Here is a 72089-nt window from a genome sequence, read left to right as displayed (position 1 = left end):
TTAGACAAGTTATAAATGCAACAAGTACTGACATTGTATCATATAATAGCACTCACAGCTTTCAAAGCCCCATTCTGTAACTTTGTAGGTTCATGACATCCTCCCTTAATTAATTAGTAATTCATTTAATAGGATCTCTATAGCAATGGCATACACAATGTCACAATTATGATGTTGTTATCCTAAGATGATGGTAGAAAAATGGTCTAGCCATGTACAATGTTACAATTTCAAAATGTTTATAGTGTAGCTCTGAGATTGTTACAAAGCCTCTTTTTATAACGTTAGATTGTTAGTGTTTCTCTTTTATAAAGTAGGTAAAGCAATGCTATTTTGATGCAGCAATGTCAGATTGAACACTGTTCTTCTATATTAGGGAGCAACACACAATCGTCTCAACAGTGTTTGAAAAAGGCATCTGTCTAAAATTGACTCTATAAAACAATAATCCCAGATTTTCTGGGTTGTTTCTCTTTAAGTGTTTGCTTTGGGTCTGATTGACTCTCTCTGCGCTAGGATTTCATTATCATAAATTGTGTGCTTGGCTCTCCACATTTTCCACATTTAATTTTGGGTTGTGTTTTTTGGCCTGGGGAGGGGGAGCAGAGAGTACAGCTAATGCATTACATCTGCTGGGAGGGAGAGCTCCAAATCGACCTGATCACTGGCTAGAGCAACGCGGGGCTCTTATTTGCTGAGATGGACCCGCCTGGTGGTCTGACATGTCTTCATTGGTGTTGTCTTCAGCTAAACAGTGATGTATAGATGGATGGACGGATGGGTGGGAGGATTGATTGGTTAACAGCTTTTTTGTGAATGTACTATAAAGGCAGGTAACACATCCAGTGTCCATGTCAGAACCCTCTCTGTCATCAGTCAGTCAGTCATGCAGTCAGCCAGTCAGTCAAGTCAGCCAGTCAGTCAACGAGTCAGTGGACGTGTTGGAGTGCTAAGCCGAAAGTAGCCGAATGTTGACAGAAGTCGACGTGTAGAGTCGGGGGAGGTACATGCATTCGGAAAGTATTCAGCGCCCTTGACTTTTTCCACATTTTGTTACGTTACAGCCTTATTCTAAAATGTATTAAATTGTGTTTTTCCCTCATCAATCTACACACAATTTCCCATAATGACTAAGCATAAACAGGTTTTTAGACAAAAAATATATTAAATATTACATAAGTATTCAGACCCTTTGCTTTGTTGAAGCACCTTTGGCAGCGATTACAGCCTTCTTGAGTCTTCTTGGGTATGATTCTACAAGCTTGGCACACCTGTATTTGGGGAGTTTCTCCCATTCTTCTCTGCAGATCCTCTCATGCTCTGTCAGGTTGGATGGGGAGCATTGATGCACAGCTATTTTCAGGTCTCTCCAGAGATTTTCGATCGGGTTCAAGTCCGGGCTCTGGATGGGCCACTCAAGTAAATTCAGAGACTTATCCCAAAGCCACTCCTCCATTGCCTTAGCTGTGCGCTTTCTGGTCAATGTCCTGTTGGAAGGTGAACCTTTGCCCCAGTCTGAGTGCTCCGAAGCAGGTTTTCATCAAGGATCTCTCTGCACTTTGCTCTGTTCATCTTTCCCTCGATCCTGACTAATCTCCCAGTCCCTGCTGCTGAAAAATATCCCCACAGCATGATGCTGCTACCACCATGCTTCAGCGTAGGGATGGTGCCAGGTTTCTTCCAAACGTGACGCTTGGGATTCAGGCCAAAGAGTTCGATCTTGGTTTCATCAGACCAGAGAATCTTGTTTCTCACGGTCTGCGAGTCATTTAGGTGCCTTTTGGCAAACTCCAAGCAGGCAGTTATGTGCCTTTTTACTGAGGAGTGGCTTCCATCTGTCCACTCTACCATAAAGGCCTGATTGGTGGAGTGCTGCAAAGATGGTTGTCCTTCTGGAAGGTTCTCCCATCTCCACAGAGGAACTCTGGAGCTCTGTCAGAGTGACCATCGGGTTATTGGTCACCTTCCTTTCCAAGACCCTTCTCCCCCGATTGCTTAGTTTGTCCGGGTGGTTAGTCTTGGTGGTTCCAAACTTCTTCCATTTAAGAATAATGGAGGCCACTATGTTCTTGTGGACCTTCAATGCTGCAGAATTTCTTTTGGTACCCTTCCCCAGATCTGTGCCTCCAGCCATTTTGACACGCGGTACCGGAGCGGTCCAAAGGGCTTCTTAACAGCTTCTACCTCCAAGTCATAAGACTCCTGAACATCGAGCGGTCGCATCCGCACTTCGGTCCGCAGGTAGTATAACTTTTCATTACATTTCATTATAGTACAACGGTTTGATTTGTCTAATCTTAGCAATTTCTTCTTAGCTAGCTACATAGCCGTCATTGTATCAAAGATAATTGCGTAATTATCGTATTTCGTCGTCCTAACGTAGTCTACACTGCTATCTGCCCAGCAGCTAGCCAGCTAGCAAACGTCCACCGTCTACCGAATAGCAGCACTGTAGAAACTATTACACTCAACTGAACGACTTGATTAGTGTAGTGTTAGCTAGCTACATAGTTGTCTTTGCTGTCTTCGTATCCAAGATAATTGTGTAGTTTAGAGTGTGTAGTTTTAGAGTGATTATCTTAATTTACCGAGGTTAGCTAGCCAGCTATTTGTCGTCCTTAACGTAGGAGACACTGCTAGCTAGCCAACAGCTAGCCAACGTCTACCGAATAGAACTTCCGCACTCAACAACCCGGTCGCATTCCGCTTCGCTCCACAGGTAGTATCACATTTTCATTTCATTTCTTTACAGTACAACGGTTTGATTTGTTTGATCGTAGCTAGCTACATAGCTAGCTACATAGCCGTCTTTGTATCAAAGATAATTGTGTAGTCTAGAGCGATTTTCTAGGTTAGCTAGCCAGCTATTGTCGTTCTTTTAACGCAAAGTAACGTAATCAACACTGCTAGCTAGCCAGCTAGCCCCCGAATAGCAGCACTGTAGAAACTATTACACTCAACGGAACGACTTGATTAGTGTAGTGTCAACAACGCAGCCACTGCCAGCTAGCCTACAAAGTCAACAACGCAGCCACTGCCAGCTAGCCTACTTCAGCAGTACTGTATCATTTTAATCATTTTAGTCAATAAGATTCTTGCTACGTAAGCTTAACTTTCTGAACATTCGAGACGTGTAGTCCACTTGTCATTCCAATCTCCTTTGCATTAGCGTAGCCTCTTCTGTAGCCTGTCAACTATGTGTCTGTCTATCCCTGTTCTCTCCTCTCTGCACAGACCATACAAACGCTCCGCACCGCGTGGCCGCGGCCACCCTAATCTGGTGGTCCCAGCGCGCACGACCCACGTGGAGTTCCAGGTCTCCGGTAGCCTCTGGAACTGCCGATCTGCGGCCAACAAGGCAGAGTTCATCTCAGCCTATGTCTCCCTCCAGTCCCTCGACTTCTTGGCACTGACGGAAACATGGATCACCACAGATAACACTGCTACTCCTACTGCTCTCTCTTCGTCCGCCCACGTGTTCTCGCACACCCCGAGAGCTTCTGGTCAGCGGGGTGGTGGCACCGGGATCCTCATCTCTCCCAAGTGGTCATTCTCTCTTTCTCCCCTTACCCATCTGTCTATCGCCTCCTTTGAATTCCATGCTGTCACAGTTACCAGCCCTTTCAAGCTTAACATCCTTATCATTTATCGCCCTCCAGGTTCCTCGGAGAGTTCATCAATGAGCTTGATGCCTTGATAAGCTCCTTTCCTGAGGACGGCTCACCTCTCACAGTTCTGGGCGACTTTAACCTCCCCACGTCTACCTTTGACTCATTCCTCTCTGCCTCCTTCTTTCCACTCCTCTCCTCTTTTGACCTCACCCTCTCACCTTCCCCCCTACTCACAAGGCAGGCAATACGCTCGACCTCATCTTTACTAGATGCTGTTCTTCCACTAACCTCATTGCAACTCCCCTCCAAGTCTCCGACCACTACCTTGTATCCTTTTCCCTCTCGCTCTCATCCAACACTTCCCACACTGCCCCTACTCGGATGGTATCGCGCCGTCCCAACCTTCGCTCTCTCTCCCCCGCTACTCTCTCCTCTTCCATCCTATCATCTCTTCCCTCTGCTCAAACCTTCTCCAACCTATCTCCTGATTCTGCCTCCTCAACCCTCCTCTCCTCCCTTTCTGCATCCTTTGACTCTCTATGTCCCCTATCCTCCAGGCCGGCTCGGTCCTCCCCTCCCGCTCCGTGGCTCGACGACTCATTGCGAGCTCACAGAACAAGGCTCCGGGCAGCCGAGCGGAAATGGAGGAAAACTCGCCTCCCTGCGGACCTGGCATCCTTTCACTCCCTCCTCTCTACATTTTCCTCTTCTGTCTCTGCTGCTAAAGCCACTTTCTTCCACTCTAAATTCCAAGCATCTGCCTCTAACCCTAGGAAGCTCTTTGCCACCTTCTCCTCCCTCCTGAATCCTCCTCCCCCTCCTCCCTCTCTGCAGATGACTTCGTCAACCATTTTGAAAAGAAGGTCGACGACATCCGATCCTCGTTTGCTAAGTCAAACGACACCGCTGGTTCTGCTCACACTGCCCTACCCTGTGCTCTGACCTCTTTCTCCCCTCTCTCTCCAGATGAAATCTCGCGTCTTGTGACGGCCGGCCGCCCAACAACCTGCCCGCTTGACCCTATCCCCTCCTCTCTTCTCCAGACCATTTCCGGAGACCTTCTCCCTTACCTCACCTCGCTCATCAACTCATCCCTGACCGCTGGCTACGTCCCTTCCGTCTTCAAGAGAGCGAGAGTTGCACCCCTTCTGAAAAAACCTACACTCGATCCCTCCGATGTCAACAACTACAGACCAGTATCCCTTCTTTCTTTTCTCTCCAAAACTCTTGAACGTGCCGTCCTTGGCCAGCTCTCCCGCTATCTCTCTCAGAATGACCTTCTTGATCCAAATCAGTCAGGTTTCAAGACTAGTCATTCAACTGAGACTGCTCTTCTCTGTATCACGGAGGTGCTCCGCACTGCTAAAGCTAACTCTCTCTCCTCTGCTCTCATCCTTCTAGACCTATCGGCTGCCTTCGATACTGTGAACCATCAGATCCTCCTCTCCACCCTCTCCGAGTTGGGCATCTCCGGCGCGGCCCACGCTTGGATTGCGTCCTACCTGACAGGTCGCTCCTACCAGGTGGCGTGGCGAGAATCTGTATCCTCACCACGCGCTCTCACCACTGGCGTCCCCAGGGCTCTGTTCTAGGCCCTCTCCTATTCTCGCTATACACCAAGTCACTTGGCTCTGTCATAACCTCACATGGTCTCTCCTATCATTGCTATGCAGACGACACACAATTAATCTTCTCCTTTCCCCCTTCTGATGACCAGGTGGCGAATCGCATCTCTGCATGTCTGGCAGACATATCAGTGTGGATGACGGATCACCACCTCAAGCTGAACCTCGGCAAGACGGAGCTGCTCTTCCTCCCGGGGAAGGACTGCCCGTTCCATGATCTCGCCATCACGGTTGACAACTCCATTGTGTCCTCCTCCCAGAGCGCTAAGAACCTTGGCGTGATCCTGGACAACACCCTGTCGTTCTCAACATCAACATCAAGGCGGTTCCTGTAGGTTCATGCTCTACAACATCCGCAGAGTACGACCCTGCCTCACACAGGAAGCGGCGCAGGTCCTAATCCAGGCACTTGTCATCTCCCGTCTGGATTACTGCAACTCGCTGTTGGCTGGGCTCCCTGCCTGTGCCATTAAACCCCTACAACTCATCCAGAACGCCGCAGCCCGTCTGGTGTTCAACCTTCCCAAGTTCTCTCACGTCACCCCGCTCCTCCGCTCCCTCCACTGGCTTCCAGTTGAAGCTCGCATCCGCTACAAGACCATGGTGCTTGCCTACGGAGCTGTGAGGGGAACGGCACCTCAGTACCTCCAGGCTCTGATCAGGCCCTACACCCAAACAAGGGCACTGCGTTCATCCACCTCTGGCCTGCTCGCCTCCCTACCACTGAGGAAGTACAGTTCCCGCTCAGCCCAGTCAAAACTGTTCGCTGCTCTGGCCCCCCCAATGGTGGAACAAACTCCCTCACGACGCCAGGACAGCGGAGTCAATCACCACCTTCCGGGGAGACACCTGAAACCCCACCTCTTTAAGGAATACCTAGGATAGGATAAAGTAATCCTTCTCACCCCCCCCCCCCCTTAAAAGATTTAGATGCACTATTGTAAAGTGGCTGTTCCACTGGATGTCATAAGGTGAACGCACCAATTTGTAAGTCGCTCTGGATAAGAGCGTCTGCTAAATGACTTAAATGTAAATGTAAATGTATCTGGACTCTACTGACAATTCCTTCGACCTCATGGCTTGGTTTTTGCTCTGACATGCACTGTGTCGTGTATTTACTATCATTAAATGAAGACTTTTCGTTTTTATCAAAGATTCTCTGTAATTAGTATTACGTGATTAAACGGAATAATCATGTAACTGTAATTAACTAGGAAGTCGGGGCACCAAGGAAAATATTCAGATTACAAAATTATAATTTTCTAATATAACTTTTCAGATATTTGTATATCTGATCAATAGTCTTCTGAATTAATGAATTATTTATTTACCTCATGTTAGTCTCATTCCAAACGTCGTAAATTGTTCGTTATCTGCACGAACCCAGTCTTCACTATGAGTCATCCATACATCAATTGTCTTAAATAATTGATTTATTAACTAACTAAACAATCACAGAAGTGCACACACAAACAAACAAAGTAAATATGGTTACAAGAAATGATAGGGGAATGTGCCCCAGTGGGCTAAACCGGCATGGCGGTTTGTTGTACAAAAGGGAAGTGGGGGTCGACTGAGATGAGACACTACAAAGTTGATAATTGAAACAATTGAAATGCTAATCCTTTGCACATGAACGCTCACTCATTCGGGAACAATTGCAATCAATATATATATTTACGCTCAGTGTGTCATCGTGGTCTCTGTTGAAAAGTTTGTTTCTGTTGGAGAGTTTGTCCACCCTCTCTGTCGTGGTTAGAATGGATAGTTCAGAGTGACATTCATTCATGTCGTTATGGATAGATGTTTCGGCGGTTGTTGTTCTTCGCGTTCAATGATACCGAATTCCTAGCTGCAGACTAGTAATTAATATCAAAGACTTGTTCTTATTCTGTCGGTATTGATAGTCTAAGAATTTAACCATGTGGTATGGTTAAAAGATTCAGACATCTACTCAAACCTTGGCTCTCTTGTTATCGAGGTAAGCTGGTCTGCAACCTTTGTCCTCTCGTAATTGAGGGAAACATGGTCTGTTGAGAAATTCTTAAAGTGGGGCTTTTATTCGGGAGTTGCAGAAAAGGGCCTGTCCCAGGATGCCCGACCCTAACTGGGCGCATGGGCGGTCCTCTGATTTAGTTCAACTCAAAAGGGAATTGGAGTTTCCTTCATTAAACAGTCCAAAATCACATTACACAATTTTACAAACAGTATCATCCTCACTCATTCATCTTATTCAACAATTAGATGTAAACCTCATAACTGAGGCTATTATATAAACAGCGTTATGGTAATGTGGTCGTATTATCTCCCATGAGTTTCACCAAATTGTACCAAACGGACCAGTTCATAGCTGGATTCTTCACCGATCTTTTATACCTTCTCCAGAATATAAATGTTTTTCGGACCTCAAGTTCTGTGAGGTTGAAGAAATTCCTTTGTTCTCTATGAAAATTCACTCTGTCTCTATACTGTGGCCATGAGGAGATAATCTCCTCCAGGAATTTACGACCTCTCCTTGACCACAGCAGCCTGTGTGTAGGAGACAGGGAGAGGGGGATGGGGCTTGCTGTACCCAAAGAGGGCAACGTCATGACAACTGTCATCTGTGGGGCCTTGTATAGATAGTTGTGTACCTTTCCAAATCATGTCCAATCAAGTGAATTTACCACAGGTGGACTCTAAGTTGTAGAAACATCTCAAGGATGATCAACGTAAACAGGATGCACCTGAGCTCAATTTTGAGCCTCATAGCAAATGGTCTGAATACTTATATAGAAAATGTATTTTTGTATTTTGTTTTGAGTACATTTGCTTAAAATTCTAAAAACCTGCTTTTGCTTTGTCATTATGGGGTATTGTGTATAGATTGATGAGTTTTTTCTTAATTGAATCAATTTTAGAATAAGACTGTAACATAACAGAATGTGGATAAAGGGAAGGGGTCTGAATACTTTCCACATGCACTCTAAGTTACCGGGTAAACAATATGAAAATAATTAGACTATATATATATATACAGTGGGGCAAAAAAGTATTTAGTCAGCCACCAATTGTGCAAGTTCTCCCACTTAAAAAGATGAGAGAGGCCTGTAATTTTCATCATAGGTACACTTAAACTATGACAGACAAAATGAGAAAAAAAAGTGTTATTCACAGACTTCTCCTTAATGCAACCGCTGTGTCAGATTTCAAAAAAACTTTACGGAAAAAGCATAATCTGAGAACGGCGCTCAGAGCCTTAAACAGCCAGAGGAATTTTGGAATCAACAAAGTTAGAAACAACACCATAAATATTCACTTACCTTTGATGATCTTCATCAGAAGGCACTCCCAGGAATCCCAGTTCAACAATAAATGACTGATTTGTTTCATAAAGTTCCATCATTTATGTCCAAATAGCCACTTGTTGTTAGCGTGTTCAGCCCAGTAATCCATCTTCATGAGGCGCGAGCATTTCGTCCAGACAAAAACTCGAAAAGTTCCGTTACAGTCCTTTAGGAACTTGTCAAACGATGTATGGAATCAATCGTTAGGATGTTTTTAACATAAAACATCAATAATGTTCCAACCGGAGAATTCCTTTGTCTTCAGAAAATCATTGTAACGAGAGGTAACTCTGTGGGGAGCGCGCGTCATGAGACAGAGGTCTCATGAGCCCTTCCTTTATAGTAGAATCCTCAAACCAGTTTCTAAAGATGGTTGACATCTAGTGGAAGTCCTAGGAAGTGCAACCTCATCCATATCTCAATGTGTATTCGGTAGGCCAAGCTTTGAAAAACTACACAACTCAGATGTCCCACATCCTGGTTGGATTTTTCTCAGGTTTTTCGCCTGCCATATGAGTTCTGTTATACTCACAGACATCATTCAAACAATACTAATAATAATATGCATATATTAGAATCTGGGACAGAGTAGGAGGTAGTTCACTCTAGGCAAGCTATTCATCCAAAAGTGAAAATGCTGCCCCTATCCCATAAAGGTTAAGCCTCTAGTGTATAAATCCCTTACAATAACCCATGTGTAGCCTACAATATGTATTACATTTTATTCACACTTAATAGACAATCAACAAATTTGATATGTATATTGTCGCAAGTGGGATATTTAATTTGTGTTTGTTAGAAATGTTGATGTAATTACATTGTAAGGATAAAGATGTATTTAAGCTCTAAATATACATTTACCCAAAACAATAAACATGCATTGATAATAACCAATGATAGGTGGAGACATCAACAATTTGCTTACAGTTGCAGAAATTTCTCCTTGACTGCAGTCGAAATTTCATGACCTTTAAACACATGATCGTTGTAAAGGTAATGCAGTTGACAAGTAGTCGCAAGTCCTACAATTAGTATACCCATAATGCAACACACTTTGAAAAACAGTGACCAACATTGGCCTCCGTTCTTATCCTGGTTGGGGTAGGGGGCAGCATTTTCACTTTTGGGTAAATAGCGTGCCCAAACTGAACTGCCTCCTACTCTGTCCCAGATCCTAATATATGCATATTGGATAGAAAACACTCTGAAATTTCTAAAACTGTTTGAATCATGTCTGTGAGTATAACAGAACTTATTTAGGAGGCGAAACCCCGAGGACAAACCATTCAGAATTTTTTTTTTAAGTCACTGTCTTTTCAATGTTTTCTTGGGGAATCCAGAATTCTAATCGACTTTCCTGCAGTTCCTACCGCTTCCACTGGATGTCACCAGTTTGTAGAAATTGGTTGAGGTTTGTCCTTTGTGTAATGAAGAAGTACCATAGCTCAGAACGAACGTCACGTCATGCGTACCTTTTGATAGAGGCGCGTAACCAGAAAAGTAGCGTCAGTTTGCTTTGCTCCTGTATTGAACACAGATCATCCCGTCTTCCATTTGATCGATTATATACGTTTAGAAATACCTAAAGTTGTATTACAAAAGTAGTTTGAAATGTTTTGGCAAAGTTTACAGGTAACTTTTGAGATATTTTGTAGCGACGTTGCATAAGTTGGAAGCGGTGTTTTTCTGGATCAAACGCGACAAATAAATTGACATTTTGGATATACACTGCTCAAAAAAATAAAGGGAACACTTAAACAACACAATGTAACTCCAAGTCAATCACACTTTTGTGAAATCAAACTGTCCACTTAGGAAGCAACACTGATTGACAATAAATTTCACATGCCGTTGTACAAATGGAATAGACAACAGGTGGAAATTATAGGCAATTAGCAAGACACCCCCAATAAAGGAGTGGTTCTGCAGGTGATAACCATAGACCACTTCTCAGTTCCTATGCTTCCTGGCTGATGTTTTGGTCACTTTCGAATGCTGGCGGTGCTTTCACTCTAGTGGTAGCATGAGGAGTCTACAACCCACACAAGTGTCTCAGGTAGTGCAGCTCATCCAGGATGTGAGCTGTGGCAAGAAGGTTTGCTGTGTCTGTCAGCGTAGTGTCCAGAACATGGAGGCGCTACCAGGAGACAGGCCAGTACATCAGGAGACGTGGAGGAGGCCGTAGGAGGGCAACAACCCAGCAGCAGGTCAGTCATGGTGTGGGGTGGCATTTCTTTGGGGGGCTGCACAGCCCTCCATGTGCTCGCCAGAGGTAGCCTGACTGCCATTTGGTACCGAGATGAGATCCTCAGACCCCTTGTGAGACCATATGCTGGTGCGGTTGGCCCTGGGTTCCTCCTAATGCAAGACAATGCTAGACCTCATGTGGCTGGAGTGTGTCAGCAGTTCCTGCAAGAGGAAGGCATTGATGCTATGGATTGGCCCGCCCGTTCCCCAGACCTGAATCCAATTGAGCACATCTGGGACATCATGTCTCGCTCCATCCACCAACGCCACGTTGCACCACATACTGTCTAGGAGTTGGCGGATGCTTTAGTCCAGGTCTGGGAGGAGATCCCTCAGGAGACCATCCGCCACCTCATCAGGAGCATGCCCAGGCATTGTAGGGAGGTCATACAGGCACGTGGAGGCCACACACACTACTGAGCCTCATTTTGACTTGTTTTAAGGACATTACATCAAAGTTGGATCAGCCTGTAGTGTGGTTTTCCACTTTAATTTTGAGTGTGACTCCAAATCCAGACCTCCATGGGTTGATACATTTGATTTCCATTGATCATTTTTGTGTGATTCTGTTGTCAGCACATTCAACTATGTAAAGAAAAAAGTATTTATTAAGATTATTTCATTCATTCAGATCTAGGATGTGTTATTTTAGTGTCCCCTTTATTTTTTTGAGCAGTGTATATCGACGGAATTAATAGAACAAAAGGACCATTTGTGATGTTTATGGGACATATAGGAGTGTCAACAAAAGAAGCTGGTCAAAGGTAAGGCATGATTTATATTTTATTTCTGCATTTTGTGTCGCGCCTGCAGAGTGGAAATATGCTACTCTCATTGTTTACTGTTGTGCTATCATCAGATAATAGCATCTTATGCTTTCGCCAAAAAGCCTTTTTGAAATCTGACATGTTGGCTGGATTCACAAAGAGTGTAGCTTTAATTTGCTCTCTTGCATGTGTAATTTAATGAAAGTTAGATTTTTATAGAAATGTATTTGAATTTGGCGCTCTGCATTTCCCCTGGCTATTGGCCATGTGGGACGCAAGTGTCCCGCCTACCCCAGAGACGTTTTAAGATACAGATTATTTTATCGCTTTGGTACTATTTTTACAAGTATGTGGTGAATTAGAACAATACTTCAAATGATAAAACTTGTTAATTAAGCAGCCAGTGTTACAGTCAAAACCTTTCACTGTGCCTTCATTGCAACCATTCATCCAAAACATACGTTTACTGAGAGATATGAGTACATTGATTTAATCCCCAAAACATAACATCATGATATTTTCTCAATTTAGTTATTTCAACAAACAGTTTATCCAATAGAACAAAAAATAAGATATTTGTTTCAAAATTGCCCTTTGAATTGTATTATGCTACAGTACATTACACTGTTTTCACATTAGGCAATACACTACCCCCCAAAAATGTACTGAACATCACATTTGCATAATTTCGATCCCATGTGTAATCAAAGGTGTGATCAATGAAGACATCTGTCGATATGGGGGGAATCTGGTCCAACTCAATCATTTTTACATGATCCTCCCCTTGTAAAATAAACTGCATACCCTGCCTGTGTGTAAATATGTAGTGCACCTAAAAGTAACTTTTGCAGTTAAATTCCCCTGTACCAATTAAGAAATACAAATGAAATGGGTTTCCACCTCTTGGCCAACTGACGGTTTTGTTTGTAGGTATAGCGACTGTGCCCGCTCTAGTATTGGTATTTGTGCTCTAGCCAACAGCTTGATGTTACGATGTGGGTGTAGCATACTACATGATGAGATTATTATTATGGACAAAAGAGCGAGATTCTTTTTATTTGTCAAACGACAGCAAAGCATCAATCACCATGTCACCAGAATAAGACCCTTGATATGTATTGAAAGGAGTATCAAGCTCATCACCTTGCACTTTCACCACCCTGTGAAGTTCATCATAACTTATTTCATCTGCAGCCTAATAAACTGTATGCTTTCCCATGATGTCGTGACATTATTTATCTGGCGTATCTTACTTGCAGAAAAAGTTTGGAAGGAAACCTGGTTAATGTCAAGCCATTTTGAGGATGCTGTAATTATATTTTTGAGGATGACTACAGGATATTTTTGAAGTAGCCTAATCAGATTCATTGTGACTGGTTGTGTTTATGCAACAAATAAATAGTCATACATTTTTTCAGAAAAAATGAGCGAGGTGAGCAAGGAAGAGCCACTCGGATTGGAGAGGAGGCAGACCATGTGTTAAGCTTTCCTGGATAACTGGGGACGACTTAGGAGTATGATCGTCTGCTACAGAAAGTGCATTCAGTATCAGAAGTCAAAATCCAGCCAGACTGGCCTGCTACTGTGCCTTTCTATGCCTTATAAACGGTGGAGAGCAGACACACAACTAATCCAAATGGAATGAAACAAATGGGTTTTGTGTTGTTATTCAAGTGACATTTTCACTCACTTGGAAATAATAATGAAATGATTCATTGCATTGTGGTGTTGTAGGCTGGTCTAGGTAGGATAATTGTATTGTTCCTAAACAATAGGGGACATTTTTGAGCTGCGTGTCTCATGTCTTTACTGTTCTTTTTTTCTTTTCTTTTCTTTTACTAGGCAAGTCAGTTAAGAACAAATTCTTATTTTCAATGACGGCCTAGAACAGTGGGTTAACTGTCTGTTCAGGGGCAGAATGACAGATTTGTACCTTGTCAGCTCGGGGGTTTGAACTTGCAACCTTCCGGTTACTAGTCCAACGCCCTAACCACTGCCTCCCCTCTCATGCACAATGATACACCTGGCCTCTCCACTGCCTATCAGCTGTTCCTATTTGTTCTTGTGGATTCATATTGAGAATTTATGCAGCTTTGAATGATTTTATGTGTTGTATGCAGAGGAGGCTGGTGGGATGTGCTAAAGGAGGACTGGCGCATTGTAATGGCTGGAATGTAATAAATGGAAGGGTATCAAAAACACATCAAGCATATGGAAACCACATGTTTGACTCCGTTCCATTGATCCCATTCAAGCCATTACAGTGAGCCTGTATCATTGCATGCCTCATCCATGGCTTGAAGGAGGCTGGTACACTCATGATGGCAATCATCTTCCACCTGTATTGCAATCATGTATTGTATTTTACAGTATTTGTTTTCTACTTTTACAGTATTGTATGTATGTATGTATGTATGTATGTATGTATGTATGTATGTATGTATGTATGTATGTATGTATGTATGTATGTATGTATGTATTGATCCTATACATGGTATTGTATTGATATTGTATTACTGCACTGTTGGAGCTACAAACACAAGCATTTTGCTCCACCTGTAGTAACATCTGCTAATCTGTGTACACAATCAATAAACTTTGATTTGATTTGTTACATACAGTACATTTCTGACCTTTCAATATCGGATTAAAAAAAAACTTACTGTGAACATCATAATAGTCATAATCATATTAGTACATTTGAGTGCACAAAACATTAAGAACACCTTCCTAATATTGAGTTGCACCCCCTTTTGCCCTCAGAACAGCTTCAGTTCATCAGGTTATGGACTCTACAAGGTGTTGAAAGCGTTCCACAGGGATGCCGGCCCATGTTGACTCCAATGCTTCAGTTGTGTCAAGTTGGCTGGATGTCCTTTGGGTGGTGGACCATTATTGATACACATGAGAAACTGTTGAGCGTGAAAAACCCAGCAGTTGGCAGTTCTTAACACAAATCGGTGCACCTGGCACCTACTACCATACCCCGTTCAAAGGCGCTTAAATCGTTTGTGTTGCCCATTCACACAATGAATAGCACACATACACAATCCATGTCTCAATTGTCTGAAGGCTTTAAAAAAGTATCATCTTTTCATCTACAATGATTGAAGTGGATTTAACAAGTGACATCAATAAAGGACCATATCTTTCACCTGGATTCACCTGGTCAGTCTATGTCACTGAAAGAGCAGGTGTTCATAATGTTTTGTACACTAAGTGTACAGTATATCATACTTTATTTGTTTCTACTTTACAGACATACATTTTCTTTGTGTTGTCCTCAAAATCTGTCGTAGACAAACCGGTATACATGTAAAAATATATAGGTTTATCAAACGTTTATGTGATTGTCAATTAAGAGACGTCACATTAAGTAATAGTCAAATGTCTTTTAATAAAAAAGAAGAGATTCATATCAAAAGTAATGTGAGCATTGCATTGTGAAAGGTGTGACGCCCCTCCCTGCTCTGTCTACTGGGTTTTGCTGTACTTACTTCCTGCAGGAGATTGGTGGGCGGAGTAGGAGAGGTGGGCGGAGCTGGGAGGGTCGTCAGCTCAGCTGTGGCATAAAACCACTGTTTCCCCATTCAGCAAGAGATTCCTCTCTCCATGCATTCCTTTGGTTGTTTCGTTGTGGCTTTGTTGGTTGACACCTAATTTACTGACCATCACGCCTCATATGATTATTGTTGTGAGTGTTTACTTTATTTATGAAATAAATTCATTTTGTTATTCCTTTACTTAGTGTGAGGTTTCCTATTGTTTGTTACAATCTTGAGCCAGGTTGTAACAAAGGCAATTACTTAATATGAACATGTATTGCAATGTGAAACATGTATTACTAGATGAAACACTGATTTAAGTTTGGTGAAAAGTGACTGATTTTGTGTTGTACTTAGTTAATTGCGGGGAGGCAGGTAGCTTAGTGGTTAGCGCATTGCGCCAGTAACCGAAAGGTTGCTGGATTGAATCCCCGTGCTGACAAGGTAAAAATCTGTCGTTTTGCCCCTGAACAAGGCAGTTAACCCACTGTTCCCTGGTAGGCAGTCATTGTAAATAAGAATTTGTTCTTAACTGACTTGCCTAGTTAAATAAAGGTTCAATTGAAACAACTGCAGTTCTGATGATCTGTTTTGAGTTTTGTACTAAAAGTTGTAAATGTACAACATACTTGTGAAAACGTTCACCAAATCGATAAAAAATTAACTGTAATCATCTCTAGTCATTCTGATAACCAGGAGAGGCATTAAGACTGATGGCAATAAACACAGCTGCATACCCAGACCAAACCAGACATTCTGTGTCCCAAATGGTAGCCTATTACCTATGTAGTGCATTATCTTTTTCCAAGGGCCCATGTGGCACTATAGGGTATCATTTGGGACACAAACGTTGTCTGCCTATGATTATTTATACCCAGAATTGACGCCCCCTTGAGGATAAAGTGTATTGAATTGAATGGAAACATGATGTGTCAGACAAACATGAGACAGTGAATGTGGTCTCCCGCTGTGTCAGTGAATGTGGTCTCCCGCTGTGACAGTGAACGTGGTCTCCCGCTGTGTCAGTGAATGTGGTCTCCCGCTGTGTCAGTGAATGTGGTCTCCCGCTGTGTCAGTGAATGTGGTCTCCCGCTGTGTCAGTGAATGTGGTCTCCCGCTGTGTCAGTGAATGTGGTCTCCCGCTGTGACAGTGAACGTGGTCTCCCGCTGTGTCAGTGAATGTGGTCTCCCGCTGTGTCAGTGAATGTGGTCTCCCGCTGTGTCAGTGAATGTGGTCTCCCGCTGTGTCAGTGAATGTGGTCTCCCGCTGTGTCAGTGAATGTGGTCTCCCGCTGTGTCAGTGAATGTGGTCTCCCGCTGTGTCAGTGAACGTGACAGCCACAACATTTACATGGCCTTTAAGGAAAATAACAGCAATGTCTCCTCTGCAATAAGATGTCTAAGGGAATGGGTAGTGTTTGTGTGAAGAAAGATTGTTGTTGTGAAGGTAATTACAGTATGTGGAATCCCAGTTACCCAATGTGGTGAATCACTTGCCTCTCCCTTGCACCACAATATACAAGTACACTAAGTGACTGATTCCAGGCTCCTCCTGACTCACTTTAGGTGTGTCTATTTAGGTGCCCTGCTGCTGTGTTGATAAATGAGTGTTTCTCTGTGTGTCAAGATATAATTGCTCCGTTTGACTCATGCAGAGGAAAGTAAATGAGATCATGACTTGGTATTTAATTTAATGTATTATTTATGGAAGGTTTATTGAGCAGAAAGGAATGACTATTTACTGCATTGGGAGCAGAGAGAGGACAGAATGACGGAATGGGGAGGAGAGAGAGAGTGATGAGAGAGGGGAAGGGGAGACCGTTTACATTGTCAAATTAAAGTATATGGTCCGTCCACACAGCCTGCTTATGATTCTTGATCCACTATGTCTAGTGATCAAGACACAGCAGTCTGAATATTCAACCAAAAACTTTAAGAATATCAGATAAGTAAATAACTTAATTACATATTGCTTATTGATGGATTTATACTGAGAAACAACAATCAACTCCATCCATCCAGCCCCTGCCAACTTGTGCCAACTCATTAAACATTCAAACTCATCAATATTATACCAATAGGCAATTACCGATGTTGACTGAGTCATTGTGGTGCTCTTGAATTAGCTTCCTGTCAAAACAGTATTATGCTGTAATTGGTCCATTGTACCTTTTTCAAGCCTTGGTGATGTGAACAAAATATAAATATTCTCCATCAGTTATTTTCCCTTCCTCCTCTATACAAACACCACAGACACAGATAAAGACATAGACACAGGCACACGCCCCCACAAACATACATCCACACCAGAGAAGGCTCGTAGGAGGAGCTATAGGAGGATGGGCTCATTGTAATGGCTGGAATGGAATTAATGGAACGGTGTCAAAGACAAACATATGGAAACGACATGTTTGACTCAGTTCCATTTATTCAATTCCAGCCATTACAGTGATCCCGTCCTCCTATAGCTCCTCCCGCCAGCCTCCACTGACACACACACAGAAAAGGAGAGAGGCAGGAAAGGATGGACACAGAAAGACTTGTGAATCAAATGTCTGTTTGCTGATGATCTGTTGCTTCTGTCCCCAACCAAGGAAGTCCTATGGCAGCACTTAGATCTTCTGCACAGATTCTGTCAGACACTCTATCAGTGAATCTCAGTAAGGCAAAAATGGTGTTCCAAAAAAGGACAACAAATACAAATATCTAGACACAGTTGCCCTAGAGCACATAAAGAATTATACCTAGTGTGGCCTAAACATCAACACCACAGGTAACATGGTCCTTTGTAGCTTTGTTGGTAGAGCATGGTGCTTGTAACGCCGGGGTAGTGGGTTTGATTCCTGGGACCATCCATTTGTAAAATGTATGCACACATGACTTTGGATAAAAGCATCTGCTAAATGGCATATTATAACTTCTACAAGGCTGTGAATGATCTAAGAGACAAGGCAAGAAGGGGCTTCCATGCCATAAAAACATCAAACTCAACATCGCAATTAAGATCTGGCTAAAAATACTTGAATCAGTTATATGTTTGTGAGGTCTGGGGTCCACTCACCAACCAAGAATTCACAAAATTGGACAAACACCCAATTGAGACTGCATGCAGATTTCTGCCAAAATATGCTTTGGTACAATGCAAAACCACAAACAATGCATGCAGAATTAGGATTTTACCCGCTAGTTATCAAAATCCAGAAAAGAGTGGTAACATTTTGCAACCACCTAAAAGGAAGTTATGACCACACCTAAAAGGAAGTGATGTCCCCTCAGCCAGCTGGTTCTGAGGCTCTGTTCACAAACACAAACAGACCCCACAGGGCCCCAGGGCAGCAACACAATTAGTCCCAACCCAAAAAATTACTGATACACTGGAAAGAATCAACAAAAAACGGAGCAAATTGGAATGCTATCTGGCCCTAAACAGAGATGACATAGTGGGGCAGAATACTTGACCATTGTGACTGTCTCAAAAAAAGACAGGATATGTGCCCATTGTTCACAAAATGAGGTGGGAACTGACCTGCACTACCTAACCTCCTGCTAAATGTATGACACAGAGACATTTCCCACAGATCATACAGACAAAAAAATCATTTTCAAACAAATGGGGCACAAACAACATTGTAAATACCACCAATACATATCTGTTAATCTTCCCCTACTATTCGTACTACAATTACTTTGTGGTATATGGCTAATATACCATGGCTAAGGGCTGTGTGCAGGCACTCCACTTTGCGTCGTGCATAAGAACAGCCCTTAGCCATGGTATATTGGCCATATACCACATCCCCCTTGCCCTATTGCTTAATTTTACCACGGGTGGGTCTAATTTTGAATGCTGATTGGTTAAAACCGCATTCCAGCCCATGTCTTTTCCAATATTTACTATTAATTTCTAATACTTTTGTTTGTTGATGTAACATTTGTTTCTTCTCACCAGGGACATGTAATCATGGATGCCAAGGGAAGCCAGGCTTCCCCAAAAAATGTACCAAGAAAAGAACATCAAATCATTTATCTTTCATCTCTCTGTTTCATAATTTTTCTTCAATTCAAAACAGGCTGAATGTATCTCACCGGAGAAAGCATCCGAGTAAGAGAAACAGCGCCCCTCTGTCTCTATGTGTAGCCCATGTATCTGATGCAGTCTGGTCAATAAAGAGTATGACATTGTTGCACACAGTATCATTGAATGCAAGGAAAGCCAGTGAGCATTTGGCCTCCCTTGATGATAAATATATAAAATATTAGCCAATCAGCGTTGAGCTAAACTGAGTGAGCTCAACTGTGAATGGTCCTGGCGCACCAAGAAAAAAGTGTCAAGGGAAGCTTGCTTGCTAGCTAAAATCATAGCTAAAATCACCTCTTTCCTAAATTAGTGATGGATGGAGATAGGGATTTGGACATGTGGTTTTACTTCATTCTCTCTACTGGTGTAATGTGCCTCACTAGGACGAGGTGGGTGCAAGAGTCAGGAGCAGGAGAGCACTGAGGTCCAAATAGAAAATATTTATTTGGAAGTCCCAAAACACAACAAAACAGGTCAGGAAACAAACCCAACGAAGGCACCCAACAAAACAGGAATTCGATGTGACAACAGGAGGAAAAATCACAACGGCTCAAACGACGATGAGAATCGCCTGTGGCGCAATCTAACACACACACCAAACAAACACAGAAATAATCCCGCACAAAATACCAGCAGGCAACGAGGTTAATAAACCCACAGAAATGAACTCACTAGAACACAGGTGTAAGAAACAGACAGAACCAAACGAAAAAGAAACATGGATCGGTGGTAGTTAGTAGGCTGGCGACGACGACCGCCGAGCACCTCCCGAACAGGGAGAGGAGCCACCCTCGGTGGAAGTCGTGACAACTGGCCAATGATTATAATGACGATTCTGATACAACCATAAATTCATAATCAAATGTATTTATAAAGCCGTTTTTACATCAGCAGATGTCACAAAGTGCTATACAGAAACCCAGTCTAAAACCCCAAACAGCAAGCAATGCAGATGTAGAAGCACGGTGGCTAGGAAAAACTCCCGAAAAAAGGCAGGAACCTAGGAAGAAACCTAGAGAGGAACCAGGCTCTGAGGGTTGGCCTATCCCCTTCTGGCTGTGCCGGGTGCAGATTATAAGAGTACATGGCCATTAAGGCCAGACTGTTCCCCAAGATGTTCAAATGTTCATAGATGACCTGCAGGGTCAAATAATCACAGTGGTTGTAGAGAGTGCAACAGGTCAGTAAATGTCACTTGGCTTTTCATAGCCTGTTTCTCCTTCTTTTCTTATCATCCTCCATTATTACTTTAATGTTCCTGTCTGCCCTTTTCTCTGCTTCTCTTTCCCACTTCATAACATCATCCCAGTCTATTCTACTTGCCTTGCCTTTCTTGGGTTTCTTCAAAGTCCTGTAACTTCTTTCTACATTCTGCTAATAAAGCTTCACTCAATGTGCCTTTTAAGAGAAAATCCGTTACCTTGTGCCAGAGTGGTACCTGCTTCAGAATGTCCCTGCTCCACTTATCCAGCATTACCTTCAACGGTCCGGTCAGCAGGTCGGGCAAGGTTCTCCCTTGCTGCTCTTGGCTCCCATTGTGAAACTCCATCTATAGACACAGACTCAGGGGCACAAACACACAGAACAAACAGTGTTTGTTAGGAACGTCTTCCTTTTTATAATTCAGAGTTTTTTCATCAAAATATTTGAATTATCTGTCATTTAAAATGTTCTACTCACATGGAAGTTCCTCCTATGCAAATGTACATATAGGTTTTACATTTATAGCTAGTTCCCAATCATAAGCAACTGTTTTACCAGTCCACTGATTAATACATTTTACTTTACAATGTTTTTATAACCTGCAGGAATATTTTTTACTTCTACCTCAGGACCCTGTCCTGGTATCTCTATAGTACCTCAGGATACTTCAGGACCTTGTTTTGGTATCTCTATAGTACCTCAGGATACTTCAGGACCCTGTCCTGGTATCTCTATAGTACCTCAGGATACTTCAGGACCCTGTCCTGGTATCTCTATAGTACCTCAGGATACTTCAGGACCCTGTTCTGGTATCTCTATAGTACCTCAGGATACTTCAGGACCTTGTTTTGGTATCTCTATAGTACCTCAGGATACTTCAGGACCCTGTTCTGGTATCTCTATAGTACCTCAGGATACTTCAGGACCCTGTCCTGGTATCTCTATAGTACCCCAGGATACTTCAGGACCCTGTTCTGTTATCTCTATAGTACCTCAGGATACTTCAGGACCCTGTCCTGGTATCTCTATAGTACCTCAGGATACTTCAGGACCCTGTCCTGGTATCTCTATAGTACCTCAGGATACTTCAGGACCTTGTTTTGGTATCTCTATAGTACCTCGGGATACTTCAGGACCCTGTTCTGGTATCTCTATAGTACCTCAGGATACTTCAGGACCCTGTCCTGGTATCTCTATAGTACCCCAGGATACCTCAGGACCCTGTCCTGGTATCTCTATAGTACCCCAGGATACTTCAGGACCCTGTCCTGGTATCTCTATAGTACCTCAGGATACTTCAGGACCCTGTCCTGGTATCTCTATAGTACCTCAGGATACTTCAGGACCCTGTCCTGGTATCTCTATAGTACCTCAGGATACTTCAGGACCCTGTCCTGGTATCTCTATAGTACCTCAGGATACTTCAGGACCCTGTTCTGGTATCTCTATAGTACCTCAGGATACTTCAGGACCCTGTTCTGGTATCTCTATAGTACCTCGGGATACTTCAGGACCTTGTTCTGGTATCTCTATAGTACCTCAGGATACTTCAGGACCCTGTCCTGGTATCTCTATAGTACCTCGGGATACTTCAGGACCCTGTCCTGGTATTTCTATAGTACCTCAGGATACTTCAGGACCCTGTCCTGGTATCTCTATAGTACCTCGGGATACTTCAGGACCTTGTTCTGGTATCTCTATAGTACCTCAGGACACTTCAGGACCCTGTCCTGGTATCTCTATAGTACCTCAGGATACTTCAGGACCCTGTTCTGGTATCTCTATAGTACCTCAGGATACTTCAGGACCCTGTTCTGGTATCTCTATAGTACCTCGGGATACTTCAGGACCTTGTTCTGGTATCTCTATAGTTTTTTATTTTTTATTTTTTTTATTTCACCTTTATTTAACTAGGTAGGCTAGTTGAGAACAAGTTCTCATTTGCAACTGCGACCTGGCCAAGATAAAGCATAGCAGTGTGAACAGACAACACAGAGTTACACATGGAGTAAACAATTAACAAGTCAATAACACAGTAGAAAAAAAATGGGCAGTCTATATACAATGTGTGCAAAAGGCATGAGGAGGTAGGCAAATAATACAATTTTGCAGATTAACACTGGAGTGATAAATGATCAGATGGTCATGTACAGGTAGAGATATTGGTGTGCAAAAGAGCATAAAAGTACATTTAAAAAAATTAAAAACAGTATAAAAACAGTATGGGAATGAGGTAGGTGAAAATGGGTGGGCTATTTACCAATAGACTATGTACAGCTGCAGCGATCGGTTAACTGCTCGGATAGCTGATGTTTGAAGTTGGTGAGGGAGATAAAAGTCTCCAACTTCGGCGATTTTTGCAGTTCGTTCCAGTCACAGGCAGCAGAGTACTGGAACGAAAGGTGGCCAAATGAGGTGTTGGCTTTAGGGATGATCAGTGAGATACACCTGCTGGAGCGCGTGCTACGGATGGGTGTTGCCATCGTGACCAGTGAACTGAGATAAGGCGGAGCTTTACCTAGCATGGACTTGTAGATGACCTGGAGCCAGTGGGTCTGGCGACGAATATGTAGCGAGGGCCAGCCGACTAGAGCATACAAGTCGCAGTGGTGGGTGGTATAAGGTGCTTTGGTGACAAAACGGATGGCACTGTGATAGACTGCATCCAGTTTGCTGAGTAGAGTGTTGGAAGCCATTTTGTAGATGACATCGCCGAAGTCGAGGATCGGTAGGATAGTCAGTTTTACTAGGGTAAGCTTGGCGGCGTGGGTGAAGGAGGCTTTGTTGCGGAATAGAAAGCCGACTCTTGATTTGATTTTCGATTGGAGATGTTTGATGTGAGTCTGGAAGGAGAGTTTGCAGTCTTGCCAGACACCTAGGTACTTATAGATGTCCACATATTCAAGGTCGGAACCATCCAGGGTGGTGATGCTAGTCGGGCATGCGGGTGCAGGCAGCGATCGGTTGAAAAGCATGCATTTGGTTTTTCTCGCGTTTAAGAGCAGTTGGAGGCCACGGAAGGAGTGCTGTATGGCATTGAAGCTCGTTTGGAGGTTAGATAGCACAGTGTCCAATGACGGGCCGAAAGTATATAGAATGGTGTCGTCTGCGTAGAGGTGGATCAGGGAATCGCCCGCAGCAAGAGCAACATCATTGATATATACAGAGAAAAGAGTCGGCCCGAGAATTGAACCCTGTGGCACCCCCTTAGAGACTGCCAGAGGACCGGACAGCATGCCCTCCGATTTGACACACTGAACTCTGTCTGCAAAGTAATTGGTGAACCAGGCAAGGCAGTCATCTGAGAAACCGAGGCTATTGAGTCTGCCGATAAGAATATGGTGATTGACAGAGTCGAAAGCCTTGGCGAGGTCGATGAAGACGGCTGCACAGTACTGTCTTTTATCGATGGCAGTTATGATATCGTTTAGTACCTTGAGCGTGGCTGAGGTGCACCCGTGACCGGCTCGGAAACCAGATTGCACAGCGGAGAAGGTACGGTGGGATTCGAGATGGTCAGTGACCTGTTTGTTGACTTGGCTTTCGAAGACCTTAGATAGGCAGGGCAGGATGGATATAGGTCTATAGCAGTTTGGGTCCAGGGTGTCTCCCCCTTTGAAGAGGGGGATGACTGCGGCAGCTTTCCAATCCTTGGGGATCTCAGACGATATGAAAGAGAGGTTGAACAGGCTGGTAATAGGGGTTGCGACAATGGCGGCAGATAGTTTCGGAAATAGAGGGTCCAGATTGTCAAGCCCAGCTGATTTGTACGGGTCTAGGTTTTGCAGCTCTTTCAGAACATCTGCTATCTGGATTTGGGTAAAGGAGAACCTGGAGAGGCTTGGGCGAGGAGCTGCGGGGGGGGCGGAGCTGTTGGCCGAGGTTGGAGTAGCCAGGCGGAAGGCATGGCCAGCTGTTGAGAAGTGCTTATTGAAGCTTTCGATAATCGTGGATTTATCGGTGGAGACCGTGTTACCTAGCCTCAGTGCAGTGGGCAGCTGGGAGGAGGTGCTCTTGTTCTCCATGGACTTCACAGTGTCCCAGAACTTTTTGGAGTTGGAGCTACAGGATGCAAACTTCTGCCTGAAGAAGCTGGCCTTAGTTTTCCTGACTGACTGCGTGTATTGGTTCCTGACTTCCCTGAACAGTTGCATATCACGGGGGCTATTCGATGCTATTGCAGTCCGCCACAGGATGTTTTTGTGCTGGTCGAGGGCAGTCAGGTCTGGAGTGAACCAAGGGCTGTATCTGTTCTTGGTTCTGCATTTTTTGAACGGAGCATGCTTATCTAAAATGGTGAGGAAGTTACTTTTAAAGAATGACCAGGCATCCTCAACTGACGGGATGAGGTCAATGTCCTTCCAGGATACTCGAGCCAGGTCGATTAGAAAGGCCTGCTCACAGAAGTGTTTTAGGGAGCGTTTGACAGTGATGAGGGGTGGTCGTTTGACTGCGGCTCCGTGGCGGATACAGGCAATGAGGCAGTGATCGCTGAGATCCTGGTTGAAATAGCGGAGGTGTATTTGGAGGGCCAGTTGGTCAGGATGATGTCTATGAGGGTGCCCTTGTTTACAGAGTTAGGGTTGTACCTGGTGGGTTCCTTGATGATTTGAGTGAGATTGAGGGCATCTAGCTTACATTGTAGGACTGCCGGGGTGTTAAGCATATCCCAGTTTAGGTCACCTAACAGAACAAACTCTGAAGCTAGATGGGGGGCGATCAATTCACAAATGGTGTCCAGGGCACAGCTGGGAGCTGAGCAGGCGGCAACAGTGAGAGACTTATTTCTGGAGAGGGTAATTTTCTAAATTAGTAGTTCGAACTGTTTGGGTATGGACCTGGAAAGTATGACATTACTTTGCAGGCTATCTCAGGATACTTCAGGACCCTGTCCTGGTATCTCTATAGTACCTCGGGATACTTCAGGACCCTGTCCTGGTATCTCTATAGTACCTCAGGATACTTCAGGACCCTGTCCTGGTATCTCTATAGTACCTCGGGATACTTCAGGACCTTGTTCTGGTATCTCTATAGTACCTCAGGATACTTCAGGACCCTGTCCTGGTATCTCTATAGTACCCCGGGATACTTCAGGACCCTGTCCTGGTATCTCTATAGTACCTCGGGATACTTTAGGACCTTGTTCTGGTATCTCTATAGTACCTCGGGATACTTCAGGACCCTGTCCTGGTATCTCTATAGTACCTCGGGATACTTCAGGACCTTGTTCTGGTATCTCTATAGTACCCCAGGATACTTCAGGACCCTGTTCTGGTATCTCTATAGTACCTCAGGATACCTCAGGACCCTGTCCTGGTATCTCTATAGTACCTCAGGATACTTCAGGACCCTGTCCTGGTATCTCTATAGTACCTCGGGATACTTCAGGACCTTGTTCTGGTATCTCTATAGTACCCCAGGATACTTCAGGACCCTGTTCTGGTATCTCTATAGTACCCCAGGATACTTCAGGACCCTGTCCTGGTATCTCTATAGTACCTCAGGATACTTCAGGACCTTGTTCTGGTATCTCTATAGTACCTCAGGATACTTCAGGACCCTGTCCTGGTATCTCTATAGTACCTCAGGATACTTCAGGACCCTGTCCTGGTATCTCTATAGTACCTCAGGATACTTCAGGACCCTGTCCTGGTATCTCTATAGTACCTCAGGATACTTCAGGACCCTGTCCTGGTATCTCTATAGTACCTCAGGATACTTCAGGACCCTGTCCTGGTATCTCTATAGTACCTCAGGATACTTCAGGACCCTGTTCTGGTATCTCTATAGTACCTCAGGATACTTCAGGACCCTGTCCTGGTATCTCTATAGTACCTCAGGATACTTCAGGACCCTGTCCTGGTATCTCTATAGTACCTCAGGATACTTCAGGACCCTGTTCTGGTATCTCTATAGTACCTCAGGATACTTCAGGACCCTGTCCTGGTATCTCTATAGTACCTCAGGATACTTCAGGACCCTGTTCTGGTATCTCTATAGTACCTTGGGATACTTCAGGACCCTGTCCTGGTATCTCTTTAGTACCTCGGGATACTTCAGGACCCTGTTCTGGTATCTCTATAGTACCTTGGGATACTTCAGGACCCTGTTCTGGTATCTCTATAGTACCTTGGGATACTTCAGGACCTTGTCCTGGAACACTTTAATCTCCAACACATGACCTGGTCCCAGAACAGGATTTTCTAAAAGTTTCCAGAACAGGTAGACTCCAATCAAGTTGTAGAAACAGCTCAATGATGATCAATGAATACAGGATGCACCTGAGCTCGATTTCAAGTCTCATGTAAATACTTTTTTTTTTCTTCTAAAAACCTGTCTTTGCTTCAGGTGGGCAGGGTAGCCTAGTGGTTAGAACGTTGGACTAGTAACCAGAAGGTTGCAAGTTCAAATCCCCGAGCTAACAAGGTAAGAATGTGTCATTCTGCCTCTGAACAAGTCAGTTAACCCACTGTTCCTAGGCCATCATTGAAAATAAGAATTTGTTCTTAACTGACTTGCCTAGTAAAATAAAAAAGGTCCTGAGCTGCAGTTAGATTTGGGTATGTCATTTTAGACGAAAATTGGAAGAAAGTAAAGGGCCGATCCTTAGGGCCGTTAAACAGCTTCATGATATGCCACACCTGTCAGGTGGATGGATTATCCTGGCAAAGGACAAATGCTCACTAACATTGGTATATTTTATTTCAGCTCATGAAACATGGGACCAACACTTAACATCTTGTGTTTATATTTTTGTTCAGTATATAATATGTAAAGCATTCTAATCTGCGGGAGGGTCTACTCCTACACATTTTCTTCATTATACGCTCAAAAGAAGTGCATCGTCCTCTTACATCCGGCAATTTTATTTTAATTTTTTTCCTGTTTTTGTTTGGAACGGCAGGGTTATTGTGACGTCATTTCCAATGCCATTATGACGTCATTTTGCTCCCTCCTCCAGCCCTGTTAAAGGGACTCGTGGCCCGTCTAAAAGTAATTCATAGTCTTTCCTATTAATGACAATGCCCAGACGTCGCAGAGCATGCACTAGCCGCCCTGTTTGCAGGCACCGCCGCCCTGTTTGCAGGCACCGCCGCCCTGTTTGCAGGCACCGCCACCCTGTTTGCAGGCACCGCCACACTGTTTGCAGGCACCGCCACTGTTTGCAGGCACCGCCGCACTGTTTGCAGGCACCGCCGCCTGTTTGCAGGCACCGCCGCCCTGTTTGCAGGCACCGCCGCCCTGTTTGCAGGCACCGCCGCCCTGTTTGCAGGCACCGCCACACTGTTTGCAGGCACCGCCACACTGTTTGCAGGCACCGCCACACTGTTTGCAGGCACCGCCGCCCTGTTTGCAGGCACCGCCGCCCCAGGGTGTCCCGGCATCACAAGAGTGGAGGCCATATTTCTGAGCTAGCTCCCTCTCCTCCCTCCTTGTCTCTCCTCCCTCCCTCCGTCTCTCTACAGCTGGCAACGTGAAGCCGATGATCCTGAAGAACGTGCAGATCAACAACAAAGCCCTGGCTCTGGCCCTGCAGGCAGAGAAGGAGAAGGTGACGCAGGCCAACGGTATCATCCTGCAGATGAAGAGGGAACAACCTCTCTTTCATATCGTCTGAGATCCCCAAGGATTGGAAAGCTGCCGCAGTCATCCCCCTCTTCAAAGGGGGAGACACCCTGGACCCAAACTGTTACAGACCTATATCCATCCTGCCCTGCCTATCTAAGGTCTTCGAAAGCCAAGTCAACAAACAGATCACTGACCATCTCGAATCCCACCGTACCTTCTCCGCTGTGCAATCTGGTTTCCGAGCCGGTCACGGGTGCACCTCAGCCACGCTCAAGGTACTAAACGATATCATAACTGCCATCGATAAAAGACAGTACTGTGCAGCCGTCTTCATCGACCTTGCCAAGGCTTTCGACTCTGTCAATCACCATATTCTTATCGGCAGACTCAGTAGCCTCGGTTTTTCGGATGACTGCCTTGCCTGGTTCACCAATTACTTTGCAGACAGAGTTCAGTGTGTCAAATCGGAGGGCATGCTGTCCGGTCCTCTGGCAGTCTCTATGGGGGTGCCACAGGGTTCAATTCTCGGGCCGACTCTTTTCTCTGTATATATCAATGATGTTGCTCTTGCTGCGGGCGATTCCCTGATCCACCTCTACGCAGACGACACCATTCTATATACTTCCGGCCCGTCCTTGGACACTGTGCTATCTAACCTCCAAACGAGCTTCAATGCCATACAACACTCCTTCCGTGGCCTCCAACTGCTCTTAAACGCTAGTAAAACCAAATGCATGCTTTTCAACCGATCGCTGCCTGCACCCGCATGCCTGACCAGCATCACCACCCTGGATGGTTCCGACCTTGAATATGTGGACATCTATAAGTACCTAGGTGTCTGGCTAGACTGTAAACTCTCCTTCCAGACTCATATCAAACATCTCCAATCGAAAATCAAATCAAGAGTCGGCTTTCTATTCCGCAACAAAGCCTCCTTCACTCACGCCGCCAAACTTACCCTAGTAAAACTGACTATCCTACCGATCCTCGACTTTGGCGATGTCATCTACAAAATTGCTTCCAACACTCTACTCAGCAAACTGGATGCAGTTTATCACAGTGCCATCCGTTTTGTCACTAAAGCACCTTATACCACCCACCACTGCGACTTGTACGCTCTAGTCGGCTGGCCCTCGCTACATATTCGACGCCAGACCCACTGGCTCCAGGTCATCTACAAGTCCATGCTAGGTAAAGCTCCGCCTTATCTCAGTTCACTGGTCACAATGGCAACACCCATCCGTAGCACGCGCTCCAGCAGGTGTATCTCACTGATCATCCCTAAAGCAAACACCTCATTTGGCCGCCTTTCATTCCAGTACTCTGCTGCCTGTGACTGGAACGAATTGCAAAAATCGCTGAAGTTGGAGACTTTTATCTCCCTCACCAACTTCAAACATCTGCTATCTGAGCAGCTAACCGATCGCTGCAGCTGTACATAGTCTATTGGTAAATAGCCCACCCATTTTCACCTACCTCATTCCCATACTGTTTTTATACTGTTTTTTTTTAAATTTATTTACTTTTATGCTCTTTTGCACACCAATATCTCTACCTGTACATGACCATCTGATCATTTATCACCCCAGTGTTAATCTGCAAAATTGTATTATTCGCCTACCTCCTCATGCCTTTTGCACACATTGTATATAGACTGCCCATTTTTTTTCTACTGTGTTATTGACTTGTTAATTGTTTACTCCATGTGTAACTCTGTGTTGTCTGTTCACACTGCTATGCTTTATCTTGGCCAGGTCGCAGTTGCAAATGAGAACTTGTTCTCAACTAGCCTACCTGGTTAAATAAAGGTGAAAAAAATAAAAAACCCAGCAGGCTCTCTTCCTCCCCCTGCTCAAGAGGCTCAAAGACCAGGAGATGCAGGCAAGCAATGTACAGGTATGATGCTGCCTGAATGGCTGAGTAAAACTGAGGAACCAAGAAAGTTGTTCCCTTCCCCCTCTCATGATAGTTACGTGTGTGTTTAGACTGGACCTGCACAGCTCCCTGCTGAACCACCAAAGCCAGTAGACTCCTCCAGGTGAGCCATTCAAATATAGTATCAACTGAATGCATCTTATTTCTGACTCGCAGTCAAAGAGCCACTGTTTGATGTCCAATTTGATTCACCCCATCTACTGTCAGCTTGTGAATGTAATCAATTCCTCCCTGGAGTTTTTAACTTTTCCCTTTTGGTATTTTTGTGCTGGAGAATTCAAAGTCGTGCTGCTCTGGAAGATCTTGTAATGGCCGAAGCCCCACCCTCACCCATCAGCTCAGGTATATGAAAATGACATTTACTAACCACAGTTCCCCTACAGAACCTCTCATACTGGAAGAGACAGAGGTCCTAGTGGAGAGCCTGGTTCTAAACGACAGAAGAGGCCAGAACCCCATACAGGAGTGAAGACCGAGAAAGGCAATCCAATTGGCTCAGAGGAGTTCCAGCAGCACTCCACCCCAGGGCCACCAGCTAAACCAGCCAATCAGCAGCAGCAACCCCGGGCACAACCGAAACAGGCCCAGCCACCGCAGCCCAAACCTGAACTGGAGAGGGGCCACAAACCAGACCTCCAAAACGACTGTTGTCACGTGGTGAGCAGTGAACCACATACAGATTTCTACATTGCTGTTATAGGAAAGGATAGGCTTTGACAGCGATTCTCAACTGGTGGGTCACGGGTGTCTGAGTAAAATGGTTTTTTTAAAATGTATTTTACTAATTTTGGGGGGTGATTTTTTTTTTTTACTCTAGTCTAAACTTAAATGACTAATACAAGGTAGAGAATGTGTAGATATTATAATGAACCTAAAAAATATATATAATTGAATCTCTTTTCTTCTTCAATCATAGTTTTTTCAATGTAGAGTTATTAGCAGTGCTATATAGCAGATTTGGCTGATTTAGTGGTCTCAAACCAGTAAGCTTACCAACATTCTTCATCAACAATATGAACAATATGGAGTTAATGACAATTAAAAAGGTAGGAATGTTGTTTCCTTGTCATATAATTGCTACTGTCAATATAGCATTTATTTTTCCAGATAGCATTTCAGCAAAATAATATTACGATGCGAATATTGGGTCAAGACTGAGAACCTTGTTTAACTTTGGTTTCGATGCAAAGCCAGTTGAGAAACACTTGGCTATATATTGTGTCTATATTGTTTCTGGTGCTAAACTCCCTGTGTCTATCCAGTCAGAAGAGTAGAGCCCTGTCCTACAGCTGGGCCCGCTGAGGTCCCTGAGATAGAACACCAAATCCCAGAAGTCCCTGGGAGTATCTTTGTTGACAGACAGTCCTGTTCCAATGACAGAGCAAGGTCTTGAGGGTCACACAGGTAAGTGGGTATGCTTGTTATGGTGATAGTCTATTGAAATGACTAAGAAATAAGAATGGATTACAATGGCACAAAAGGAGGGGTGGACAATTTAGGCAAGCTGGTAGTTACAGCTCCAAAGGAAGAACCCTATGCTGGTCATTTGTGATATTCTTCAAGTTCTTGGACATCTCAATGTATAATGTTTTTGTCATCTGGATGGCATTGAACCCAGATTGGAACAAAGGGAAGCTCCAGAGGGAGACGGCTCTTTCTTGAGGAGCTGGGCCAGGCATTAGTAAGACCTCGAATCCAGAGGCAACATTTCCCAAGGAGCCTGGTATCTGCAGCCATCATGAGGAGGATTCAGGAGGAGGATGCTGGTGCCCCATCCGCCCGACCCACAGAACCAACAACTCCAATACCGGAAGTAAGTGTGAGTGATGTTGTTGCGTGTGTGTGTCTGACTCTTCTACCTTGGCCTGCTGTAACTATATATGTGAGTGAGAAATTTGTAAAATTCCTGAACTAAGTGTAAAATTCCTGAACTGTGTTCATTCTAAATTGCACCCGGTAGTAACGTTAAGAAGCGCTGCGATGTGTGTGGAACCAAGAAAGACAGGGAGACAGTACACATGCATCAAGTGCAAGAAATACATTTGCAACACAAACACAGCAAAACTCTGTCCCTCGTAGTGTGTAGACCGGCCTTAATTTGTGTTCAATGGGGCTCATTTATCATTTCCACAAAATACTGTTTTTAAAATTTGTCTTTAGAATTTGTTCAGTTCAAACCAATAAACATCAATTGTGATAACCTTGTTTCATGTATATTTGTTCAAGATAAACATGATTTTTTTCCCCCACCTATGTCTTGATTATAATTTTATACTTATAAAAAAAATAGCGCTTTTATTGATAAATGTGATCTAGCAGAGGTAACTGGCAAATATTAACCATGTATGCTGTCTATATTGCTTGTAATTGATATGTCAACATCTAAGTATTAAGCATTTTTACATAAATTGATATGGCTGTATTGTTTTAAATACCCAATAATGGTGTGGGTCCATCAGACCTGCGAACATTGGTTGAATAACAAAACATGAACAAAAAAATAATCTCTATCCTTTCTCCATCTCTTATCTCAGGAAACTGAGGCGTGGAGACAAGTTCACAGACACCAAGTTCCTCCGCTGTCCCATCTTCAAACAGAAACCCAGGAAGTCCATGAAGACCCAGCCGTCGTTGCTGGAGAAATACAATGAGTCTGTTGTGGGATGTCGCTAACATGTGCTTTGTGTCCACACATTGAACACACGTTTTACCCATTCAAATCTGTTTGAGAGTTAGTTTGGCAGCTGTGTTTGTGGTAAATTATTTTAATAGTTTTTTTGTCCAATGAAATAATGGAAGGCAGCTTTAATTGTGGTTCATTTCTTAGTTCATTCTTTGTTCTTATCAGTAGGCTGAATTTAGCCAAATCATCAGGGGCATTGGAGATGTTCAAGTATATCTCCCCAAAATCTATATTCTCTCCATCTCACCGTTTCGTGATGCCTGTATTGATTGTTAGCCACCTGTAGAGGGCGATGTTAGAACAGCATTCTGCCGGACGACATGTTCCTCGCACTGTATGGTTGTGTTCAGTCAGTTCACTGTTGTTCATATATGTTTAGCTTGCCTTTTCTAGAACTTTGAATATTCATTTGCCACATGCCGCTGTTTTCATGTGTAAGATGTTTTGGTTTTATGAATAAACATTGTCCATGATTCCTATTCAGCTGAGCCTTTAATGGCACTCAGGTAGGTATACACTCAGGTTGTACTTTAAAAGACACCATCTGAAATATAATTTGTAACCTGCATTACTGTAGCCTGACTGATGCAGCGTAGTGGCTTTACATAAATAGGCTGAAATGTGGGGTTGCCCATCTGCAGCTACCTTAAAAAAACAATGCATCAAATGCTACTTTCTACAAATAAATGTAACTTGTCACTCTGATCTTAAAAATCCTGTCTCGGCAGAAGTGTATACATAAATATATATTCTTTAAAAATATATATTAAGTGGCAGGCCACCACTGCCAAATTAATATAGGGCAAACAAAAATGTTTAGGGTAGGGACGTCCCAAGGATTCCAGATATCACTGACCCGCCACCCACTGACCTGGCACTAAGCTTTCATCTAACCAATTCATTCGTCCCCAACTACCTCTGGAGATGATCAGAAAGATCTGATCACGAGGGGCGCATTCCTCTGCCCAGGGGTTGCTGACGCCTGCCAGACCTTACAATGCCTAGATAGGTATTTAAGTATCAACTTACATGACATGACTTACACAACTTACAAACATGTTATAGCAATCTGTCAATCGATGACAGTTGATGTGGCACGCAACCATTGGTTGACGCATGCAACCTCTGAGCAGGTGAACACGACAATGTTATTTTAATCGTCTACACCTGTTATTTCAATTGTGGGCAATCAGAATATGGATCATATCAGGACACAGGACCCATGTTATTAGCGGCAGGTATAAAAAACGGCATTTTTTTTATATAGATTTGCAAAGTGGGATTTGAGTTGGAACGTCTGAGTCAGTGATTTGTAGCAGGAAAAACACAACTCCAATCCATTAGATTCACTTCTATTTTAATCAGTCTATAAAATAGTCTGTCATTCAAACCATTATTACAAAATCCAGGTTTCTCCTAAAGTTTGAAAAAGTACAAACATCTTCTATACAAAACAGCAAAACTACATAGTATTGCACAATCTTTTTATTTTATCTTCAAAGTACAAAGATATCAATCGTCTAGACAGAAATAATAAGACAGAATAAATTATTTTATTAAGCATTATTCCTTAAAAATTACAGCACATAAATAAGGAGAAACTCTACATAGTTAAAATTAGCCATTATTTCATAGTGCTTTTCTCAAAAGACGGAACATCTCAATGGAAAACAAAAAAGCTCTCACCATGTGATGCTGAATAGTTGCTTGAAAAAATAAATAAGTGCATTTCCATGGTCACCTTTTGCCCTATGGGACTTTTTACATGGACCAGCATGAAGGGCTTCTTCCCCTCCTTTCAGTTTAAAAACAAACCAGGAAAAATATACAGCAAGTAATTCAAGAGGTTTACAATTGTTAAAATTCATACAGACAGATTTAAAATATAATTTTCCTTTTTTGGCAGGATGAACTCTCTAGTAACATACATACAAATTTTGCCCTCATAAATTCTGGGACAGACCTCATCTAAAGTCACGCGTAACACGCACATACAAATAAAACAAGTCAGATTACTATGGTTCCAGGGAGAGGTTTCGCCTAGGTACAGATCTAGGATCAGCTTCCCCTCCCCTAAATCCTAACCTTTACCATTAGTGGGGAAAGTGCAAAACTGACCCAAAATCGGCGTCTAGGTTTTTTTTTCACCCTGCACCATTACGACCCAGTAACACCATATGGAGACAGAGACTGAATGGCTGAGTAACTGACTGACTATCCCTCCCCATATCTCTCAGACAGTCCAGTTCTTCACAGATGTGACGTCTTACATGTGGGTTAGGTCAGCTGAACAGATGGAGGGTTGGGTCAGCTGAACAGATGGAGGGTTGGGTCAGCTGAACAGATGGAGGGTTGGGTCAGCTGAACAGATGGAGGGTTGGGTCAGCTGAACAGATGGAGGGTTGGGTCAGCTGAACAGATGGAGGGTTGGGTCAGCTGAACAGATGGAGGGTTGGGCAGATGGAGGGTTGGGCCAGCTGAACAGATGGAGGGTTGGGTCAGCTGAACAGATGGAGGGTTAGGTTAGCTGAACAGATGGAGGGTTGGGTCAGCTGAACAGATGGAGGGTTGGGTCAGCTGAACAGATGGAGGGTTAGGTCAGCTGAACAGATGGAGGGTTAGGTCAGTTGAACAGATGGAGGGTTAGGTCAGCTGAACAGATGGAGGGTTGGGCTGAACAGCTGAACAGATGGAGGGTTAGGTTAGCTGAACAGATGGAGGATGGAGGGTTAGGTCAGATGGAGGGTTGGGTTAGCTGAACAGATGGAGGGTTAGGTCAGCTGAACAGATGGAGGGTTAGGTTAGCTGAACAGATGGAGGGTTGGGTTAGCTGAACAGATGGAGGGTTAGGTTAGCTGAACAGATGGAGGGTTGGGTTAGCTGAACAGATGGAGGGTTGGGTTAGCTGAACAGATGGAGGGTTGGGTTAGCTGAACAGATGGAGGGTTGGGTTAGCTGAACAGATGGAGGGTTGGGTTAGCTGAACAGATGGAGGGTTGGGTTAGCTGAACAGATGGAGGGTTGGGTTAGCTGAACAGATGGAGGGTTAGGTTAGCTGAACAGATGGAGGGTTAGGTTAGCTGAACAGATGGAGGGTTAGGTTAGCTGAACAGATGGAGGGTTGGGTTAGCTGAACAGATGGAGGGTTAGGTCAGCTGAACAGATGGAGGGTTAGGTCAGCTGAACAGATGGAGGGTTAGGTTAGCTGAACAGATGGAGGGTTAGGTTAGCTGAACAGATGGAGGGTTGGGTTAGCTGAACAGATGGAGGGTTAGGTTAGCTGAACAGATGGAGGGTTGGGTTAGCTGAGCAGATGGAGGGTTAGGTTAGCTGAACAGATGGAGGGTTGTGTTAGCTGAACAGATGGGAGTTTCTATCTAGGACTTCTGTTTTCCTGAGTGGGGCGAGGGATAGTATACTGATTAACCTAAAATCATTCTTCCTACTGGATATATAGCTATCTCTTTTTCTGGTTGAACGCAGTAGAAAAATAAAGAATAAGTAAATAAAAACAAAGACATTTAAAAATCATTAGACCTAAACCATTGCTCCCTCATCCTTGAAGCCCCTCCTATCTCTTCACTTCTCAATGAGACCTGCCTCCTTGATCTTGGTGTAGAAGAACTTCTCTAGCAGGTTGGCACACTTGTAGTACTGGCTCTCTGGAGGGTTGTACTCGCGACAGTTGGTGAAGATGCGCTGCATGTCGGCCATGAAGAGCTTCCGCGTGGTGTAGTACCTGCTCTTCAGACGCTCAGACATCGTCTTCAGGTCTGGAGATAATCACACAACATTAACACGACTCTTGATTGACCTCTATGAAACCAAACGTTGTGATTAACACAATATGACTTAACTAGCCATTACGTGTCTGTCTGTATGTAACTATACCAGGGAAGAAGAGGCGAAGCCCAAAATCAAATCAAATAAGTAAGATGGTCTATTCATATTCAGCGTAGCATCTCAATCTCCATTGAATAGAGGCATTGACATCAACACCACTCATCGAATATTTTAAAAAGTATTCAAATGAAGAGATGTATCCACCAATCCAAAGAGAAGAATAGGCGGGAGCTTGACAGTCCGCTGTTCCGCTCTGTGATTAAAAAAAAAAATATGGCAAGGAGCCAACTACAGGCAAAATCCTAGCGGAAAACCTGGTTTAGTCTGGTTTCCACCAGACACTAGAGGATTAATTAACCTTTCAGCAAAACAATAATCTAAAACACAGGGCAAAATCTACACTGGAGTTGCTTACCAAAAAGACAGTGAATGTTCCTGAGTGGCTGAGTTACAGACTTGACTTAAATCTACTTGAAAATCTATGGCAAGACCTGAAAATGGTTGTCAAGCAATGATCAACAACTAACTTGACAGCTTGAATATTTTTTTTTACAGAATAATGGGACAAATGTTGCGTAATCCAGGTGTGGAAAGCCCTTAGAGATTTACCCATGTTTCCGCCTTCAATAAATGTAATTCTTCAATACATTAGCAAACACTTTCACTTTGTCATTACGGGGTATTGTGTGTAGATGGGTCAGAAAAAAATCTATTTAATCCATTTTGAATTCAGGCTGTAACACAACAAAATATGGAACAAGTCAAGGGGTATGAATACTTTCTGAAGGGTCTGTATCGGATTCAATTCAATCATCCATATTTTCTTGCTTACAAGTTATGTATGGCTATATTCCTTCCCCTGAAGAGTTGACCCAGGCACAGATGTGTTCCATGCGTAGTGCCATACATACCCATGGGGAAGCGGATGACTTGGTAGTAGCCAGGAGCCTCAGTCTTCTTCACTGGTTCCATGAACGGCCAGGCATTCTGGTGACTCTATAACACATAACGAGAAACCTGTGTGTGTGTGGCTACGAGTTGGTGTGTATGTGCATTTGAGAGTGAGTGAGTACGTGAGTGAGTACGTGTGTGCATGCGTATGTGCGTGTCCCTCACCTTAACATGTTGTAGGATGGTCTTCAGGGTGCTGTATAGCTGATCTGGATCCTTCAGCTCTTTCCTGGGATCACAACAGGAAACAGGAAGTTGTGATCACCTCATTTTCTGTCAGAGAGTTACCATTAGCTCACTGGCTAAGCTTTAGAAGGAAAACTTAAAAGCCGTTACATTTGTTTTACTAAAAATAGATGAGTAGAAGCTATAAGGAGCTGAAAGACTCACCCTTTGCCCACCGGTTTCCATCCAGTTTCTCCTGGTGACAAAAAGGAGTTGAGTTAAACTAGAGACACTGTCCACACACTTCTTTACTGCCCAAATCACTGCTACCTCTTTGGAGACTTGCCTTTGTCCACAATGGCACCCTATTCCCTATATAGTGCCCTACATTTGACCAGGGCCCATGTAGGGAATAGGGTGCCATTTTGGACACATCCTTTGAACCTATGCTGAAGGTAGACTAATATAATGACAGGAGGAGAAACATACGTATTCCAGGAATGCTCTCGATGGGAATCTGTCGAACTCCTTCCTTAAAACAGGAAAGTCCTGGGTAGACCTTTCTGATCTGAGCTTGCTTCCTCTCTATCAGTTTCTTTATGATCTGAAAGCGAGGATGGAGTGAGTGAGGGAGGGTGTGAGAGAGATAGTGGAAGTGAGACCGAAAGAGAGAGAACTTAGGTAGTAACTCAATTTATTATACAAATAGACATTGTAGACATGCACACACCACACACACCTCTTTCTGCTTCTTGATAATGACAGAGAACTCCGTGTAAGGGATGCTGGGGTTGAGCTCACAGCCCATCAGTGTCGCTCCCTCATAGTCTTTGATGTAGCCCAGATACTTGGCCTTGGGAACCTTGATGTCTTTAGAGAAGCCCTGAGACAGAGAGATGGAGAGAAAAAGAAAGACAGAGAGCTGTAAGAATGGTATTTTTTTTTTAAAGAGACTGTTTCTTGATGTTTCCCTACATTACAAGATGACCAATGCCATTTGCTGATCTTTTTAAGCAACCAATTATGTACTGACCTGCTTTTTGAAGTAGCCAATGGCATACTCGTCTGCGTAGGTGAGGAAGTTGAGGATGTCGTGCTTGATGTGGTACTCCTTCAGATGGTTCATCAGGTGAGTGCCGTATCCCTTTAAACAATAGGTAGGGGTCAAAGGTCAAAACTGACCAATCAAGAAGAGTGAGGCACGGAGCTCAATGGCAGTAGAATGAATATCAGTCATATCAGTTAATACCAACAGAAATGCGACCCAGAACTGTTTGTTTGTGTATAGGCAAGTCCTATGGTCACTGTCATGTCAAACATGTCCATAGGAGTTGGAAAGAGAGCACAAACAGATCTGGGACTAGGTTAAAAGAGCTGCATTCTCGTACCTTGACCTGCTCGTTGGAGGTGACTGCACAGAATACGATCTCTGTGAAGCTCTGCGAGGGGAACATCCGGAAGCAGATCCCTCCGATCACACGGCCATCTTTGATCAGCGACAGAGTCTTGTGCTTTCTGTTTGGAGAGACAGTGAACGGTTCCCAATTTATCATTCAACTCAATAGCTCATAATACGCAACTGGGTTCAACTTCTGCTTTAGAGTTAAATGGGGGGCGGCAGGGTAGCCTAGTGGTTAGAGCGTTGGACTAGTAACCGGAAGGTTGTGAGTTCAAACCCCCGAGCTGACAAGGTCGTTCTGCCCCTGAACAGGCAGTTAACCCACTGTTCCCAGGCCGTCATTGAAAATAAGAATGTGTTCTTAACTGACTTGCCTGGTTAAATAAAGGTTTAAAAAAAAATAGATAAAAAAAATAGATACAGCCAGGTGTAATGTTCAATTGTTGCCACTGTTTACATAACGTTGAGGGGTCAAACCTCTGGTTACAACTGTATAGCAACTTCACATTAAAAGTTTTCTTTCTGTGCTACAAAGTTGGGACTATATTTCTCTTTGGAGGTCAGTCAATCAGGGTAGAACTCTAAATCAAATCTTATTTTATTGGTCACATACACAAATTTAGCAGATGTTATTGCGGGTGTAACGAAATGCTTGTGTTCCTAGCTCCAACAGTGCAGTAATATCTAACAATTCACAACAACACACACAAATCTAAAAGTAAAATAATGGAATTAAGAAATATATAAATATTAGAACGAGCAATGTCGGCATGGCAATGACTAAAATACAGTAGAATAGAATACAGTGTATAAACATGAGATGAGTAAAGCAGGATGTAAACATTATTAAAGTGACTAGTGTTCCATTTTTAAAGTGACCAGTGATTCCAAGTCTATGTACATGGGGCAGCAGCCTCTAAGGGGCAGGTTTGAGTAACCCGGTAGTAGCTGGCTAGTGATGGCTATTTAACAGTGTGAAGGCCTTGAGATAGAAGCTGTTTTTCAGTCTCTCGGTCCCAGCTTTTATGCACCTGTACTGACCTCGCCTTCTGGATGATAGCGGGGTGAACAGGCCGTGGCTCGGGTGGTTGATGTCCTTGTTGATCTTTTTGACCTTCCTGCTGTAGGTGTCCTGGAGGGCAGGCAGTGTGCCCTCTGTGATATGTTGTGCAAGCCGCACCACCCTCTGGAGAGCCCTGCGGTTGCGGGCGGTGCAGTTGCCATACCAGCCGGTGATACAGCCCGACAGCATGCTCTCAATTGTTGTGCCTTCTTCACCACACTGTCTGTGTGGGTGGACCATTTCAGATAGTCAGTTGATGTGTACGCCGAGGAACTTGAAGCTTTCCACCTTGTCCACTGCGGTCCCGTCAATGTGGATAGGGGCGTTCCCCCCCCTTTCTGAAGTCCACGATCAGCTCCTTTGTTTTGTTGATGTTGAAGGGGAGGTTATTTCCTGGCACCACTCTGCCAGGGCCCTCACCTCCTCCCTGTAGACTTTCTCGTCATTGTTGGCCTACTATGGTTGTGGCGTCTGCAAACCTGATGATTAAGTTGAGTGAACAGGGTGTACAGGAGGGAGCGGAGCACACACCCATGTGGGGCCCCTGTGTCGAGGATCAGTGAAGTGGAGATGTTGTTTCCTACCTTCACCACCATGGGGGGCGGCCCGTCAGGAAGTCCAGGATCCTGTTGCACAGGGTGGGGTTCATAGCCCAAGCTTGATGATGAGCTTGGAGGGTACTATGGTGTTGAAGGCTGAGCTATAGTCAATGAACAGCATTCTTACATAGGTATTCCTCTTGTCCAGATGGGATAGGGCAGAATGCAGTGCAATGGTGATTGCATCATCTGTGGATCTATTGGGCGGTAAGCAAATTGAAGTGGGTCTAGGGTGTCAGGTAAGGTAGAGGTGATATGAGTCTTAACTAGCCTCTCAAAGCACTTCATGATGAAAGAAGTGAGTGCTACGGGGAGATTTAGTTAAGTTATTTTTGCTTTCTTGGGTACAGGAACAATGGTGGACAATGGTGGAAGCAAGTGGGGACAGCAGACTGGGATAGGGAGAGATTGAATTTGTCCGTAAACACTCCAGCCAGCTGGTCTGCGCATGCACTGAGGACGTGGCTAGGGATGGCGTCTGGCCCAGCAGCCATGCGAGCGTTAAGATGTCTCAGTCACATCGGCCATGGAGAACGAGAGCCCACAGTCCTTGGGAGCAGGCCACGTCGATGGCACTGTCTTATCCTCAAAGCGGGCAAAGGTGTTTTTTAAATTTTACCTTTAAAATTAAAGGCAAGTCAGTTAAGAACAAATTTTTATTTTCAATGACGGCCTAGGAACAGTGGGTTAACTGCCAGGGGCAGAACGACAGATTTGTATCTTGTCAGCTCAGGGATTCGATCTTGAAACCTTTCGGTTACTAGTCCAACACTCTAACCACTAGGCTACGCTGTCGCCCCAGCTGTCTGGGAGAAAAACGTCAGTGTCCGCGATGTGGCTGGTTTTCCCTTTGTAGTCCGTGATGGTCTGTAGACCCTGCCACATACATCTCATGTCTGAGCCGTTGAATTGTGACTCCACTTTGTCTCTGTACTGACGTTTTGCCTGTTTGGTTGCTTTACAGAGGGAATAACTACACAGTTTGTATTCAACCATATTCCCAGTCACCTTGCCATGGTTAAATGCCGTGGTTCATGCTTTCAGTTTAGCGTGAATGCTGCCATCTATCCATGGTTTCTGGTTTGGGTAGGTTTTAATAGTAACAGAGGGAACAACATCCTCTATACACTTCCTGATGAACTCAGTCACCGTGTCCGTGTATACATCAATATTATTATCCGAAGCTACCCGGAACATATCCCGTGATCAAAACAATCTTGAAGCATGAATTCTGATTGGTCAGATCAGTGTTGAATAGACCTTAGCATGGGTACTTCCTTTTTGAGTTTCTGCCTATAGGAAGGGAGGAGCCAAATGGAGTTGTGATCTGATTTGCCAAAGGGAGGGCGGGGGAGGGCCTTGTAGGCATCCCGGAAGAGAGAATAGCAGTGGTTGAGTGTTTTAGCAGTGCGAGTACTGCAGTCAATGTGTTGATAGAACTTCGGTAGCGTTTTCCTCAAATTTGCTTTGTTAAAGTCCCCAGCTACAATAAATGCAGCCTCAGGATATGTGGTTACCAGTTTGCATAAAGTCCAGTGTAGTTCTTTGAGAGCCGTCCTGGTATCGGCTTGAGGGGGAATAAACACAGCTGTGACTATAACCGAAGATAATTCTCTTGGGAAGTAATACGGTCGGCATTTGATTGTGGAGTATTCCAGGTCGGGTGAAAAATAGGACTTTAGTTTCTGTACATTATAACAATCACACCACGAGTGGTTAATTCTTAAACATACACCACTGCCCTTCTTCTTCCTGGAGAGTTTTTTTTATTTCTGTCTGTGCGGTGTACTGAGAACCAGCTGGCTGTATGGACGGGGACAGTATTTACACATTAGCCAGTAATATACTCGGAAGCGGTGGATGGTGTGCTCGCCTCTTGAGTTGGACTAGAAGTCCACTCCAAATACATCTTCTCCACGGGTTCTTTGAGCAGCCTCTGGGATAAGTTCAATTGCCCTGGGGGGTGCGAACAAAGGATCCAATTCTTGGAAGTCGTATTCCTGGTCGTAATGCTGGTGAGTTACCGCCGCTCTGATATCCAAAAGTTATTTCCGGCTGTATATAATAACACAAAAAAACGTTCTGGGCTAATAATGTAAGAAATAATACACAAAAAAACAAAAATACTGCAAAGTTGCTTAGGCGCTATAAGGAATGCTGCCATGTCTGTCGGCGCCATCTTTCATGGTAACACTCACGGGTCAAAGACGAGGCGTGTGATATACTCTTTGGGCATGCGAGGCAGCTGGTGAGAGAAGACATTCTGGAGGCCCACCAGCCACATGAGGATCCTCTTGTTGGGCTTCTGGTTCAGGGAGTTCCCGATGACGTGGAACTCTATCACCCCCCTCCTCTCCTCCAGGCGTGCTGCCTCATCACGGGCTGAGTGGGCCGACAGTAGACTGGTCTGGGGGTGGGGAGGGAATGACGTCAGCCTTACTCATTATCAAGTCCTATGACAGCACTCATTTTGATTTAGCAGTGTCCATATATTTGTCCCATTATCATTATTCTCAGCAGCAGCAGTAGCTTCACCATAATCATCACCTTCAAACCTCAATACTGCCTCTAAAACATTGACTTAGTGGGAGGTTCTGAACTGCAAGTCAAATATAATCTAATATCCACTAACTGATTTTTAACAGAGATGGAATAGAGAGTGTTAAGCGATGGAAGTATTGATGACTATGTGTTGGACTGAAGAGATGGAAGTATTGATGATTATGTGTTGGACTGAAGAGATGGAAGTATTGATGACTGTGTTGGACTGAAGAGATGGAAGTATTGATGACTGTGTTGGACTGAAGAGATGGAAGTATTGATGACTATGTGTCGGACTGAAGAGATGGAAGTATTGATGACTATGTGTCGGACTGAAGAGATGGAAGTATTGATGATGTGTCGGACTGAAGAGATGGAAGTATTGATGACTATGTATTGGACTGAAGAGATGGAAGTATTGATGATGTGTCGGACTGAAGAGATGGAAGTATTGATGATGTGTTGGACTGAAGAGATGGAAGTATTGATGATGTGTTGGACTGAAGAGATGGAAGTATTGATGACTATGTGTTGGACTGAAGAGATGGAAGTATTGATGACTATGTGTTGGACTGAAGAGATGGAAGTATTGATGACTGTGTTGGACTGAAGAGATGGAAGTATTGATGACTATGTGTTGGACTGAAGAGATGGAAGTATTGATGACTATGTGTTGGACTGAAGAGATGGAAGTATTGATGACTATGTGTTGGACTGAAGAGATGGAAGTATTGATGACTGTGTCGGACTGAAGAGATGGAAGTATTGATGACTATGTGTTGGACTGAAGAGATGGAAGTATTGATGACTGTGTGTTGGACTGAAGAGATGGAAGTATTGATGACTGTGTGTTGGACTGAAGAGATGGAAGTATTGATGACTGTGTCGGACTGAAGAGATGGAAGTATTGATGACTGTGTCGGACTGAAGAGATGGAAGTATTGATGACTATGTGTTGGACTGAAGAGATGGAAGTATTGATGAATACGTGTTGGACTGATTGAGGTCTAGATTCCATCAGATCAAGAGTTAACCGGTGATAGCAGACAGCCGCATAGCGGATGGATGTTTTGGTGGTGTTGGAGGTGGAACTGCGTTGGAGCCTTCAAATCGGTGAGCAGCTGCTCTTGCGATCATTGTCACGAAGCCACACCCTCCCCACTCGAGTTAGAAGTTCAGACACCGAAAGTGTAGGCTGTATAGAAATAATGACGCTCAAATAGACGAATCATTAAACAAAATAATGAGTGTTTCTATCATCATAATCAGGTGAATACTACATCTTACATTCCAGCACGGGGTTGTGGCACCTTAATTGGGGAGAATGGGCTCGTGGTAATAACTGGGGCGTAATTCGTAGAATGGTAACAAATACATCAAACAATTGGTTTCCAGGTGTTTGATGCCATTCCATTTGCTTCATCCCGGACATAATTATGAGCCGTTTCCCCCTCAGCAGCCTTCTGTGCATTCCAGTGGTCGAACTTGAAGGCTGCATGGGATTTCTCCAAAGGTGACTCCCTGCAGACAATGGCAATGTCCACTTTAGGTATAATGCAAGGAGCCGCCTTTGAATTTGACAGCTCTAACGCAGTTCCACCTCAGGCACCGCCAAAACAATCTGTATTCGGAAGTCGGCTGATTGATCAGAGCCCTGAGTGTTTGATGTTACCTCTGGTCCCAGCATGGAGGCGGGGTCGGTGATGGTTGCCATGACTTCGTTGATGAGTTCCATGGGGATGTCCCCGACAATCCTGAGCTTCTTAGTCTCCTCATGGGGGAGGGGCTCCGATGGCTTCCGCTTCTGTCCACCTACACAGGTAGATCATATGTAAAGTTTCCCCTAGAAACTGATCTAAAGAGAGATTGTACCCCTAATGGTTAAGGTTATAATTTGTGGAGGCTAAGCTGATCCTAGATCTGTGCGTAGAGCCTGTTGTGTTTACCTGGGCTGGGTTCCAGAACAGAGGCGGTTTTCCTGGCAGGACTGACACTGCCACAGCTGGATGGGTCCACAGATACTGGGCTGGAGTTGTAGTACAGAGGCCTGGCCACCGGGGGCGCACTGATCACTGTCATTATACACAAGGAAGCTCATCAGATTACTTTATCAATGGAAAGTAGCACTCATCATATCAATCACATCACAACTTTCCCTACTTTTAGGCAAGGTAAAACTCTAAGTGAGAGTGTGTTGGACAAGCTGGCTAAAGGTCAGGTGTGTTTTACCTGTATGGATGGGGATCGGTCCTCCTGAGGACCCAGACAGGAATTCTTCACTCCAGATGGGAGAGCTGTGACTGTACACCTCCTCCTCCAGCATGGACAGGAACCTACAGCACACAGATATCATCATCACACCTACTGTAGACCAAGACTAGGAATCCTCCTCTATCTCGTGTGTGTGTACGTTTGTGTGTATGTGAAGAATTTGTCTCTTACTTGGGGAAGTGTGTGAGGATGAGAGTGCGTTTCTCCGGGGGTAGCTTGTCCTTCTCTTGCCTGGCCTGCTCTAGCAGCTGTTTCCTCATTACAGTGAAGACGGAGCGCAGAAGGGTCCGACCGAAGATTTGGGTCGTCTCGTACCGCGGTAGACTGTCACAGAACTGAGGGACGTTGCAGTAGCACAGCCATCTGGGGGAAAACACACCACAAAAATGTGGGTTTGATTCTGGGTTATATAACGGTGATACAATTTGCATGAAATGTACACATCTATTGGAATGAAGAGAAAATGAATCTGTTGGTAGCAAGTTATGGGAGTGACTGGGGCTACTGGGGACTAAAAACACCATAGCTACCCTATGTTTAAGTGTTTGAGAACACACGATTGTGTGTGACTCAAAATGGGTCAAAATCCCCAAGATCCAGGGGGGAAAAGGGGACCTTGTGCATTTCAGGTAAAACAACAACCCAATGTTTATATCCCAGGACAAATCATGTCTGGTGTGGATGAACAAAGTCTACATGGGTGTGATGGCGCACGTGGACGCACGCGTGCGCCCGCTGTAGTCAGCATGTAAGCATTCAGAACATGAAGCCAGTCCACCGTGTGGTCAGTGCATTAGGAATAAACATGTCATGACTGGGAACGCATCATCAAAGGGCGCCTGCCAGCAGTTGCATTCATATCATCAAAGCGTGCCTGCCAGCAGTTGCATTCATATCATCAAAGCGTGCCTGCCAGCAGTTGCATTCATATCATCAAAGCGTGCCTGCCAGCAGTTGCATTCATATCATCAAAGCGTGCCTGCCAGCAGTTGCATTCATATCATCAAAGCGTGCCTGCCAGCAGTTGCATTCATATCATCAAAGCGTGCCTGCCAGCAGTTGCATTCATATCATCAAAGGGCGCCTGCCAGCAGTTGCATTCATATCATCAAAGCGTGCCTGCCAGCAGTTGCATTCATATCATCAAAGCGTGCCTGCCAGCAGTTGCATTCATATCATCAAAGCGTGCCTGCCAGCAGTTGCATTCATATCATCAAAGCGTGCCTGCCAGCAGTTGCATTCATATCATCAAAGCGTGCCTGCCAGCAGTTGCATTCATATCATCAAAGCGTGCCTGCCAGCAGTTGCATTCATATCATCAAAGCGTGCCTGCCAGCAGTTGCATTCATATCATCAAAGGGCGCCTACTACCTGGTGTAGTGGACTTTGTACCCGGCGGCATCATCAGCAGGAGCCCGCTGTCGTCTCTGTGAGGGCGTCTCCAGCTGCCAGTAGTTGATCTGGTTGAGGAACATCTTGGCCAGCTCCACGATGGTCTGACGCTCCTTGGAGGGAAGATGGCTGAACTTGTACTGGACAAAGTTATTCACCCCCTGTTGAAGAGACACAGAGATCATGTAAATAACATATAATATATACATCTTGTGTAAGTGTGATCTAAATATGTATTTTTTAGCTAAGCATGTGCGTATTTGTTGTGTACACTTGCCTGTTCAATGCTAGGTTTCTCAAAGGGAGGACTCTCCTGTGCCTCCACCACAGGTCTGCCCATCTGAAGGATGCATTTCCTCAATAGCTGAAGGTGAAAGAAGGACATTGTGAGACAGATGCACTGAAAGTAATGTGTTGCTGACATGTTGAGCTGTGGCCTACCTTGAAGAGGGAGAAGTAGACTTGTTTGGTGTCAGCATCCTCCTCTTTGTGGACACATGTGTTCAGGTACTCCACGTCCAGAGCAATGCCCAGAAGCCTGTTCATCTCCTCCTCTGAAACGTTCTCCAGGTGGGTTACATGGTCACCTGAAAAGGAGAGACAGTGAGTGAGAGTGCGAAGACAGACTTTAGTTTTGATGACCAATGTGTCCCTGAAAACCTGTTACCTCCTTATTATCTGGATTTCTAGAACATTCCACCTGCCTATATCATGCCCTTACACGAGGCAGTGGCACCCCATCCCCATGTCCCCCCTCTGACCCTCTCTCCCCCTCCAGTACACAGGGCAACCCCTCCCCATGTCCCCCTCTGACCCTCTCTCCCCCTCCAGTACACAGGGCAACCCCTCCCCATGTCCCCCTCTGACCCTCTCTCCCCCTCCAGTACACAGGGCAACCCCTCCCCATGTCCCCCTCTGACCCTCTCTCCCCTCCAGTACACAGGGCACCCCATCCCCATGTCCCCCTCTGACCCTCTCTCCCCCTCCAGTACACAGGGCAACCCCTCCCAATGCCCCCCTCTGACCCTCTCTCCCCCTCCAGTACACAGGGCAACCCCTCCCCATGTCCCCCTCTGACCCTCTCTCCCCCTCCAGTACACAGGGCAACCCCTCCCCATGTCCTCCCACTGACCCTCTCTCCCCTCCAGTACACAGGGCAATCCCTCCCCATGTCCCCCCTCTGACCCTCTCTCCCCCTCCAGTACACAGGGAAACCCCTCCCCATGTCCCCCTCTGACCCTCTCTCCCCCTCCAGTACACAGGGCAACCCCTCCCCATGTCCCCCTCTGACCCTCTCTCCCCTCCAGTACACAGGGCAACCCCTCCCCATGTCCTCCCGCTGACCCTCTCTCCCCCTCCAGTACACAGGGCAACCCCTCCCCATGTCCTCCCGCTGACCCTCTCTCCCCCTCCAGTACACAGGGCAACCCCTCCCAATGCCCCCTCTGACCCTCTCTCCCCTCCAGTACACAGGGCAACCCCTCCTAATGTCCCCCCTCTGACCCTCTCTCCCCCTCCAGTACACAGGGCAACCCCTCCCCATGTCCCCCTCTGACCCTCTCTCCCCCTCCAGTACACAGGGCAACCCCTCCCCATGTCCCCCCTCTGACCCCCTCTCCCCCTCCAGTACACAGGGCAACCCCTCCCCATGTCCCCCTCTGACCCTCTCTCCCCCTCCAGTACACAGGGCAACCCCTCCCAATGCCCCCTCTGACCCTCTCTCCCCTCCAGTACACAGGGCAACCCCTCCCCATGTCCCCCTCTGACCCTCTCTCCCCCTCCAGTACACAGGGCAACCCCTCCCCATGTCCCCCTCTGACCCTCTCTCCCCTCCAGTACACAGGGCAACCCCTCCCCATGTCCCCCTCTGACCCTCTCTCCCCTCCAGTACACAGGGCAACCCCTCCCCATGTCCCCCTCTGACCCTCTCTCCCCTCCAGTACACAGGGCAACCCCTCCCCATGTCCCCCTCTGACCCTCTCTCCCCCTCCAGTACACAGGGCAACCCCTCCCCATGTCCTCCCGCTGACCCTCTCTCCCCTCCAGTACACAGGGCAACCCCTCCCCATGTCCCCCTCTGACCCTCTCTCCCCTCCAGTACACAGGGCAACCCCTCCCCATGTCCCCCCTCTGACCCTCTCTCCCCCTCCAGTACACAGGGCACCCCATCCTCATGTCCCCCTCTGACCCTCTCTCCCCCTCCAGTACACAGGGCAACCCCTCCCCATGTCCCCCTCTGACCCTCTCTCCCCCTCCAGTACACAGGGCAACCCCTCCCCATGTCCCCCTCTGACCCTCTCTCCCCCTAGTCTTACCCAGTGTATGAGAGCAGCTACGGCAGGGGTCCTGAAGGTTGAAAGTGTTGGGCTGCTGGTCTGTACGGGGTGGTGTGGGAGGGGGGTTCTGGCTCTTCCAGCTGTTACACTTACAGGCCCCCTCAGCCTACAGCACAGGGTTCCACCGGTTAGAAACACACACACTGTATGCACACATACACACATGTTTAGAAACATAACGTAATAGGAAAAATCCCATTGAATTTATATGCATAAGTTGACAAAGACCGCTTGGCTACAAAGTGGCATAGCTAGGCAATGCCTGTTGGGCCAGCCCTCTCTCACTACAACTCTTAGCTGGAGTCAAACTGTGCACAGGAACAAGAGCCAAGGAACAACAACAAACCCCGCCCCCCAGCAGCTGTCACTGTCAAAACAAAGACGCTGTCTCTCCCTGCAGATGATATATAACTGCAATAAATACTTTCTATTTTACCACAGTGCGCTGACAGACGGAAAAAACACTGTCACTATCCCAGTGGGGTGAATTACGCCCCGCACGCTCCCCTTGCTGGAGGCATTCCGCACCAAGGCATGCAGGCTAACCTGAATTTGTCAAAGCACCTTGAGAATGTTTAGTCCACTCTCCCGCCTAGAAATACATATTTTAACATTATAATATGGGAGCGCTAAACTGTACATTTTGCCGTTTTTTCCCTGATGTTTATTTCCAATAGGATCATTTTACATAACTAGAGCATGAGGGATATGAAGAAATGCAAGCGCAGCAATGGCTTCCTTTGCTGCGTTTGCATTTTGGTAGCGCTGCAAACCAACAAGCATCTGAAACTCAAACCACTTTCAAAACATTGCAAAATGTATAATTGCTAAATAATGTAATAATGGACTACTTAAAACGACCTTGCAAGATGAATAAACTCCGAGCTTCTCCAGTTTCTTCGGGCGCGGGGAGGAGCGGAGCTGCGCCTTCTTCACCGCGATTCGTGCCGATCCTACCGTGGCGCCCGAACCCTCGGTTCCCCCGGCTCCCGGAGCCGCAGGCGCCGATCCAGCTGCACCGATGGCCGGGGAGCCCTGCTGAATCCCTGCGCTCCCGGACATCCTCGAGACCGAACGGGATCCCCGACCCTGGAATTAAATGGTTTAGGTGTCCCGTTCTCTATTCCACTACTGGAGAATCAGACATGGCGCTGATCCGTTTTTTTTATAGCTCAATGCGCTGATCCCTATTTTTTTATTTGTCATTGTAGGTCCATTTTTCCTCCACTAGGGGAGACAAAATGGGTATTCCAGTGAGTAGGCTTGGCCAGGGGTTCCCAAACTTTTTTGGTCCGCGACCCCATTTTGATATCAAAAACCCACACCATGTAAAACACAAAAGGATTTTTAGAAACACTTAAGATCTGTTTCCTGTAGGTCTACCCTGGCGTGACGTTTTGATAACCATGTAAATCCCTCTCGGACAATGTGGCTTTTATCAACATCAATGATGGGGTCATAATAATATGTAGCTTAAACCGTTCAAAAGATAGAACTACATTTGTAGGAAGAAAACAGAAAGCACTGTTTATTACAACCGCATCTAGCTGCTACTGGAGGTTACGGACATAATTTTATATCAGAATTTCCTGTTTTCAAACCCCTAGTTTGGGAAATGCTGGAGTAGGCTATGATCCAGGGTAGAGGTCACAAAAAAATGTAACCATTTGTAGTGAGAATTTCAAGGTCAAATGTAATGACCTGGGACAAATGGAGTAACATACTGTCATAGACAAAATAATAAGACATGGGAAAAGCAGACAAAATACTCTGGTGATGATGTCCACCTTACAAATACCACAATAATGTACTAGGCCTTGTAGTTACACAATACATATGTAATAAAATGTTTCCAATTATAGGCCCATTATTACATCTTACAATATAGTTTTGTTATTCTGACTCGATATTCAGAGAGCCAGGGTGAGGACAGGTCTGACAGGACCAATAGTACCTTGGTCGATAGTGTGACCTCAATAGGCAAAGCTAAGTGGTCAAAGGTCAGATAAAAATAACAGGATGCCACTGGTGACCTCCGGCGGAGTGGTTGGGGTTCTTTACCCCAGACAGTGTACAGTAGCGTAAGAAAACATCTAGAACCGCTGAAAACAAATCTTAGAACCACAAGTTCTAGAGATCATAAAAAAATAGGAACCACCTCTTCGGTAAGACAAATATCCTACTCCACACATGATATTATTTAACAGTACTGTAAAATGCTTGCATTTATTTGATTTTTTTCCGGCTGCAATTAAGTGGCCACAGCAACAAAAATGTATACAATGTACATCCCTATGAGTTAATCCATTTATTCATCATCATGATCCACCAGCTAATACCCCAACAGTAGAACAGAGCCGTCTTTCTTCTCCTACTAAGGTTGTTAACATTGTACCCACAACGTCGTTACATTCCTACTGAGACGTTGTAAGACAAGCGGAAAGTGAATGTTTTTCAAATCCTTTCCGCTTTGCTCCAACAGGGATTCAACAGCCAGACAGTGTATTGTGTGTGACTTCAGTTCTAGTGGGATGAGGAGTAGTGGACAGGGCATCCTAACTTTAGATCACTCACAAATGAGTGAAATGTGAGAGAGAGAGAATGTTAAAAAATAGAAACCAAAAAATAATCATTTAGCTTTTCTTGAGAAATAAAGTATAAGTCAGACCACTAAAGAAATGCAAGATATTTTTGTTTGTTAATAACACTTACATTTATAAAGACCACCATCGATTATAATTTAAACATTTTTGTGGGGGGAAAACAACTCCAAACCCACACTGGAGCTGTTTTCTGCTAACTGTACAGTTTAATGATTATCTAGACAACTCCCTAGCAAGCATTAGTCCTGTCAACTGTAAATGGAAAAAGTAGACTACATTGCAATACCCTATGTACAGTATATTATATATATATATTTATATCACACTGGCTGTAATTATGACAAGATATATTCATGAGAATCATTAGTGCAAGGCATGAGGAAGAGACCTGGACAGAGTTATTGATCAGGACGGGTTGTGTGTGTGTAACAGGTCCAGGGTTTAAGAATAACACAAAAGTGTACATGTGTGAGCGAGCCGTGTTTTAGCTTGTGTGTGTTATTTAGACCTGGAAGGGTTTAGAGAAATAAACCTGCGTCTGACTGTGTTTGTTGTCTCTGAGGATGTTTTATCACCAAACAGTCCAGTCTCCCTCTGTGTACACACAACCCCACACCCACAGCACTTCCTAAAGAACAGGGGAGGAATAGTGACCATGACAAAGAGAGACGTCCTGATTGGCACCCTATTCCCTATATAGTGCACTACTTTTGACCAGGGCTTTAGTCAAAAGCAGTGCACGATTTGGGGAATAGGGTGACATTTGGGACACACCCAGGGCCACAGTGTCAGCTGGCTCCTAATGAAGAAGCTCTCAACACCTAGAGGTCACCTCACCATGTTCCCCTCTCTCAACAACTACAGAGGTCATCTCACCATATTCCCCTCTCTCAACACCTACAGAGGTCACCTCACCATGTTCCCCTCTCTCAACACCTACAGAGGTCACCTCACCATGTTCCCCTCTCTCAACACCTAGAGGTCACCTCACCATGTTCCCCTCTCTCAACACCTAGAGGTCACCTCACCATGTTCCCCTCTCTCAACACCTACAGAGGTAACCTCACCATGTTCCCCTCTCTCAACACCTAGAGGTCACCTCACCATGTTCCCCTCTCTCAACACCTACAGAGGTCACCTCACCATGTTCCCCTCTCTCAACACCTAGAGGTCCCCTCACCATGTTCCCCTCTCTCAACAACTAGAGGTCACCTCACCATGTTCCCCTCTCTCAACACCTAGAGGTCACCTCACCATGTTCCCCTCTCTCAACACCTAGAGGTCACCTCACCATGTTCCCCTCTCTCAACACCTAGAGGTCACCTCACCATGTTCCCCTCTCTCAACACCTACAGAGGTCACCTCACCATGTTCCCCTCTCTCAACACCTAGAGGTCACCTCACCATGTTCCCCTCTCTCAACACCTACAGAGGTCACCTCACCATGTTCCCCTCTCTCAACACCTAGAGGTCACCTCACCATGTTCTCCTCTCTCAACACCTACAGAGGTCATCTCATCATGCTCCCCTGTCTCTCCAAGTGGAAAACAGCTGCCTTCCAGCCAGCATCTTGTTTACACCTGGACAGGCCTCATAACCTGAACCATGACCTAATCTCATCCATTACATGTTGAGACGTAATGAACATCATCTGACATTGTAACCAGAATGGATCAGGATATAACCCCTCCCTCGGACAGAGACCATCAGGTCAGGATGGAAAGGGGTCTGGAGACTTGGCATTCAGGGGGTGAACATGTGAACAAGTCTCAGAGGCCCGATGCCATACTGTGGTGATAGCAGGTAGGGTTGGGTGGGGGTAAGAGGGTGATAGCAGGTAGGGTTGGTGGGGGTAAGAGGGTGATAGCAGGTAGGGTTGGGTGGGGGTAAGAGGGTGATAGCAGGTAAGGTGGTGATAGCAGGTAGGGTTGGTGGGGGTAAGAGGGTGATAGCGGGTAGGGTTGGGTGGGGGTAAGAGGGTGATAGCAGGTAGGGTTGGGGGGAGTAAGGTGGTGATAGCAGGTAAGGTGGTGATAGCAGGTAGGGTTGGTGGGGGTAAGGTGGTGATAGCGGGTAGGGTTGGTGGGGGTAAGAGGGTGATAGCAGGTGGTGATAGCAGGTAGGGTTGGGGGGAGTAAGGTGGTGATAGCAGGTATGGTTGGGAAGGGTAAGGAAGTGATAGCAGGTAGGGTTGGTGGGGGTAAGGTGGTGATAGTAGGTAGGGTTGGGGTGGGTGTGGAGGCAGGTTGCTTTGCAGTGTGAAGGTCCTTGCAGACACTGAAGAAATCACAGAGCCAATACTGTGAACCATTGCACGATGCCACTAGGACAGCTATGCCCAATCCCAAATTGCCCTCTAACCCCTTAGGTAGACCTGAGAGAATTGAATAGGTGTGAGCATTACGGGGATCGCTCCACCTTGCCCTCCGATAGGCTAGGTGGAATGTTCACCCGATTGTTTAGATCTCAAATCCTCTCAGACCTACATGAAGTACCTAAGGGACCTAAGGGGTTAGGGTTTGATTTGGGGCTGAGCATTAGAAGCAGGCAAGGCCCTGGGATGGGACAAAGAGAGACAGAAGGGAGACACTCTATACTAGCGCTACTAAAGGTTTAGTGGGCAAAGCATATGAATACATTACTCAAGAGACAGATAAGGGTAGACAGAGAACAACAGAGAGAAACTAGAAGGAACCCAAGAGCACTGCTAAACAGTCTTTTCTTTAGAATTAGCCCTCGCAAACCTTTGGAGCCCCTCTCCCTCTCAAATATATGTTTTTGAGCCACTGAATAAAGTTAACACTGATTTTTTTCTCATCATCAAGTTAGGCCATGTAGTGATACATGCATCCATAATTCCCACTATAAAAAAAAATAAACAAAACAAAAAAACAAACAGAAAGGACAGAGATTGTGTTAGAAACACAGAGCGATAGTCTGTAGCTATACCCAGGAGATGAGACCACCATCAGAGTTGCCCCGTCCCTTAGTCCTGCTGCTTGCCAATAGTCAGGAAGAATGAGGTAGGGAAGGCGGGCACTAATTTCAGAAAAGAAGGAGGAAGGTGTGAGGCGTCTCAATTAGTAACAGCAGAACCAGTAGGGGAGAGGGAGGGGCAGGGCGTCGTTGAGAGAACTATAGATGAGGGCGTTGCTTTGCATTAGTTACTGCAGAGAGGAGGAGAAGGGTAGAATGGGAAGGGGGTTCAAAGGGCATCTTTTTTCATTGCTGCAGATCAGAGTTTTGGGCGGGCGGGGGTCATCACATTAGTTACTGCAGTGTGTGGGGGGGGGGATTTCGCTTTAAGTACTGCAGCAGGGGGCCTTAGTTGGCTGGGCGGCTTCCGTTAGGTCGACGCCCCTGTTCCGCCCGCTGTTAGCTCCTGTGGCCGCAGGCTCGCTCTTGGGCAATCTTTTTGCTAGAGGATGGAAGAAAAACAAACTTCACAAACGCCAGCTACTGATGAGGATCGCTTGATCAAAACATCCTGCTAGTTCACATTTCCTTGATACATGTCTAAGTATGTATTTAGTGAGTATTTGAGTGTGCAGAGCCCTATTCAATTACACATCAGTAAGTGATGTGTGTCACGGGGTTAGAGGAACCTACCAATAGCCATGAATATCTCGTTCACATTCATAGACGTCTTGGCCGACGTCTCCATGAAGAGTAAGCTGTTGTCGTCTGCATATGACTGGGCATCCTGGGAAAAACAACCATGTCAGAGACAGTCACTGCCTGTCAAACGCAGATAGACACCGGTGTGTTCTCGTGACACCAGACAGGTACAGGTGTTTGGAGGACTCACCTGGAAGTCCACGGCTCTCTTGCTGGCGAGGTCAGCCTTGTTGCCAGACAGGGCGATGACAATGTTGGGGCTGGCTTGTCTCTGCAGCTCCTTCACCCAGTTCCTGGCCCGCGCAAATGACTCCTGAGACAAGAGACAATATTTTTTTTAATGTTTAGTTTTTCCCTCAACTTTTTGTTTTTCATTCAACTTTTTCACTCCGGATGCCTTCTAATTGCAGTCGCTGTACTCATAATATACAGGAGAACGATCGCCTTACGGCGAGGATAGCTGTGCTACAAGCCCAGCTTCAGACGCAATCGTTAGGCAAGGGTAATTTCAGTGTAGGAAAGGATGAAACAGCGTCTGTGCCACCAGTAAGTACAGATAGTAGTATAAATCCCCTGGCACAGTCCCCGCAGCCGGACAACTTTCTCACGGTTTCTGGAAGGAAATGCTGTAGGAACGCTCAACCGGTGTCGCTCATTCAGCCGACAGAAACTTTCAACCGGTTTTCCCCATTAAGCAGCGAGTCGGAGTCTGAGGCCGAGCCTTCTCTTGTCTCTACTCCTCCCGTTACGGGGTCTGAGACGCCGAAGCTTCCCACCATTAGCTCTGACAAATTGAAAACTCAAGTCATTGGCGACTCCATTACCCGCAGTATTAGACTTAAAACGAATCATCCAGCGATCATACACTGTTTACCAGGGGGCAGGGCTACCGACGTTAAGGCTAATCTGAAGATGGTGCTGGCTAAAGCTAAAACTGGCGAGTGTAGAGAGTATAGAGATATTGTTATCCACGTCGGCACCAACGATGTTAGGATGAAACAGTCAGAGATCACCAAGCGCAACATAGCTTCAGCATGTAAATCAGCTAGAAAGATGTGTCGGCATCGAGTAATTGTCTCTGGCCCCCTCCCAGGTAGCTCTACAGCAGAGTCTCACAACTCAATTTCTGCCCCTCCCAAAAGATAGAATTTGTATATAATTGGCCCTCTTTCTGGGACTCACCCACAAACAGGACCAAGCCTGACCTGCTAAGGAGTGACGGACTCCATCCTAGCTGGAGGGGTGCTCTCATCTTATCTACCAACATAGACAGGGCTCTAACTCCTCTAACTCCACAATGAAATAGGGTGCAGGCCAGGCAGCAGGCTGTTAGCCAGCCTGCCAGCATAGTGGAGTCTGCCACTAGCACAGTCAGTGTAGTCAGCTCAGCTATCCCCATTGAGACAGTGTCTGTGCCTCGACCTAGGTTGGGCAAAACTAAACAGGGAGGTGTTCGCCTTAGCAATCTCACTAGGATAAAGACCTCCTCCATTCCTGTCATTATTGAATCTCAAAATAGGGCTACTTAATGTTAGATCCCTTACTTCAAAGGCAATTAGTCAATGAACTAATCACTGATCATAATATTGATGTGATTGGCCTGACTGAAACATGGCTTAAGCCTGATGAATTTACTGTGTTAAATGAGGCCTCACCTCCTGGCTACACTAGTGACCATATCCCGCAAAGGCGGAGGTGTTGCTAACATTTACGATAGCAAATTTCAATTTACAAAAAAAAAAAAAATGCAGTTTTCGTCTTTTGAGCTTCTAGTCATGAAATCTATGCAGCCTACTCAATCACTTTTTATAGCTACTGTTTACAGGCCTCCTGGGCCATATACAGCGTTCCTCATTGAGTTCCCTGAATTCCTATCGGACCTTGTAGTCATTGCAGATAATATTCTAATCTTTGGTGACTTTAATATTCACATGGAAAAGTCCACAGACCCACTCCAAAAGGCTTTCGGAGCCATCATCGACTCAGTGGGTTTTGTCCAACATGTCTCTGGACCTACTCACTGTCACAGTCATACTCTGGACCTAGTTTTGTCCCATGGAATACATGTTGTGGATCTTAATGTTTTTCCTCATAATCCTGGACTATCAGACCACCATTTTATTACGTTTGCAATTACAACAAATAATCTGCTCAGACCCCAACCAAGGAACATCAAAAGTCGTGCTATAAATTCACAGACAACACAAAGATTCCTTGATGTCCTTCCAGACTCCCTCTGTCTACCCAAGGACGCCAGAGAACAAAAATCAGTTAACCACCTAACTGAGGAACTCAAGTTAACCTTGCGCAATACCCTAGATGCAGTTGCACCCCTAAAAACTAAAAACATTTCTCATAAGAAACTAGCTCCCTGGCATACAGAAAATATCCGAGCTCTGAAGCAAGCTTCCAGAAAATTGGAACGGAAATGGCGCCACACCAAACTGGAAGTCTTCCGACTAGCTTGGAATGTATGTACCGTGCAGTACCGAAGAGCCCTTACTGCTGCTACACCAAACTGGAAGTCTTCCGACTAGCTTGGAAAGACAGTACCGTGCAGTATCGAAGAGCCCTCACTGCTGCTACACCAAACTGGAAGTCTTCCGACTAGCTTGGAAAGACAGTACCGTGCAGTATCGAAGAGCCCTCACTGCTGCTACACCAAACTGGAAGTCTTCCGACTAGCTTGGAAAGACAGTACCGTGCAGTATCGAAGAGCCCTTACTGCTGCTACACCAAACTGGAAGTCTTCCGACTAGCTTGGAAAGACAGTACCGTGCAGTATCGAAGAGCCCTCACTGCTGCTCCACCAAACTGGAAGTCTTCCGACTAGCTTGGAAAGACAGTACCGTGCAGTATCGAAGAGCCCTCACTGCTGCTCCACCAAACTGGAAGTCTTCCGACTAGCTTGGAAAGACAGTACCGTGCAGTATCGAAGAGCCCTCACTGCTGCTCCACCAAACTGGAAGTCTTCCGACTAGCTTGGAAAGACAGTACCGTGCAGTATCGAAGAGCCCTCACTGCTGCTCCACCAAACTGGAAGTCTTCCGACTAGCTTGGAAAGACAGTACCGTGCAGTATCGAAGAGCCCTCACTGCTGCTCGATCATCCTATTTTTACAACTTAATTGAGGAAAATAAGAACAATCCGAAATTCCTTTTTGATACTGTCGCAAAGCTAACTAAAAAGCAGCATTCCCCAAGAGAGGATGGCTTTCACTTCAGCATTGATAAATTCATGAACTTCTTTGAGGAAAAGATCAGGATCATTAGAAAGCAAATTACAGACTCCTCTTTAAATCTGCGTATTCCTCCAACGCTCAGTTGTCCTGAGTCTGCACAACTCTGCCAGGACCTAGGATCAAGGAAGACACTCAAGATGTTTAGTAGAATATCTCTTGACACATTGATGAAAATAATCATGGCCTCTAAACCTTCAAGCTGCATACTGGACCCTATTCCAACTAAACTACTGAAAGAGCTGCTTCCTGTGCTTGGCCCTACTATGTTGAACATAATAAACGTCTCTATCCACCGGATGTGTACCAAACTCACTAAAAGTGGCAGTAATAAAGCCTCTTGAAAAAGCCAAACCTTGACCCAGAAAATATTTTTTTTAACTATCGGCCTATATCGAATCTTCCATTCCTCGCAACAATTTTAGAAAAGGCTGTTGCGCAGCAACTCACTGCCTTCCTGAAGACAAACAATGTATACAAAATGCTTCAGTCTGGTTTTAGACCCCATCATAGCACTGAGACTGCACTTGTGAAGGTGGTAAATGACCTTTTAATGACATCAGACCGAGGCTCTGCATCTGTCCTCGTGCTCCTAGACCTTAGTGCTGCTTTTGATACCATCGATCACCACATTCTTTTGGAGAGATTGGAAACCCAAATTGGTCTACACGGACAAATTCTGGCCTGGTTTAGATCTTATCTGTCGGAAAGATATCAGTTTGTCTCTGTGAATGGTTTGTCCTCTGACAAATCAACTGTGAATTTCGGTGCTCCTCAAGGTTCCGTTTTAGGACCACTATTGTTTTCACTATATATTTTACCTCTTGGTGATGTCATTCGGGAAACATAATGTTAACTTTCATTGCTATGCGGCTGACACACAGCTGTACATTTCAATGAAACATGGTGAAGCCCCAAAATTGCCCTCGCTACAAGCCTGTGTTTCAGACATAAGGAAGTGGATGGCTGCAAACATTCTACTTTTAAACTCGGACAAAACAGAGATGCTTGTTCTAGGTCCCAAGAAACAAAGAGATCTTCTGTTGAATCTGACAATTAATCTTAATGGTTGTACAGTCGTCTCAAATAAAACTGTGAAGGACCTCGGCATTACTCTGGACCCTGATCTATCTTTTGAAGAACATATCAAGACTGTTTCAAGGACAGCTTTTTTCCATCTACGTAACATTGCAAAAATCAGAAACTTTGTCCAAAACTGATGCAGAAAAATATATCCACGCTTTTGTTACTTCTAGGTTAGACTACTGCAATGCTCTACTCTCCGGCTACCCAGATAAAGCACTAAATAAACTTCAGTTAGTGCTAAATACGGCTGCTAGAATCCTGACTAGAACCAAAAAAAAAAGATCATATTACTCCAATGCTAGCCTCGCCACAATGGGCTTCCTGTCAAGGCAAGGGCTGATTTCAAGGTTTTACTGCTAACCTACAAAGCATTACATGGGCTTGCTCCTACCCATCCATCTGATTTGGTCCTGCCGTACAAACCTACACGTACGCTACGGTCACAAGACGCAGGCCTCCTAATTGTCCCTAGAATTTCTAAGCAAACAGCTGGAGGCAGGGCTTTCTCCGATAGAGCTCCATTTTTATGGAATGGTCTGCCTACCCATGTGAGAGACGCAAACTCGGTCTCAACCTTTAAGTATTTACTGAAGACTCATCTCTTCAGTGGGTCATATGATTGAATTTAGTCTGGCCCAGGAGTGTGAAGGTGAACGGAAAGGCTCTGGAACAACGAACCGCCCTTGCTGTCTCTGCCTGGCCGTTTCCCCTCTTTCCACTGGGATTCTCTGCCTCTAACCCTATTACAGGAGCTGAGTCACTGGCTTACTAGGGCTCTTTCATACCGTCCCTAGGAGGGGTGCGTCACTTGAGTGGGTTGAGTGACTGATGTGCGCTTCCTGTCTGGGTTGGCACCCCCCCTTGGGTTGTGCCATGGCGGAGATCTTTTTGGGCTATACTCGGCCTCGTCTCAGGATGGTAAGTTGGCGGTTGAAGAATCCCTCTAGTGGTGTGGGGGCTGTGCTTTGGCAAAGTGGGTGGGGTTATATCCTTCCTGTTTGGCCCAGTCCGGGGGTATCATCGGATGGGGCCACAGTGTCTCCTGACCCCTCCCGTCTCAGCCTCCATTTATGCTGCAGTAGTTTATGTGTCAGGGGGCTTGGGTCAGTTTGTTATATTTGGAGTACTTCTCCTGTCCTATCCGGTGTCCTGTGTGAATTTAAGTATGCTCTCTCTAATTCTCTCTTTCTTTCTCTCTCTCGGAGGACCTGAGCCCTAGGACCATGACTCAGGACTACGTCGCATGATGACTCCTTGCTGTCCCCAGTCCACCTGGCCGTGCTGCTGCTCCAGATTTAACTGTTCTGCCTGTGATTATTATTATTTGACCATGCTGGTGATTTATGAACATTTTGGCCATGTTCTGTTATAATCTCCACCCGGCACAGCCAGAAGAGGACTGGCCACCCCACATAGCCTGGTTCCTCTCTAGGTTTCTTCCTAGGTTTTGGCCTTTCTAGGGAGTTATTCCTAGCCACCATGCTTCTACACCTGCATTGCTTGCTGTTTGGGGTTGTAGGCTGGGTTTCTGTACAGCACTTTGAGATATCAGCTGATGTACGAAGGGCTATATAAATAAATTTGATTTGATGAGACATGGTACCAGGGAAATGGTGATGTTAAAAACACTTCACTTTCAATCTGGAACGTGAATGGATCACCAGTGTGACCACATATCCAAACATGTGAGATCAATTATCATTTTTACAAAGGAAGGTTGGTTGCACTGGTTATATAATCTATCAAGATTATGCTACTTGCCTCATTTGTGATGTCGTAGACCACGATGGCGGCCTGCGCCCCTCTGTAATACATGGGCGCCAGGCTGTGGTAGCGCTCCTGTCCTGCCGTGTCCCAGATCTCAAACTTCACCGTCGTGTCGTCTAGACACACTGTCTGGGTCAGGAAGGCCGCTGGGGAGGAGAGAAGAGAGTTGTCAAATACATCATTGACGTGAACTTTAAAAAGCATTAGAGCAGGACACCTCACTAAACACATTCAACAATATGAATGAAGGGATAAATAAATAACTACAGCCCAGACCCAACAACAACCCATAGTCCCCATTGCGCCATTGTCTGCAAGTCTGAGGTTCCTTCCGTAACCGGTTCCTTCAGATCTTATAACACTGAAGGGGTAGAAACTTCCAGAAGAGGCTATAGATACTTTTCTGTTCCTGGCTTGTGCATAAATGAGTGATGGTCACCTCCAATGGTGCTCTCCTGGAACTCGTGGAACTGTCCCTTGACGAAGCGGAGCACCAGGCTGGACTTGCCCACTGCCGACTCCCCCAGAAGTACCAGCTTGAACTGGCAGATCTTGTTACCAGCGTTAGACCCGTTGGGTCTCGTAGCTCCTCCCCTGTTGGCCATGGCCTAGTCAGATCCCTCGGTCAGTGTTTGTCCCGCACGTCTGACTATGCTGTCAGGGCTTCAGCTGGAGGCGGCGGTAGAGAGAAGGAAAAAAGGAACAATTATTCACAACTCTGATGATGTTTTCTGCTAGGGTTATGTCAGATGTGGAAAGATAAGAGGTTTTTGAATTAGAGATATGGATGTTTTCGTAAAGTTGTTTTGACATGTAGTTTAACCCTGGCCTATATCCTACATAAGTGAGTCAAGGTGACAGTATGGAAGTGGACATGATTCTCAGAAAAAAAAACTTGATATACGTGTCCAGACTCTCCTGATAAAGAGATCAACTTAGCCCTTAAATATATGGTGAAATCTTGGAATGGAATGAATGAGCTGGACATTTTATTTCCCTTCTTTCTCAGGGAGGTAGAAACTGAATAGATGATCCTGTCTACAGAAGAAAATTGAGTGGCAGGCTGCACTGAAAACAAGTTGTCAAAATAAACATGGCTTGGCAGTCAAACCTTGCTGTAGAGCTGGGGCATATTAATAAGAGCACACCATAGCAAAACACTGTGCAACAGAAAACGAAAACAAGCTTTTCTTACTGGACAAGCAGATAGTATATCCTTGTGTTAAACGGTTTTCTCCCATTTTGTGTATTGAATATGACCCAGCCCAGTCTCTGAATGCATGGTATCACAGAGATGGCTGGATATGTGAGCTCACTAAAATATATTTTCCATCATCAAATACACCATACATTGCTACTGACATAGTTGTGTGTGCCTAATCTGTAGACTATGGAAATCTTTTTTTAAAGACATAATAATATGGCTCTGATCTAGACTTCCCATATGCATTTACAGTCAAAACAATGCAAACTCTTTCGGTACACACAGTAACATCCCCACTCGGAGCTGAAATTGTACCCCTCAAACTTTCCAAAACACACACACACAATTTGTCATAGAGGAAAAAACTACTCAGCAAGGACGTTGCAGTGTTGCCTTCCAATGTAAATATGTTCGCCTACATATAGCTAATATAATAGCGACGTTAGTTAGAAGGTAAACATGCGCAATCGGCTGACAGCAATGCCAACGGCCTGTACTGGCTGTTGCCTTCGAGGTGGGACGTGACTCAACCAGTCCTGTTATGAATCTCTGCAGTGCTAGACTGGACTGTTCAAACTTCTAACAATGTACTAAATTAGCATAGCCAACGTGGCCTACTCTTCGATTTATTTTCGAAGCCACAGCATCTAGCTAGAAAATTGATAGTACGCCATTTTCCAAATAGAAGCAAATGCTAACCCAATTAACGTTAGCTTGCTAGCTAGATTATTAGCAAGCCAGGTAACTAGCCAGCTAACTAGCTACATCAACATCTGAATTGCTAACGTGTGCTACCTACCTACTCCCTGATTACTGACTGTCTTACTAAGCAGCTACTGTTAGCTAGTTAGGTGACTGGGTGGCAGGCTAACGTTAGCATAACAAGTCCGATTGCGAATGTGATGATGGAGCTGGCTGGCTTACTACATTTTCAATAAGCTAACTAGCGAGGAGAAGCGTATGACGAACCCATGTCCACACATGATCAACACAACTAGGATAAACAACCAATAAATAGAATCACGAACACGGTTTTGACCGGAACGATTAAATGACAAAACCGTTGTTAGGTCTCTTCCCGACCCAAATTCGGGCCACGGCCTATTTTTTGCATTTCTCATCAGACGCCAATGTTAGCATATCAAGCTAGCTAACCTAGCCTGTTGACAACTAATGAGCTGAAATATACAACTTGTCACACCATTTGCTTACTATACCTGAGTGCCAGGCGGTTGACGAACACAGAATACCACACACGAGTCTATACACAAAATAAAGGTCGCAGTGCGGACAGATACGTATTGTTGAACATACAAATAATTTCAACAACCCCGATCACGTCTCCTCCTTTTTCTTTCTTCTTGCAACTTCCCCTTTTACTAGAACCAAAACACAAACAACCCCTTCCGCCCATTCTGCCACGTCACACAGCACGTCTGCTCTGCAGAGGTAACGCCGGATTCATGAATTTGATTGTTTTTCTTCGAGGATGAAATCAAGAGTAACGTGGGATTTCAAGTGATTTGGATCAATGTAGTAAAACTAGTTAGAAACAGACGTTAGATTACCCAATTACCTTGTTATTGGATCTGCCATTTACAATTGAAGTAAATACAGGGCTCAAGTAAAAGCTTTTGGATAATTAAGATGAAGATGAAGTAAATATGCATATAGATGTATTACTCATAAAGTGAAGGGGGGACAATGTGCACCAAAATAACAATAGCCGAGGGTAAGGTGTAGGTTAGGCTTTATCATAAGCTATCTATTGCCGGATTTAAAAGAACTGGGAACTCGGTAACGTAATGACGTCAGTGAACTTCAGGTGGGGAAGTCGGAGCTCTAGATAGCGGCCCGAGGTCCTGAGTTGGAATTGCGAGTTGTGTGACCATTCAAATCGATTTTTCATAGTCGGAGCTCGGTTGTTCCACCGAGTTCTCAGTTGTTCTGAACGAACTGAAGTCGGAAGTCGGAGATTTCCAAGCTCCTAGTTGTTTTGAACGCGGCATTTGTATCTGACACAGAGGATTTAACCTGCCATCTTGTTTGTTGAATGGATGGTGGCAATATTTTATTGTATTGCCTTTTGGTTCAACTCTCATCATCTAGAACAGTATGTGTTTCTCAACCTTGTTCGTTCCAGGGACTGGCCATGCTGTCCCTTGTGTGTCTGGGACCGGCAAGATATGTCTTTTCCTCCTATATTAAACCTAGCTTTGAATAACTGACTCAATTAGGGAGTAAACGTTATTTATAATAAGGGTTAGAAAATCGACCCCTGAAATGAAAATGGATGAACATCCCATATTTTACATAAACCGTCCCATGAGCGCTTGAAAAATAATAAGTGACTCCCCTATACCCAAAATAATACACTACATGGCCAAAGGTATGTGGACACCCCTTAAAATTAGTGGATTTGGCTACTTCAGCCTCACTCGTTGCTGACAGGTGTATAAAATCGAGCACACAGCCATGCAATCTCCATCGACAAACATTTGCAGTAGAATGGCCTTACTGGAGAGCTCAGTGACTTTCAACATGGCATAAGTCGACCCCGCCCTGTGCAACTGGGTACTGGACTTCCTGACGGGCCGCCCCCAGGTGGTGAGGGTAGGCAACAACATCTCCACCCCGCTGATCCTCAACACTGGGGCCCCAAAGTGTGCGTTCTGAGCCCTCTCCTGTACTCCCTGTTCACCCACGACTGCGTGGCCACGCACGCCTCCAACTCAATCATCAAGTTTGCGGACGACACAACAGTGGTAGGCTTGATTACCAACAACGACGAGACGGCCTACAGGGAGGAGGTGAGGGCCCTCGGAGTGTGGTGTCAGGAAAATAACCTCACACTCAACAAAACTTTTTATTTTTTTACCTTTATTTTACTAGGCAAGTCAGTTAAGAACAAATTCTTATTTTCAATGACAGCCTAGGAACAGTGGGTTAACTGCCTGTTCAGGGGCAGAATGACAGATTTGTACCTTGTCAGCTCAGGGATTTGAACTTGCAACCTTTCGGTTACTAGTCCAACGCTCTAACCACCAGGCAACCCTGCCGTCAACAAAACTAAGGAGATGATTGTGGACTTCAGGAAACAGCTTTCTTTGTGTCCAACAAGCTTTCTTTGCCCTTAACCTTGTTCTGGACACCTCCAAAAAAAAAGTTAGTATGGATTGCTAAATTGCCTCAGACTTACACCCTATCCCCTAGTCTCACACCCTATCCCCTCCCTAGTCTCACAGCCTATCCCTTTCCCCTAGCCTCACACCCTATCCCCTCCCCATAGCCTCACACCCTATCCCCTCCCCATAGCCTCACACCCTATCCCCTCCCCATAGCCTCACACCCTATCCCCCCCTAGTCTCACAGCCTATCCCTTTCCCCTAGCCTCACACCCTATCCCCTCCCCATAGCCTCACACCCTATCCCCTCCCCATAGCCTCACACCCTATCCCCCTAGTCTCACAGCCTATCCCTTTCCCCTAGCCTCACACCCTATCCCCTCCCCATAGCCTCACACCCTATCCCCTCCCCATAGCCTCACACCCTATCCCCCCCTAGTCTCACAGCCTATCCCTTTCCCCTAGCCTCACACCCTATCCCCTCCTCCTAGTCTCACACCCTATGCCCTTCCCCCTAGTCTCACACCCTATCCCCTTCCCCCTACTGCAGCATAAATACTGGAGGCTGAGACAGGAGGGGTCAGGAGACACTGTGGCCCGATCCGATGATACCCCCGGACTAGGCCAAACAGGAAGGATATAACCCCACCCACTTTGCCAAAGCACAGCCCCCACACCACTAGAGGGATATCTTCAACCACCAACTTACCATCCTGAGACAAGGCCGAGTATAGCCCACAAAGATCTCCGCCACGGCACAACCCAAGGGGGAGCGCCAACAATGATATCCCCATATGCATCAGAGTCGCGTCTTTCCCAGGTACCGTACAGCTTGTTTCTAGCATAAAGCAACACAGACCACAGTTCTGTTAAATATCACTTTATATTATAGGTTCCATTATATTTTGTTAAAAATCTTAAGGGAACAAAGCGTAGGCCTGTGCTTTTTGCCATTTTCTTTAATAAAGGGTAGGCCTATGGCATAAAGGGTAGGCCTATGCCTCTTATACCCCCTAAACTTGAGTCTTGATTTTAACTTAACAGCCCTTCACTGACACAGAGGTATGCTTTTTAAAGAGTGCATAGTGGCTGGATGAATTGACCTCCAAATATACGGATATAGCAGACTGTAGCCTAATTTTGTAGACCTCCCTCTTATTTCTTAAATAGGAAGAAATAGGCTCCAACACAAATCCCTCTTGTTATTAGTAAAGTCTAATTCAAATTAAGAAGTTGAAATGAATTATGCCTACTGGAATTTGCCTTCTTTCAGCACCATGAGCTGTCCATTTTCGATTGATTTTGCAGCAGCTGCTGCTTCAAGTTTCAGCACAACAAAGTTACTCAAATTTGTCTTATTGTGAGGTCAATAACTCTGGTGAATACATAAGAAACATGTTGTTTTTAATAACATCAATTATAGTAGTAGCACGCTAACAAATTTGACCCCCGGTCCTCCTTCCCATCGTCGCTCTCTCCTTCTCAAACCGAACAGAACAAAGGCTATATGCTAGTCTCTGCAGAAGTCTGGGCCTAACCAAAAATTAGTCAAAGAGTCTTTGACTCTCTTCCTGAACTGCGACCGTAGGGTTTGTTCAGCAGGCAGCACACAAAAACGTTTTTCATCAGCAAGAGCAGAGCAGGCCAGGGCTCAGGGTTGGAATATCCATTGCAGTGTGTATTGCAGCCTAGTTTTATTCACACCATCCCAGCAGCTATCTTAGAAATATTACTTTGCTCTGTGCTTCTCTGAACATGCACTTCATAGCCTATAGTCTATAGTTTATGGATTGATTGATTGAGCCCACACTAAATAGCCTATAGGCACACATCATATTGAGCGCCCAGCGGAGTATCAGAGATGAGGGGCGGCATTGGGCACACATCGATATATAGCCTAATAAGCAACTAATTCCAAAGCATAGTTTAAATTCTAAAACAAAAATATCTCAATTTCATCAATAACAAATTACATGACCTCCGTTGGACTAGATTTTTTTTTAATACGAAACCCTCCACTTGACTGAAATTGAAAAAGCATTTTCCTCCAGGTAACCATTCTGTAAATGTCTATCCATCCCTTAGTATCATTAAAACATTTCACAAACTGGCACGGGTCCATAGACTGGAGGATGAGAAACACAGGTCTTGGAGCAAGATGCTGCTGCTATTTGAACCAGAAGAGGGAGCTCAAGGCTTTAAAATGATACCAATCATACAGTCCATTGGTGGAGGTCTAGATACCTGTTACCGTTACGTGTCTCACAGTTGGAAATCCTGCCTCACATGAGTCCTATAAATGAAGGCTGACATACACAGTAAAGACATATAAACTATCAACAGCATTGTGAACCGTATAGAAATGATATTCTATAAGGCTACCATTCCCATTTCCACATTGTGTTATTCATCCAAAGAAAGACCATTTATTATTTTTGTATCGCAAGAGTGATTCTGTCAAAATCCTCTGGTTTTCTCAACCTTCCATTGATCAATCTGCAAACCAACGTGTTGACAAAGTAATCAATCAACCAAAACCAAATAGATATTCAGTCTTGGTTGTCCTGCCTTTATGAAGACGTAAACAAGTCACAGCCAAAGTCAAGCCGTTTACAACCTGAGGTTGGAGTAGCAGCAGTGAGTTGGCCCACAGACTCTCTTTAGGAAGCCTCTCCTTGACCCTGGAATGGTATAATAACCTCCACTATTGTACTTTGACAGTGGGGCTATTCTTAGTACAGCACACTTAGCCCAGTGCAGTATGGCACTGTTAAGGGTCATAATCTCTATTCAATGAAACCCGTAGACAGTATGTCTGTCTGGTCCCTCAGGGCCCAAGTGAAGGAGGTTGCATTGGATCCCCGGACAAACAACAAGATGATGATTCATTTGCCCATAAAGTATTCACACCCCTTGATTTCTTTCAAAATTCTGCTGTGTTACAGCCTAAAATACATTGTCAAACATTCACTGGCCTACACACAATACCACATAATGTCAATATGGAATGATGATTTTTGCAAGTTAATTAAACATTTAAAGCTGTTCTCGACCCCTTTTGCTATGGCAAGACTAAATAAGTTCAAGAGTACACGTTTGCTTAACAAGTCGCATAACAAGTTGCATGGACTAATAATAACAGTGTTTAACATTACTTTTGAATTACTACCTCATCTCTGCAACTTGCGCATACAATTATCTGCAATGTCCCTCAGTCGAGCAGTGAATGTCAGACACAGATTCAACCACAAAGACCAGGGAGGTTTGTACAGAATTAAGCCTGTACAGAATTAAACATATTCCAAGACATGCATCCTGTTTGCAACAAGGCAATAAAGTAATCTGCCAAAAAATTGTCAAAGCAATTCACTTTTTGTCCTTAATCTACACTGGAGTTGCTTACCAAGAAGACACTGAATGTTCCTGTGTCCAAGTTACAGTTTTCACTTAAATCTACTTGAAAATATATGGCAAGACCTGAAAATGGTGTCTAGCAATCATCAACAAATAATTTGACAGAGTTTGAAGAATTTTGAAAATAATAATGGGCAAATGTTACACAGTCTAGGTGTTTAAAGCTCTTAGAGACTTACCCAGAAAGACTCACAGCTGTAATCACTGTCAAAGGTGTTTCTACAAAGTATTGACTCAGGGGTGTGAATACTTACAGTACCAGTCAAAAGTTTGGACACACCTACTAATTCAAGGGGTTTTCTTTATTTTGACTATTTTCTACATTGTAGAATAATAGTGAAGACATCAAAAATATGAAATAACACATATGGAATCATGTAGTAACCAAAAAAGTGTTAAAGAAAAATCTAAATATAGTTTATATTTGAGATTCTTCAAAGTAGCCACTCTGCGGTCCAATCATCCCAAACCATCTCAATTGGGTTGAGGTCGGGTAATTGTGGAGGCTAGGTCATCTGATGCAGCACTCCATCATTCTCCTTCTTGGTCAAATAGCCCTTACACAGCCTGGAGGTGTGTTTGGGTCATTGTCCAGTTGAAAAACAAATGATAGTCCCACCAATGACAGTCCCACAAACCAGATGTGATGGCATATTGCTGCAGAATGCTGTGGTAGCCATGCTTGTTAAGTTTGCATTGGATTCTAAATAAATCACTGACAGTGTCACAAGCAAAGCACCCCCACACCATCGCACATCCTCCTCCATGCTTCACTGTGAGAACCACAAATGCAGAGATTATCTGTTCACCTACTCTGTGTCTCAAAAAGACACGGCGGTTGGAACCAAAAATCTCAACTTTGGACTCATCAGACCAAAGGGCAGATTTCCACCTGTCTAATGTCCATTGCTCATGTTTCTTGGCCCAAGCAAGTCTCTTCTTATAATTGGTGTCCTTTAGTAGGGGTTTCGTTGCAGCAATTCGACCATGAAGGCCTGATTAACGCAGTCTCCTCTGAACAGTTTATGTTGAGATGTATCTGTTACTTGTACTCTGTGAAGCACTTATTTGGGCTGCAATTTCTGAGGCTGATAACTCTAATGAACTTATCCTCTGCAACTGAGGTAACTCTGGGTCTTCCATTCCTGTGGCAGTCCTCATGAGAGCCAGTTTCATCATAGGGCTTGTTGGTTTTTGCGAGTGCACTTTCAGAAACTTCAAAATTCTTGACATTTTCCGGATTAACTGACCTTCATGTCTTAAAGTAATGATGGACTGTCATTTCTCTTTGCTTATTTGAGCTGTTATTGCTATAATATGGACTTGGTCTTTTACCAAATAGGGCTATCTTCTGTATACCACCCCTACCTTGTCACAACACAGCACAACACAATCATTTGTTTTTAACTGACTTGCCTAGTTAAATAAAGGTCAAAAAAACTAAAAAACAAGGCACACCTGTTAATTGAAATGCATTCCAGGTGACTACCTCATGAAGCTGGTTGAGAGAATGCCAAGAGTGTGCAAAGCTGTCATCAAGGCAAAGGGTGGCTACTTTGAAGAATCTCAAATATATTTAGATTTCTTTAGCACTGTTTTGGTTACTACATTATTCTATATGTGTTATTTAATAGTTTTGATGTTTTCACTTTAATTCTGCAATTTAGAAAATAGTAAAAATAAAGAGAAACTCTGCAATGAGAAGGTGTGTCCAAACTTTTGACTGGTACTGCAGGTGCATACAGGTGACAGACAGTGACACACGGACAGACACGTTCATTACCGTCTTGTAATCATTAGTACAACAGTTGTAAACTAGAGTTTCTACAAATGCAGGTATGTTTATCCTCATTTCGTTCCGTTTGCTTCCTTTAAGAAACGTTTTTCAACAGAATCGGCAGAATGAATACACCCCCTCACTTAGCACATAGCAGCCTTGTTGTATTCCTTCTCGCATCTATGCACTCCTCTCCACTCACCTTTTATCTTTGTTACTGGACTTCAATACACATCACATCAGCTGTATGTGACCAGGCACAAAAACATTTCCAAGCAAAACCATAGCATAACCTCTACATTGTTGTTTCCATATTAGCTAAAGTAGCATCATAGTCAACATAGCTAATAGAACTAACACGTTAATAAACCCGCTACAATCAATCAGAAACGTTAGTGTCCAGTCAGTAAGCAGTTTAGCACTTACACCGGCAGGCCCCGGTGGAAATTAATTAGTAAAACCAAAAGCTTACCTTGACTTGGAAGAGTTTCATTCTTGTGTTGGATAGTCATAGCCAGCTAGCTAACATAGCATCTGTAACGGCTCTCTTCTATCTCCTCCTCTGACGAAGAGGTAGAACAAGGATCGGACCAAAATGCAGCGTGATGATGATTCATGATATTTTAATGAAGGAAAAACTATACATACAGAAACTACAAAAATAACTAAATGAAATAACGAAAACCGAAACAGCCCTATCTGGTGCAAACACAAAGACAGGAACAATCACCCATGAAACACTCACAGAATATGGCTGCCTAAATATGGTTCCCAATCAGAGACAACGATAATCACCTGACTCTGATTGAGAACCGCCTCAGGCAGCCTTAGACTACGTAGACACCCCACAAAACCCCTAAGACAAAAACACACCACAATAACCCATGTCACACCCTGGCCTGACCAAATAAATAAAGAAAACACAAAATACTAAGACCAAGGCGTGACAGAAACCCCCCTAAGGTGCGGACTCCCGGACGCACCTCAAAACCATAGGGAGGGTCCGGGTGGGCGTCTGTCCATGGTGGCGGCTCCAGGCTCGGGACGTGGACCCCACTCCATAAATGTCATAGTTCCTCCCCCTCGCGTCCTGGGATAATCCACCCTC

General features: G+C 44.9%; 2 protein-coding genes across 6 annotated transcripts; both read right to left on the bottom strand.

Moving 5' to 3' along the window:
• Positions 1-35330: 35330 nt before the first annotated feature.
• LOC115131287 (histone acetyltransferase KAT2B-like) lies at positions 35331-51258 on the bottom strand. Of its 4 annotated transcripts, none has more exons than XM_065020287.1 (18): positions 50011-51258; positions 49129-49255; positions 47255-47400; positions 47091-47177; positions 46793-46974; positions 45593-45784; positions 45380-45483; positions 45097-45222; positions 44823-44962; positions 42808-43016; positions 38937-39063; positions 38582-38692; positions 38288-38431; positions 38038-38152; positions 37774-37804; positions 37549-37612; positions 37344-37428; positions 35331-36362 (listed from the first exon to the last, which is right to left on the bottom strand). In XM_065020287.1, the coding sequence occupies exons 1-18, from the start codon at positions 50209-50211 to the stop codon at positions 36169-36171; spliced, it is 2385 nt and encodes a 794-aa protein (XP_064876359.1). In that variant the 5' UTR covers positions 50212-51258; the 3' UTR covers positions 35331-36168. The 4 variants fall into 4 exon arrangements, with proteins under 4 accessions (XP_064876359.1, XP_064876360.1, XP_064876361.1 ...); XM_065020288.1 differs by having other exon boundaries at positions 37774-37801; XM_065020289.1 differs by lacking the exons at positions 35331-36362; positions 37344-37428 and having other exon boundaries at positions 37576-37656.
• An 87-nt stretch (positions 51259-51345) lies between these two features.
• Positions 51346-64055, bottom strand: LOC115131286 (ras-related protein Rab-5A-like). 2 transcript variants are annotated; one of them, XM_029662868.2, is made up of 6 exons: positions 63980-64055; positions 61901-62130; positions 61456-61607; positions 55561-55683; positions 55362-55455; positions 51346-55170 (listed from the first exon to the last, which is right to left on the bottom strand). In XM_029662868.2, the coding sequence occupies exons 2-6, from the start codon at positions 62064-62066 to the stop codon at positions 55055-55057; spliced, it is 651 nt and encodes a 216-aa protein (XP_029518728.1). In that variant the 5' UTR covers positions 62067-62130; positions 63980-64055; the 3' UTR covers positions 51346-55054. The 2 variants fall into 2 exon arrangements, with proteins under 2 accessions (XP_029518728.1, XP_029518727.1); XM_029662867.2 differs by having other exon boundaries at positions 63883-64053.
• Between the last annotated feature and the right edge of the window lie 8034 nt (positions 64056-72089).

The sequence above is a fragment of the Oncorhynchus nerka genome, linkage group LG7, assembly GCF_034236695.1.
Source record: "Oncorhynchus nerka isolate Pitt River linkage group LG7, Oner_Uvic_2.0, whole genome shotgun sequence".
Taxonomy (NCBI): domain Eukaryota; kingdom Metazoa; phylum Chordata; class Actinopteri; order Salmoniformes; family Salmonidae; genus Oncorhynchus; species Oncorhynchus nerka.
The sequence above is the reverse complement of the archived record's forward strand: the minus strand, read 5'-3'. Positions and strand labels throughout refer to the sequence as shown.

Bases quoted from the DNA above. Each gene is read 5' to 3' on its own strand.
- LOC115131287 (XM_065020287.1), bottom strand. From the start codon at position 50,211: ATGTCCGGGAGCGCAGGGATTCAGCAGGGCTCCCCGGCCATCGGTGCA. The intron at 49,256-50,010 runs GTCGTTTTAAGT...CCTGTGCTGTAG, and splicing joins GAGTTTATTCATCTTGCAAG to GCTGAGGGGGCCTGTAAGTG. The intron at 37,613-37,773 runs GTGAGTCTTTCA...TTGTGATCCCAG, and splicing joins TGGAAACCGGTGGGCAAAGG to GAAAGAGCTGAAGGATCCAG.
- LOC115131286 (XM_029662868.2), bottom strand. From the start codon at position 62,066: ATGGCCAACAGGGGAGGAGCTACGAGACCCAACGGGTCTAACGCTGGT. The intron at 61,608-61,900 runs GTGACCATCACT...TCTCCTCCCCAG, and splicing joins CCAGGAGAGCACCATTGGAG to CGGCCTTCCTGACCCAGACA. The intron at 55,456-55,560 runs GTGAGTCCTCCA...TGTTTTTCCCAG, and splicing joins AGAGAGCCGTGGACTTCCAG to GATGCCCAGTCATATGCAGA.